Here is a 70,105-nt window from a genome sequence, read left to right on the forward strand (position 1 = left end):
TGTATGTGTGTCTGTGTGTCTGTGCATCTGTGTGTGTGTCTGTGTGTGTTTGTGTGTGTCTGTCTGTGTGTCTGTCTGTCCATGTGTCTGTGTGTGTGTCTGTGTGTGTGTGTCTGTGTGTCTGTCTGTGTGTGTCTGTGTCTGTCTGTCCGTGTGTCTGTCTGTGTGTGTGTGTCTGTCTGTGTGTGTCTGTCTGTCCGTGTGTCTGTCTGTGTGTATTTGTCTGTCTCTGTGTGTGTCTGTGTGTGTCTGTTGTGTCTGTGTGTGTCTATCTGTGTGTCTGTCTGTCTGTCCATGTGGCTGTCTGTGTGTGTCTGTCTGTGTGTGTCTATCTGTGTGTCTGTCTGTGTGTGTGTCTGTGTGTCTGTCTGTGTGTGTGTCTGTGTGTGTGTCTGTCTGTGTGTGTCTGTGTGTGTGTCTGTCTGGCTGTGTATGTGGCTGTGTGTCTGTCTGTGTGTGGCTGTGTGTCTGGCTGTGTGGCTGTGTGTCTGTGTGTGTGTCTGTCTGTCTGTGTGTGTCTGTCTGTGTGTGTGTGTCTGTGTGTGTGTGTGTGTCTGTGTGTGTGTCTGTGTGTGTGTGTCTATGTGTATGTGTGTCTGTGTGTGTCTGTCTGTGTCTGTGTGTCTGTGTGTGTCTGTGTGTATCTGTGTGTGTGTGTCTGTCTGTCTGTCTGTGTCTGTCTGTGTGTCTGTCTGTGTGTGTCTGTCTATGTGTATGTGTCTGTGTGTCTGTGTGTGTGTGTCTGTGTGTCTGTGTGTGTGTCTGTCTGTGTGTGTCTGTGTGTCTGTGTGTGTCTGTCTGTGTGTCTGTCTGTGTGTGTGTGTGTCTGTGTGTGTCTGTCTGTGTGTGTGTGTCTGTGTGTGTGTGTCTGTGTGTCTGTCTGTCTGTGTGTGTCTGTCTGTGTCTGTCTGTCTGTGTGTGTGTCTATGTGTATGTGTCTGTGTGTGTCTGTCTGTGTCTGTCTGTGTGTCTGTGTGTGTGTCTGTGTGTGTCTGTCTGTGTGTCTGTGTGTCTGTCTGTGTGTGTCTGTGTGTGTGTCTCTGTGTGTGTGTGTGTCTGTGTGTCTGTGTGTCTGTCTGTGTGTGTCTGTGTGTGTGTCTGTGTGTGTCTGTGTCTGTGTGTGTCTGTGTGTGTGTGTCTGTGTGTGTCTGTGTCTGTCTATGTGTGTGTGTCTGTGTCTGTGCATCTGTGTGTGTCTGTGTGTCTGTGTGTGTGTGTCTGTGTGTATCTGTCTGTGTGTGTGTGTGTGTGTGTCTGCGTGTGTGTGTCTGTGTGTGCATTCATAAGAGCTCTAAGCCTAATAGCCAAGGTTATAAATGATGCTACCGAACCACATGCCAAGCGACACAGCTGAGCCCGTTTCTCAGACACTCAGAAAGCCAGCGCAGCATGTGCTGGAGATCTGCATGTAAGATCTGAAAGACCTGCGGCAGCAAAATTCCCAGGTGAAACCCAGGAAACGGCCCCGCGGCACACGGGTCTGGGTGACAATCTTGCGGATATGACACCTGAAGCCCACGCAGCAAAGTGAAAGATCAGAGAGCTGGGCTGTGTCAGACTAAAAGGCTCTGCACGACGAAAGAAGCAATCGGCATGAAAACGTCTCCTACCAAGTGGAAGAAAATATTTGTAAATCATATATCTGATAAGCGGCTAATATCCAAAATTTGTAAAGAATTGATGCAACTCAATAGCGAACAAGCAATCCAAATGACAAATGAATCCATATTGAGTGAACAAAGGACCTGAATAGACTGTTTTTTCCAAAGAAGATAGTCAAATGGACAAGAGGTATGTGAACAGACACTCAACGTCACTGACCAGCCGGGAATGAAAATGAAAACCACAGTAAGGTGCCACTCCACATCTGTTAGAATAACTACCATTGAAAAAACAAAAAGATAACAAATCCTGGAAGGGATGCGGATAAAAGGGAATCTTGGTTCACTGCAGGTGGGACTGTAAATTGGTTCCATCACTATGGAACAGTATGGAGGGGCCTCAAAAAATTAAATATAGAATTATCATAAGATCCAACTGGGACATATATCCCATATATATTTGGGTATATATCCAAAGGAAATGATATCACTATGTCAGAGATAAATATATACACACATATCACACATATGCACACACATATATACCATAAAAAGAAGAAAAATCCTTCTTTAAAAAGAAGGAAATCCTACCATTTGCAACAGCATGAAGGGACTTCGAGGGCATTATGCCAAGTGAAATAAGTCAGACAGAGATATATACTGTATGATCTCACTTAAATGTGGAATCTAAAAACCCTTACAAACTCATAGAAAAAGAGGTCAGACTTGAGGTTACCAGAGGCAGGGGTGGGACTGGGGGATAGAAGGAAGGGGGTCAAAAGTCACAAGCTTCCAGTTATAAGCAAGTCCCAGGATGAACATACAGGAAACACAAGTGTGTGGTGCGTTGGGAAGCTGCTAAGATTGTAGATCCCAAAAGTTCTCATCACAAGAGAAAGGTTTCTTTCTTTCCCTCATTTTTTCTTGTATTCGCATCAAATGGTCCACTTGGCTGGGGCTGAAGGCGGCCTTTCACCTGTCGTGCAAGCCTTGAGGACCTCCAGGTCTCCCGGGGAAGGATGCCTCTGAGGGCCAGGTGTCAGGTAAGCACCCACAGCAGCCAGCCTGGGGTTCAGCACTGAGGGAGTAGCTGCGGCTCCACATGTGGCGCCTGCAACCATTAGGGATGAACGCGCCCTTTTCTGAGAGGAGAAAAAGTAAATAAAAGCGCCTTCTGCAGGTCCTCAGGCGGAAGGCTGGGTTCCGCTGTCTCTCTCCGTCCCTCTGTGCCAGGACCAGGAGCTCCCAGACATGACAAAGAGCTCCGCACCGTGTGTTTCCCCACACGCCAGTGGGTATCTGACTGGAGAATCGGGGCCTGGGGGACCCCACATCAGAACGTACCAGGCAGAGTGCACATTGGGTGAGTCTGACTCTTGGAACTCCCCCGCACATGACCCCTGGCCCGGGAATGGGAAGGGGCCAGCCGCACCACCAGGTGCCAGGTGCTGGGGAAACTAGTCTGCAAGGTGCTGGACGGGGAGCTGAGGGACTCTGCCTGCCTCCTGCCCTTCCTCCTCGCCCCGCTGTCTCTGCCATTACCCCTTTAACCCCTCCCTGTTGAAGCCCTGATAGCATCCACCCTTAGGGCTTTAGAACGCTTAATTAAGGACCGCCTGGAACACCGGCAGCGCCCCCAGGATCGCTCGTTACAGGTAAAGTGTTGTCTCTCAGTCGTGTCCGACTCTCTGCGACCCCCTGGACTGCAGCCCTCCAGGCTCCTGTCCATGGGATTCTCCAGGCAAGAAGACTGGAGTGGGTGCCATTTCCTTCTCCATTACAGGTGAGTCTATCACACCAACTAGCTTCTCGCTCTTTGCCTCTTACATCAGACACTCAACGTCCTATTTTGAAACTGGCTGCTTAGTCCGCAAAGTCCGCATCAGCCACTTCCCTTCTTTACTGGATTCAGGAAAACACTTTCCTGAGCGCCACCCTGACATCCTTGTTCTGCAGTGAGTAGATGAGAGGGTTCAGGGTGGGGCTGACTGCTGTGTACAGCAGCGCGACAACTTTGCTGTTTTCCAGGGAGAAGCCGGACCCCGGGAGGATGTAGGTGTAGACGACGGTGGGGTAGTACAAGGCGACCACCAGGAGGTGGGAGGAGCAGGTGGAGAAGGCGCGCTGCTTGCCCGCGGCCGAGCGCGTGCACAGGATGCCGGCGATGATGCAGCCGTGGGACGCCATGGTGAGCAGGAAGCTGACCACCCCGAAGTAGACGTCCGTGACGACTATCATGACGTTGTTCAGCGTGGTTGGGCTGCAGGAGAGCAGAAGCAGCGTGGGGACTTCACAGAAAAAATGCTGGATCTGATTGGGGCCGCAGAATGTCAGCCTTGTCATCAGGCCTGTGTGCACGGACGTGCTGACCGCACTGACGGCCCACACGCTGCCAGCCAGCAGGACGCAGACCGGCCGGCCCATCCGCTAGCTGTAGTGCAGCGGGTGGCAGATGGCCACGCAGCGGTCGTAGGCCATGACCGTCAGCAGCAGCATCTCGGCCCCCAGAAACCAGGTCAGGAAGAAGAGTTGAGTCACGCATCCCGATAGGAGATGGTGCCACCCTTGACCGCCAGGCTCTCCAGCAGTTTGGGGAGAACTGTAGACGTGCAGAGGATGTCCAAAACAGCCAGGCTGGTGAGAAAGAAGTACACTGGGGTATGGAGGCCTGGGTGCAGGCTGATGGCCGTGACAATGAGGGTATTCCCTGCAAGAGCCCCCAGGAAAAGGAGGGGGAACAAGACCGGGAAGAGACCCCGGAGCCCAGGCTCCTCTGAGAAACTCTGCAGGGCAAACTCCTCCGCAGATGAGTGGTTGTGTGTGTCCACGCGGTGTTCGAGCCCTCGCAGCCTCTGGGACACAGCCGGCCTGGCACAGGGAGACATGGGGTGGCGAGGCACTGCTGCGGGAAAGCTTGCTGTTGGCAGCTTTGCTGCAGAAAGCACATAATTAAGATATCAGCCAAGGTCCCAGCACCCAGGAAGACATTCAGGGAAGTTACTCCACTCTGCCCCTGGTGGCCCCCATCAGCCCCACAGACACCCTGTCTCAGGACAGCCTCCATCACTCCCTGGGCCACACCAAAGGCAAGTCTGGGTCCTCCTTGCTTGGCTCTGAACACTTCCTGCAGCACCAGAGACGTGGACGCTGGCTATCACATGTGTGCTGGGCCCGCCACAGTGTGGGGAAGTCCCCATCGAGCCCGGCACAGAACTCAAGATTCCCGGAGGGAAAACCCAGTCAGCTGGGTCAGGGCTCAGGGAAGGGAGGGAAGTCTTACCCTTGCCAGCAGCAAAATGGGTGTTCGCAGGGGAGTGCAGGGCCTCGGGGGTGAGCGGCCAGGGGCACACGGGCTCCAGCTCTGTGGGGAGGCCGCCCTCAGCTGTTGGAGTCAGCTGCGGATGGACCTGGCCACAGCCCATTAGTTGCAACCGCAGCTGCCCAGCCCTGCCTGAGAACTCCCGGCTGCACCCTTAGGTAGGGCAGACTCAGTGAGACCGAGGAGTCTGTGTCACGTCACTGGGGCTCGTGGTTCTGACTCCATCCCTCAGTGCCCAGCTGGATAAGGGTCAGGCGGGGCTGGGACACAGGTCAGCGTGGCCACGGGACACCCAGCTTATACACTAACCCAGCTCCCTGGCCTCCCCCACAGCCTAGCACACCTGTCCCCCAGCCCTCTGGGACCACTGGGCCTCCCTGAGTCCAGCTCAGTTGAGGAGACCATCTTCCTTGTGCCCATGAGCAGCTAGATCAATGCACTCAGGGGAAGGGAGGCCACCGTGCCTGCCTCCCTGGTGCCAGCCCCAGGCACCCCCGGAGGATGTTATGACCTGCCCTGGGGGTTCGGGAGGGTTGAACCCTAACCCTACCTGGAGACAAGTGTCAGCAGCACAGGAAGGCTTGTCATTCCCCGGAGGAATACAAGCAGAGACCTGTGACTTGCAGACCTATGTCCTCAGCCGTAATCTGTGGTGAGGCTGCAGGGCAGGGAGGCGCTGGGCTCCCTGGTGGCCTCGCCAGCTACTCGTCAAGCCCTCTCCCTCGCTGCTCCCGCCCCTGCAGAGCTGAGGTGCCACTGAGTTGCAGGATGGGTTCCCACTGCTGGTCACCGCTGGCCCTGTCCAGTACCACACACCACACACACCCCTTCTTAGCAGTCACCTGCCATCTGTAGGCATGAGCCCCCAAAGCCCCCTCTGGCTGCACATCTGAGCCTCTCAGGTCCCCTCTGCACCCCAGGTGCCTGTCCTGCCTATGTTGGCTGGCTGCCCACCGAACTTCACCTCTGATTCATGGAACCCCAGCTGGGTCAGGGGCCTCGGGGCCTGGTTTCTCTTAAAGAGCTCAACCTGTTCAGAAACCTAGCCACACTGCTGGGTTCCTTCCTCCTCCTGATCTGGGGCAAAGATAGGTCAGAGACAAGCAGACGTGCCGCTGGCTCCTGGGAACACTGCCGTTCAGGCTGGGCTGGCAGGAGGCGAGCAAAGCAGTTGGGCATCATTTTTTCCCAGTAAAATGGGTCAGGGCAAAAACAGACTGTCTTTTGCAGAAGCATCAAAAGGGAAACTAGGGAAGGTGGTCCCAAAGGCACGAAGGGACAAGGACGGGAGTGACTCACTGCGGATGTCGGCGAGGAGCCTCTGGTCAGCTCCTGTCCCCAGGAAACGACGCTTAGTCTCACGGAAGAATCAAGAGATTCTTCCTCTCGGGGAGACGAGAAATAGCCTGCAGCCCGCCTCCCAGCTCAGTGAGTCCTTTGTCTGCTGTTGACCTTTAACAAGAGTCTGTCCCCTCAGGTGGACGCTGAGGCTCGAGGGAGCTGGAAGCACCACCCGACACGTCTCTCAGGGAGCAGTTACCCTCCCGGAGGCAAACAAGGGCCTCTGTGGGCACAGTCCCCAGGCTGAGCAGAACCAGGGCCCCAGCGGGCACAGCGCAGGGCCAGGGTGCCTGGAGCCGTAGGAGACGGAGCTCCAGGCCGCAGGGCTCAGCGTGAACACAGCACTCGCTGGCGGGCTCTCTGCCAAGGGTCTCTCCCATGTACAAGACAGGAGCTGTGTACAACCAGATCCTGTGAGGAAGATGGGTTTCATTTTAAATAGATTTAATTTTTAAGACAGGTTTTAGATTTCTGTAAAAGTTGAGAAGACAGTACAGAGAGTTCCTTTAAGCCCCATGCCCAGTTTCCCTTAATGTTTGAGCCTCACTTTAGCGGGGTGTACTTGCTGCCATTAATGAGCCAACACCGACATTGTCAGCTGAAGCCCACAGTCCATTCAGCTGCACTGTTTTCCACTCGGCGTCCTTTCTCTGTCCCGGGATCTCATCAGGACACCACCTGACATTCAGGGTTCTCTTGGCTGACAGTGTCTCACTTTCCTTCGTTTTGGCAGCCTTGGCAGCTGTGAGAGGTGCTGGCCAGGCGTTCTGTAGATGCTCCTGTTTCGCTGCTTTCTTGTGATCAGACTAGGGTGAAGGGTTCGGGGAGGAGCTATTCTCCACACATCATATCAGAAGACACAGTCAGCTAGACTTTCACCACTGATACCAGCCTTGACCAGATGGCCGTGGCTCTTGGAAAGATAAAAGGCAAGTGGCATCTCAAGAAACCACTTCTAAAGGCTGAGGCTGCCGACTGCAGCACCAGCACATATAGGAGGCCGCTGTTCCCTGAGCCTGGGCAGCAAACAGGGTCAAAAGGGAAGCAGAGGAGGGCGGACCCCTACCCCTCCGTCCCCACCCCACACCCAGGACCTCGGCTGCAGGCAGAGCCCAGCTGGCGTGAGGGGCTGTGCTCCTCCCCGAGCCAGAGCCCCTCACCCGCCCGTCATCAGTGCCTCCTTCACCACCTCGCCTGGGACAGACAGCAGCTGGCCCAGAAGCCCAGAGAACACATGTAGAAAGCAGTCTTAGAGGTTTCAACCATTTCATTATTGAAATATTACTTCCGCAGAAATATAATAGACAATATTAAAATCAGTATGGACCAAAAAAGACCCAGAATAGCCAAAGCCTTCTTGAGAAAGAATAACAAATCTGGAGGCCTAACATTTTCTAATTTCAGTCTATATTACCAACATACAGTCATCAAAAGAGTATGGTATTGGCATAAAGACAAGTATAAATGTCAGTGGAACTAAATAGAGAGCCCAGAAATAAGCTCACACAAAATGGCCCATTAATTTACGACAAAGGATCCAAGAATACACACTGAGGAAAGGACAGTCTCTTTGGTAAATAGTATTGCAAAACTAGGCAGCCACATATGCAAAAAGTAACTCAGAATACATTAAAGACTTGAATATAAGATCAAAACCCACGGAGTTTCTAGGAGACAGCGTGGGCGGGAGACTCCCTGACTTCAATCGCTTTTTGGGTGTGCCGCCAAAAGGCAACAAGAGCAAAACAAACAAGTGAGACCACGTCAGACTAAAAAGAGTCTGCACAGCAAAAGAAACCATCAACAAAAGGAAAAATCAACCTACTGGATGGGAAAACATATTTTCAAAGCATATATCCAATAAGGTATTGTAATATACAAAATATGTATTTTTAAAAACTCCTACAACACAGTTCAGTTCAGTTGCTCAGTTGTGTCCAACTCTTTGCAACCCCGTGGACTGCAGCACGCCAGGCTTTGCTGTCCACCACCAACCCCTGGATCTTGCTCAAACTCATGTCATCCAGCCGTCTCATCCTCTGTCATCTCTTTCTCCTCCCACCTTCAATCTTTCCCAGCATCAGGGTCTTTTCAAATGAGTCAGTTCTTCACATCAGGTGACCAAAGTACTGGAGCCTCAGCATCAGTTCTTCCAAGGAATATTCAGGACTGATTTCCTTTAGGATGGACTGGTTGGATCTCCTTGCAGTCCAAAGGACTCTCAAGAGTCTTCTCCAACACCACAGTTCAAAAGTATCAATTCTTCAGCACTCAGCTTTCTTTATGGCTGAACTCTCATATCCAAACACAACCACTGGAAAAACCATAGCTTTGACTAGATGGACCTTTGTTGGCAAAGTAACGTCTCTGTTTTTTAATATGCTGTCTCGGTTGGTCACAGCTTTTCTTCTGAGGAGCGAGCGTCTTTTAATTTCACGGCTGCGCTCACCCGCGTCTCCTACATCGCAGCAGATTCTTTACCATGAGCCACCAGGGACCCTGGATAGCAGTATGGGGATTCCTTAAAAAACTAGAAATAAAACTGCTATGTGAGTCAGCAGTCCCGCTAATGGGTACACACCCTGCAAAAACCATAACTCAGAAGGACACATGCACCCCTATGTTCATCGCAGCACCATAGTCAGGACATGGAATCAACCGAAATGTCCATCCACAGAGGAAAAGGTGAAGAGGCAGCGGCATATCTGTATACAACGACTATCACTCAGCTGTAAAAAGGGACGAAATGTGCTATTGGCAGCAACATGGTTGAGCCTAGAGATTATCAGACAAGCATCATATGGTGTCACTCATATGTGAAGTCTAAGTATTTTAAAAAACACAAATGAACAAACAGAAGCAGACTTGTAGATACTGAAAACAAACTTCTGGTTACCAAAGGGGTGATGGGGAGGATGAACCAGGAGCTTGGGATGAAGCTGAGGGTAACCCAGCAGGACTCAGGAGACGTCTGAGGAGCCTCACAGCCAAGTTGCCACAGGGGCGGGGCGTGTTAAAAGAAAAGGAAATCACAGCTAAGTAAACAAGCTGTGCCTATAAAAACCACTCATCTAAAGGACACTGAGGATAAACTGGGTAAAATTAAGCATTAAACAAAGTTCATGAAATACAAGAGAAATGATGCTTTCATAACTAAATAAGCTCTGACCTCTGAAAACTGACCAACTGCTCCCGATGCTAAGTATTCGCGAGTTTTTTCTTTATTTTCTGTAGGAAGAGGAGGGCAAATACAAGGACCCTTCCCCCCCCCCCCCCCACACACACACACACTGGCTCACTGTATCTCACTGTAAGCACTGTTCACTGAACCCGTAGTAGGCAAGGGGCGCTCTAAAAGGCTGGAAGAAACGGGAGGAGCTACAGGAGCTGCAGATGCATCTATTCTCTCCTGGCTGGTACAGCCGCCGTAGCAGCAGACACGACACGACACAACACACAGCCTCCAGGCCTTTCCAAGTGGAAGTTATATACGCTCACAGCACAGAAGTAGCCCATGGCCAAGCGAGCACCTCGTGACACGCACGTGCAGTGCTCTAAGTGACGCCAGCTGCTACGTGATCGTTACTTACAAAACACGGGGCGAGATCAGAGGACATCGGGTTAGACTGCCCAACCACAGCCATCTTGGCTAATTTGCTCTTTCCCTACATTCCACACCTTCAGGGGTTTCTTGCCTCATGATCTGCATGCATCCATCTTCTGCTATACTCCCCTGGCGAGCAACACTGACCTCCGAACCCACCTCCTGCAGCAGCAGTAGACGCAACAACAGCAAACAGCTGCATTCCCAACACACAGCAAAGCCCCAGGCCAGGCGCCACCCGGGGCTCTCACCCAACACACAGCAAAGCCCCAGGCCAGGCACCAGCCGGGGCTCTAGCCCAACACACAGCAAAGCCCCAGGCCAGGCGCCACCCAGGGCTCTCACCCAACACACAGCAAAGCCCCAGGCCAGGCACCAGCCAGGGCTCTCGCCCAACACACAGCAAAGCCCCAGGCCAGGCATCACCGAACACACAGCAAAGCCCCAGGCCAGGCGTCAGCTGGGGCTCTCGCCCGACACACAGCAAAGCCCCAGGCCAGGCACCAGCCAGGGCTCAGCTGCAGCCCCTGCCCTCAGGGGGCTGAAGGCCCGCCCACCGCACGGCCAAGTCTGTCACTGTCTGCCCTTGCACCTTTGCATCTGTGTCGCCCAGATGGGACCCCTGCCAGTTCGGGCCCCCTTTAGGATCTGCACACTTTCAAAACAGCATCTCACACGCCGTCCCTGGACTCCTCTCAGCAAGGACCCACAAAACCATAGGTGCCAGGCCTACCCCGTACCCCAGAGTTGCAAAAGCCAAACTGCCAAGGTCTCCCCGTGCTTTTGCCAAAGCTGCTTATTCAAGCCGACAAACTCCGCCGAGTGTGTGGTTGGTACGCGTGAACCCAGTCGCGCTGGGAGCCCCTTGGGGATGTCCCCCCAGGCCATAGGCTACTCATGCTTCCTACCTGCTGCACAACGGGGCTTGCTGCCAGGTGGGGACCTGCAGTCTCACAGCGTCATCATCATCGTCCTTAGTCTCACAGCGTCACCATCACCGTCACTTACGGCCTCACTGTCAGAGGTGCTGGGCTCTTGCTCTAACTCCAATATACGTTGCTCCAGCTCTTCCAAGCATCTCTGCACGCTGCGCACCGGCGTCGCATAGGGTGCGATCCGCATTTGCCTTCAGGGCAGTCAGGAAAATCCACCCCAGGGCGCCAGAAGCAGCCCGTGCCGCCTTGTTCAAGCAAACGGGAACTCCCTGCCCCTAACGACTTTCAGTGCTAGCCAGTGACCCGTCCGGCGCCTCTCCGTCTTCCACTGGAGCCCACGCCCAGAGGACCGCAGCCACACGGTACCACGTGCCCTATGGTGGCCCCTGGCTTCCTCCATCCGGTGAAGCCTCAGGCTCTTCTACCTGCTGGGTGTCCTGCTGGCCACACCGACTGTCTCGCCATATCTCACTGTGTGCACTGCTCACTGAACCCCTGGTAGGCAAGGGGCAAGCTAAAATGCGGGGAGAACATCCGAGGAGCCGTAGGAGCTGCAGACACGTTTATTCTCTCCTGGCTGGTGCAGCAGCCATCAACAGCAGGCATAACAGAACAGAACACCACACACCTGCCAGGGATTTCCAGGTGGAGATCATATGTGCTTTCAGAACAAAAGGGGCCTGTGGCCAATCAAGTGCCTGGTGACGCATGTGCAGTGCTGTGAGTGACCCCAGCTGTCAAACAACCATCACTTACAAAGCATGGGGCAAGAGCAAGAGGGCATGGGGCAAGAGAGCCTGACCACTGCCATCTTTCCCTCCACGCACCCACGCACACACACACCCAGGAGCTGGCCTCAGTGTTGAGGCCACATTCCTCCTCCCTACCAGAGAAAAAGGAACTGAGATACGGAAGAGAACCAAAGCAAATGGAAACCAAAACAGCAGGTCTATTGCCTGAAAAAGCATGTCATGGAGGAGGGGATCTCGCCGAGGGCAAGAGCGTGCAGCCCTGGCCTGGAACCTAGTGGAGGCAGGGCCCCAAGTGTGCAGTACACGTGTGTGTGCACGTGTGTTCACAGTGCTCGCACAGCTTTGAGGTCTGGATGTGTGAAAGCTGTCCACTCTGGGCCAGGTGGGACCCGTTATCTCACTACAGGCTTCAGCCCTCCTCCCACCCTGGCGTTTCTCTGTCTGCATCCTGCCGGCACACAGACTGGAGACAAATATGCGCCCCAGCGCTTTGCATGTCTTCTTAGAGATGCTTTATTGTTCTCACATTCTATCTGTTCAGTTAGCTGTCTGGGGCTGTGCTGAGGCTCTGTTGCCAGAGCAGGGCTTTTCCCTAGTGGTGGCTCGATCCTCTCACTGCGGGGGCCTCTCCTGTTGATGAGCGCATGTCCAGGGCGCACGGCCTCCAGCAGCTGCGGTTCCCAAGCCCCCGAGCACAGGCTCCATAGTTGCGGCGCACAGGCCGGCTGCTCCTCAACACGCGGGAGTGGGCGCCTCCCAGATCGGGGACGGAACTCACGGACTCTCTACCACCGAGCCACCGGGGAAGGCCTCACACGCGTTTTTAAGGAGACAGTCGTCAGCAAGTCTGACCGCAGGGTGAACGTTTCTTTCTTCTGATGCCTCTTGCACACATTCTCCACTTAAGAATATCTTGTTTGTAAGAATAAAAATGTTGCCTGAGTAGAAACCATCACAATATTGAAAAATAATGATCCTCCAATTAAAAATAAAAGTCGCCTGAAAATGGAGAACTATCAGGGCAATGGGGAAAAGCGGACCCCCACTCCTCACAAATCACGTGTGCTGGGAACAAAGCTCCGCTGAAGGGTCGGAAGGGAGCAGGGGCCCCCTAAGAGCGGCACAGCGCGAGCAGGGGCACCGCCGGCGTCTGGGACCCAGCCCGCCCGCTCAGAGGGGAGGTGGTGGGGGCGAGACCCCCAGGCCTGGCACCCGTCACCGCTGGATGGGAACCGGCAGAGGCGTGGACTGGGCATCTGCACTGTCCAGGACTCTGTGGTTAATGAACCCATTCCCACGAGCGCAAGGCGGGACTCTTATTAAATCGAGGGAGTTTTATTAACGTCAGGAGAGGAGGGGATCGTTAAGGGAGACAAATCTGTCAAAACTAAGAAGACCGAGGCTCGCCCTGGAAGCGCCCCAGGGCAGAAGAGCCGGTGGAGAAGGAGCAGTGGGCTCACAGCCCCGTGCACGCCGTACCCACATCGTCGTGGCTGGACCCCGAGGACGCCTGCAAGGGGGGCTCCTGCCCCACCTGCGGGGGGCCACCTCCCTGCAGCGTGACAGGTGTGTCCTCTGCGGGCGGGTCACCTGGGGCCAGAGGAAGCGTGGGTTACCAGGGTCGTCAGTACCAGGGGCTCCCACGCTCTGTGCCTGGGCAGGGCCCGCCGGGAGGCACGGAGGGTTGCCCAGGACACTCCGGTCCAGTTTGTCCAAAAGACTCGCTGGAGGAGTTCAGGACATGTCCTGGAGGGAGAGAGTAAGGGAGGGCTGCCTGACTTGTGACGACTGCTCACCAGCCCTCCTGGCCCCGGACCCCAGCACATCCTTGGCGGTGGGCTCTGTGCTGGGCTGCTCTGACCCACCCCAGGAGCCTCAGTTCAGGTGCTTAACTCCCCTGGGTTGATTCCAGGTGTGCTCTGCCCCCCAACCCTTAACCACCAGAGCAGAGTGTGTGGGATCCCAGGGATGGGTCAAGATTTGTTGACCTGTTGGCACCTGTTATCACTCCTCCTCATGGGCCAAGAGACTGGCTGGCTTGGCTGGGTCTCCTAAGGGCAAAGGGGCCTCGGGGAACCCAGGACAGCTAAGAGGGCATGCAGCCAGCAAACGCCGCATGGGCAGGGGGAGGGGTGCACACTTGTGTGTCCATGAGCCTAGAGCCCGGCCCTGCTGCTGCCCGTCCGGAAGTCCCCCACAGACCTCCTGCCACCCTGGGAGCACAAGGCTCCTCTCTGCTTCTGGCAAATTGGTCCCCACCCGCCCCTGAGGCCCTGCCCTAATGTCACCTGGGGTCTGAGGCAGGACCCACCCCATCACATCTCTGTACTTTAACTCTGCTCAGCACATGTCCTTGTCTGACCCCAGAGACCTTGTCCTCCCTGCAGCCTTTACATACAACCAGGCTGCCAGCACCTGCCAGACACTCACGCCCCATCTGTTCACGACAAGCTCTGCCACCTGCCGCATCACGGACATATGTCTCGCCAGAAGTGGCAGAGGGCTGTGGGGAAGGTCGTGGTAGCTATGCCTCCCCATCCTGATGACAGCCTACACCAGAGGCACAAGGCCCACACACTCACCAGTCAGGGAGGTCCCAGGCCTCAGGTCTGCACCACGTGAGTCCACCCATTCCTCAAGGATCTGCTCATAGATGACCTCAGAGACTTCCTCATACCCTTGGGATTCTGCAAAGGACACACTGGGAGACCCCGCCCTGGGAGGCCCTGGAGAAAGCAAAGCAGCCACTATACGGGTGGGGAGCAGCCCAACCTGCCAGGGCTGCCTCCTGATTAAGGCAGATGTTTGCAGGTAACAGTGTCCTCAAATCAGTCTCCAATTCCAGCCTCGGCACTCTGGGCCCTTGCGGCCCTGGAGCTAAGGACACCTGTCCCAGGCCAGGGGCTCACCGTGTCTTCACCTCACTTCACCCTGCACCTCTCCTGTCTGTCCCAGCCCTTCTATCCCAGGCCCCTCTATCCCATGCCGGGGGCTCACAGTGTCCTCACCGGCCCCAGCACCTCTCCTGTTTGTCCCAGCCCCTTCACAGCTCCAGCTCTGCCTCCAAATGGAGGTGTGGACTCCAGTCATGTCCCAGGTCAGCAGCTCTCTGCACCTATGAGTCTGCAAAGGCAGCTGGGTGCCCACACAGGGTCGGACAATTCAGAGAGATGGGTGACAATGTGGAACCCAGGTCAGACCCATGGCAGGGGGCTCGCACACCAACATACAACCCACTGTTCGTCTTTGGGAGCAGCAGTCTAGACCCAGACAGCAAGAGAGAAAGCTACCTCTTGCTTCAGAGATCAGAAGATTTGCAACAGGAATTTGCCTGCCTCCATCCTTCTGTCCTTAAATGTAAAAGGATTCCCAGTGCTGATGGTTATATTTTTATTAACTTGCTGGACAACTTGTAAGGTCAGCGATTAAGTGACAATTTCCTTTCTAAGCATTCACCTGCTTCTTGATAAGTCTCTGAAAGTATGCACCACAGCGCTACTGTACAAGTTCCAAATAATCACACTCTAAGAATCTCTCCCTGAGACTGTCGGTTAATTACAAAGGATGGCGAGAGCCTGCACGGTCATCATATCATAATTATCAGTACAGTGAAGGGCCCAGTAACCACACCTCACGCACTGATCGCCTGCACATTTGAACACGGTCTGACTTAACTGTACAATGGCGCTGTGAGGGTGAGGGAGCCACAAGGCCCTGGCGGGGCTGGGCTGGGGCTCAGCCCCACATCCTCAGTTTAACGCCTCTCTGGTTGAACCCAGGGTGCTCTGATTCTGCCAATGTACTGAACAGGGGCTGAGACATATCAGACCTGACGTCACGCCCGTGTGCACCCCCTCGCAGAACCTGAGAGACAGGACGCGTCCTGAGGGGCTGTGTCCAGCCGAGCCCTTACAGCTGCTAACAGGAGGCTTCCCGTCACCTCTAGCCCCTGGCCTCCTAACACAACAGGCAGGCAACATCCTGTTTTTTGTAGTCCATTCTCTATAATGAATACTGCTCCTGAAACTGCACATAAACGCAAATTCATGAAATGAACAAGGATAAGCATAACAGTTGACAACACAAAGGAGAATTCCTATCACAAGGATGCAAATGCGTGAAGTATGACAAAACTGCCTGAATCACCCTCCGATGCTGCCACTGAGCATCTCAGAAGTGGACAGTTTTAGATGAGAGCGATCACCGGTGAATGGAGCGTAGAGGCAACACGGGAGACTTGCCACTGACAGGGTGACAACAGTCGTAACTACTGAGTGAGCTGAGTCACCTCTCAGGTTCCAGGTTAGCAAAACCTTCCCCACGTTACAATTTCGCTAAAATTTATTTTCCTATGTAGTGTTCTTCTCTATAGATGACTCATTATATGTATAGTTACTAAGCAGCTAATATCTTTATATTTTAAGACTTTTTACACAAATAAATTCACAAATAAGGGAACTTCCTTTGTCAGACCCTACAGGCTGGTGGTGGTTTGGAAGAATGCTCTTCATCCTATCAAACCTGCCTCTGATCCTGGAGCTCCCGACGCAGGCAGCTTTGCCCCCAGTAGACAGCTGGTCATGTCTGGAGACACATCTGGTTGCCGAAGCATGGGGGGGAAGGTGCTGCTCAGCATCCCACGGCACCCAGGATGCCTACGGCAGAGAGTTCCTGGATCTAGCCCTCAGTGGTGAGGCCCTGGTCAGTAGGCACACGAACCTCTGGGATTACTGAAGCAGCTCTGCACCCTCCCCCTGCCCCCACCCACACTGTGTGGGGCACATGAGCGTCCATCTCCTGCTTTCTCCACTGGGTCTCCTTTCTCACTGGCCTGGATCCCCAGTGCACTCCTAAGGGCCAGCACACTTGAATTCCCAGGACACTTACCCCTGCCCCGCAGCTTCCCAAGTAGCATCCTAGCCACCAGCCCACTGAGGACAAGGCCAAGCAGTGACCCCAGGATGATGATGGCCGTGATGGCAGGCAGGGTCCCCTGTGACCCTGGCAGGGGTGCCTGGCTGGGCTCCACAGGCCCTGCAGGGAGGTGCCCAGAGGGGAGAAGCATGCTCAGTGTGGTGTCCAACTGAAGGCCCTCTTGTGTTCGTGCTGTGGGTGAAGCCCTGGGTGTGAGAGGCACAGAGCTGTGAGGCCCCTGCCTGGGGGAGCTCAGGAGACTCTGCCAGGCAGCAGTGATGCCCACGGGAGAGGAGCTTAGAGGTGTGTGCGTGTGTATATGTTGGGGGGGTGTGCATGTGTGTATATGTCGTGGAGGTGTGTGTGTATGTCCATATGTTGTGGGGGTGTACATGTATGTATATGTTGTGGGAGTGTGTGCACACGTGTGTATGTGTTGGGGTGCACATGTGTATGTTGGGGGGGTGTGTTTGCATATGTTGTGGGGGGTGTGCACATATGTATATGTTGCAGGGGTGTGTGGGCATGTGTGTATGTTGTGAGGGTGTGCATGTGTGTATATGTTGTTGGGGGGTGTGCATGTGTGTATGTTGTGGGGGGTGTGCATGTGTGTATGTTGTGAGGGTGTGCATGTGTGTATACGTTGGGGGGTGTGCATGTGTGTATGTTGTGGGGGGTGTGCATGTGTGTATATGTTGTGGGGTGTGCATGTGTGTATACGTTGTGGGGGGTGTGTATGTGTGTTGTGGGGGGTGTGCATGTGTGTATACGTTGGGGGGGTGTGCATGTGTGTATGTTGTGGGGTGTGCATGTGTGTATATGTTGTGGGGTGTGCATGTGTGTATACGTTGTGGGGGGTGTGTATGTGTGTTGTGGGGGGTGTGCATGTGTGTATACGTTGTGGGGTGTGCATGTGTGTATGTTGTGGGGGGTGTGCATGTGTGTATACGTTGGGGGGGTGTGCATGTGTGTATGTTGTGGGGGGTGTGCATGTGTGTATATGTTGTGGGTGTGCATGTTGTATACGTTGTGGGGGTGTGCATGTGTGTTGTGGGGGGTGTGCATGTGTGTATACGTTGTGGGGTGTGCATGTGTGTATATGTTGTGGGGGGTGTGCATGTGTGTGTATGTTGTGGGGGGTGTGCCTGTGGTGTATAACGTTGTGGGGTGTACGTGTGTGTATATGTTGTGGGGGTGTGCCTGTCTGTATATTATGGGGGGGGTGCACACGTGTATATGTTATGGGGGTTATGTGCGTGTATGTTGTAGGGGTGTGTGTGCACGTGTGTGACTGGCGTGAAAACCTACAGATCACTTTGGAGCAAAGCTGAAGTGCAGGCTGGCTCTGCTGGGGTTGGAGAAATGTTTGTGGCCAAGATGGAGCACAGGCCCTGGTCAATGCCAGGAAGAGTCCAGATAGGCAGGCTGACCCCTGGACATCAGCCCAGCTCCAGAGGAAAAGCCATAGAGCAACAGGGCATGACCCCACAGGGGCCCTGAGGACGCGCTTCAGGGGAGGGCTGAAGGTGGGAAGGCCAGCTAAGAGACTGCAGAAGGTGTCCAGCCAGGGCCGGCTCTGGCCTCACCCTCCTTGAGATCAGGCTTTCCTAAGCCACTCCTCCCCCGTCCGCTTTTGCCTATAAGAAAGAGGGAGTCTCACAGGCCTCCAGGTGAGGGCAGATGGCGCAGCCCACCTGTCCTCGGCCTCTGAGCTCCTGGTGTTGCCCTAGCAAGACCACTCTGAGGATGGGCAGAGGGGACCCCTCGAAGGTGGGCTGCAGCCACATTCCAGCAGGGACAGGAGGGGCATGACGACAGCGGGCTGCAGCCCCTGCCTGAGTCGGTCCTGAGCTGCCCAGCGGAACCAGGACCCCCTGCCAGCGCTCGGGTTTGCAAAGTCCTCACCCTGGACCGAGTGGAGTTCCCCACCCACTGGAGCTCCAAGGTTCCTGCACGGCCACCTTTATCCCCAGAGCAGGTTGGGGACGCCCCCACGGGATGTGGACCAACGAGGCCACATTGGTTGGCAGCTCAAGAATCCAGCACACGCATGCATACACACACATATACACACATTTACACATGGACACAGGCACACAGCACTCACACACTCACATCTTCACCCATCACACTCACAAGGAGATCCAACAGGCCCCATGTGTGCCACGCCTCCTGGTCCAGGAGGGGCTGCAGGAAGAGGGCCTGGTGAGTTCCCAAGCCCCGCACTGTGGGACTCTTGTGCCCCAGAGACCCCAGTACTTCCTCACAGCCACTTGGAAGCTTCCTGGGAACAGGGGCACAGAGGCAGTGGGAAGGATCGCCAACCCGGGTAACAGTCCCGACTGGGTAGGACACTCCACCCACCGGGTCCCCCTTTCCTCAACTGGTTTCCCCATCCCTTCCACCTGTCCGCTCACCCCATGGAGGGCAGGCAGAACCCCAGGATCACTCAGCCCATGGAGGGGCAGGCGGAGCCCCAGGATCACTCAGCCCATGGAGGGCAGGGGGAGCCCCGCGACCACTCGCCCAATGGAGGAGCAGGCGGAGCCCCCCGACCACTTAACACCATGGAGGGCAGGCGGAGCTCCTGGATCACTCGCCCATGGAGGCCAGGCTGGAGCCAGGGGCCAGGCTTGTGGGAGGCACGGCCTTCCTGCCTACACACCCAGGTATGCTGCAGAATGAGCCCACGCTCCAGCATGTCATGAACAGACAGTCTGATCCAAACCTTAAAAACATGACTCTCAGAGGTGGTGTCCCTGGGAAGCAGCCAAGGTGTGGCAGCAGAGGAGGCAGCTGCAAGGACACAGCAGCAGCCACTGGACGTGCAAGCGTGGGCCCGGCAGCGCGCTAGCTGCACATTCTCGTGGGAAACACACAGGAGCACAGAGCGGGTGCCACGTGCTGCTGCTGCTCATGCTCAGGCCTCGGCATCTTTGGAAAGTTCTCAGAGGATGTCAGCCGAGATGCTGAGGCACTCTTTTCTGAGTGACAGAACGCATGTTTCCATTTCTCTCTTCCCTACGTTAGTTTTTGAATGTGCATTATTTCTTAAACAGAATAAGACCAATAAAGGTTACTTTCGCAAAAGATTTGCCAGAGAACCAGTTTTAACAAAGAGCAGCCTGGTTGTCAGAGGAGTGTGGAGAAGGCGAGGGGTTTCTAGAGAAGTCAGGGACCTGTCAGCAGGCCTTCTGTGCAGCAGCCCCAGTGCCTCCCAAACCGCAGCCTGCGCCGTGCACTGGGCCGCACCCCAGCGGCAGACCTCAGGGACGCATGGACCTGCAGCGCCTCAAGTGGGGTCCCCATTGGGCTCTACTCACAAGGTGCCTGCCCTAATCAGTACCCCAGGTGGACTGAGAGGGCTGGGAGCCCGCGGGGAAGAGCTCACAGTCCGCTCTGAAGGGGGTGTAACCAGAATGCCAGGGGCAGGAGGCATGCAGAGAAGGGCAAGGTGCACCCTTCCTGAAGTCCCGACCCTCTCTGACTGCTGGGCTGGCACCCTTACTCTGTTCAGGCCTCACCCACTTACCTGCCAGCTCACTTTCCTCCAACCCAGGGACCTTCTCCCCCTGACCACCCCCCACTCCCAGGACCCCCAGATGTCCAGTGCACACCAGCCTTAAGCCAGGCTGGCCCACTCTGCCGGCCAGCAGGCAGGCCCTGACATGCACAGGGGAGCATGGTGGGCTCAGACACCCAGGAAACTCCCTGTGTGCCCCCACAGCTCTGTGAGGTCTGCCCTGGACCTGGTGACTTCCCCTCCTCACTGCACCCGAGGCTCTGCCCAGCCTCTGGACATTAGCCTGATCACCTTCCTCATCAGGGCTCCCATCCAAGAGAGACCTTCATGTTCACGTTCTCGCAGCACCAGCAGTCCCTGAGATCACAGCAGCATCTCTCTTACAGCCCAAGGGTGGGGCACAGGGGAAGGGCCAGGAGGTGGGTGACAGCAGATAGAGGCACTCCAAGAGCCCGCGCCAAATGGTGGCCACCGCAGGCTGGACAGGCCCGAAGCTAAACACAGAAGGGCAGGCGGGAATCAGTAGCAGGCTGGCCAGACCCCGAAGCTAAACACGGAGGGCAGGCAGGAACCAGTGCAGGCTGGCCAGGCGCTGAAGCCAAACATGGAAAGGTAGGCGGGAATCAGTGGCAGGCTGGCCAGACCCGAAGCTAAACACAAGAGGGCAGGCGGGAGTCGTGGCAGGCTGGCCCAGACCCCGAAGCTAAACACGGAGGCAGGCGGGAGTCAGTGGCAGGCTGGCCAGACCCCGAAGCTAAACACGGAGGGCAAGGCGGGAGTCAGTGGCAGGCTGGCGCAGGCCCTGCAGGGGAGGGAGCACAGGAGAAGTAAGCCTGGTTCCTTCCAGGGTGCTGAAGGTGGTAAGGTGGGAGGTGGGAGTCGAAGAAAGGTCTACACATGGGGGAGGGACCCAGTCATTTTGCCAAACTGATACCAGACCTGCACAGGGAAAGAAGACACAGGGCACCTGGATTCCCAGAGAGGGTGGTCTAGGGGCTGCGGCCACAGGGGCTTGGTGGGGGCATCAGGGCTGGGACATGCATGGACGGTGGGGACCCTGGCACAACACCTGAGCCAGGCCAAGCAAACGTCCGGCAGAGGAAAAGGAGGGGTGGCCCGTAGCTGGTTCATCAGGGACCCGTCGCGGCGCACAACACACCACACAACACACACACACACACACACACACACACACACACACAAACTCAGGAGAACCGTGAGGCAAGCGTCCATGACGAGCTGAAGACCCTCGGAGCCCACCCCAGACCAGGACGAGGCAGAGAGGGGGCCGAGAAACAGACCCCGGGCGGTGGTGGGCGTCTGAGTGACTGAGATGAATTATGGATGAGACTTTAATAAAACTCTTTAAGAAACAAGGAGGATGAAAGCCCCAGGCACACTGGCCTCTCCCTTGCCCTGGTCTCACTGATGTCCCCTGGAGCCCGGCTCGTGGTCAGCACTCCCCGCGGGGCAACAGGCCACTGTGGGTCTTCTTCCGCAGCCTGATGGTGTGAGAAGCCCAGGCTATGTAAGAGCCCCACCTCATTGAGAGAGAAAGACACGCTGTTGGGACGCTCAGCAATTCCCTCAGAGACCAGGAACTCCTGGCCTGGCTTCCTTGCTCACCATGAGGCGGCAGAGGGCGACGACAAGGACGCGGGCAGGGGCAGGCTGCTGCTGGGCGCCTCCTCCCAAAGCCTGCTCAGCCCATACAGCGGCCTGCCGCTCTGAGGAAACCCAAAGAGAAGCCCTTAGGGCCCCTCCTAAACGCGAGTGTCTGTCGCCTGAGAAGATTCTAAGTCTTAAGGGACAGCTCGGAGGGGGAGCCCGGCACCAAGCTTGCGGGCAGGGAGTGGCACACGCACGTTCGCGGGAGAGTCTCTCCGGCTCTCAGATTGTAGGGGCTGGCGGCGGTGGCGCACCGGGGCGGCAGCAGCCAGTAGCGCAGGAAACAAGCGTCTCATCGGACGCACATCGTAGCAGAGCTGCAGCACCGCGCGCTCAGGGGGCGCCCTCCTCCGCGCGGCCCTCCTCGGGCTCGGGTCTTCCGCGCGATCGTCATCTCCTCCTCCGGCGCCGCGGACGGTCCAGCAAGCCGTCGTCTCTCTCCCCGCAGCAGCAGCTCCAATGTCCGTCATAAACGCCTGTCAGAGGCAGACTGCCGCCGACATTCCAGAACACTGCAGGGTCACACCGGAGCCTTTAGCTGAGACATCCGAGAGTTAGGCCCGCCACGGGGCCCCTGCGGGGTGGACCGCTGGCTGTTCTGCAGTTCCGCCACCAGCCGCCACACGCTTCCCCAGGCACAGCGTGGGGAGCGGCCCCAGCTGCATGGAGACAGAGGGGTCCAGACGTCCCTGGGCCCCTCTGTCACCCAGCAGCCCTGGACTGTGGATTCGCCCCGTCTGGCCCCATCTCAGTGTCTTCCAGCTCACCAACTCATGGATTTACTTCGCAGGAAGGCCACAAGTTGTGGCAGAGGGCAGGGAACAGACGGTCTCAAAGCACCCCCCCCCAGCTCCCCAACCCCAGGGACCAGGGTCAAACTTCCACCACCGTCACACCCCACCTACCCTGCAGGCGCTTCTGCCCGGAACACTGCGCCCTAGGACCGCAGTGAGATGACGACCAGCAGGGTGCCGAGGGCCAGGCTGAAAGGTCATGGGCAGAGTCCCCCAGCCTCGAGGGCAGCGCCAGGACGCAGAGGACTGCTGGGAGATCGGGAGAGGAGGTCTCCCCCTGTGTGCCTGCTCCTCAAGGCAGTTGACCGTACCCTCGCCTGGACCACAGGAGCCTGTGCGGGGGGGGGGGGACCCCAGGGAGAGGTGGGCCCTGTGGTCAGCAAACAGCGCTAAATCAGGAGGGGGTCCAGGAGGGAGGCGCCAGGGAGAGCAAGCTCTTAGCGTCCTGACGGCGTTGACTCAGACTCATCCGTTCTAAGAGGACAGTGTACCGGAACCGAACCCCTCAGTTGTAAAGAAGCCAGAGGAGAGCCCCAGCAGGTGTGCCGCCAGCAGGGCCCGGCTGGCCGACTCTTCCCTGGCTGACTCTGCCGCCTGGCCAGGCACCTGCAGAGATGAGCATCTCCAGCAAACGGCAGCTCCTGGGTCCTGACTTCCCACCCACACAGCCAGGAGATGTGGAGAGTCCGCACCGCACCTTGAGGCCAAGAGCACCCGTACAGGCCCCTCCCAGGTGGGGCAGAGCCCAGCAGGGCCCCCGTGCAAGACCATTAGGGCCCCTCTAGGTGGGGCTGGCCCACCCTCGGGTGGGGGCAGGGCCCGCCGGGCAGAGCCCCTTGGTGGGCAGGGCCCCCATGCAGAGCCTCCATGCAGGCCCCTCCAGCTGGGTTCAGGCAGGAAGGCCAGAGCTTGAGGCCTGAGGAAGTGCTCCACCTACGCCGATGCTGAAACGTATGGGTGACGGCTTCTCTGTCCCTGCAGGAGAAGTGGGTGGGAATTTCAAGTAGGTACCCGAATATGGCCAGCAAGCCCCCGCAGCAGCACCCAGCTCCCTGAGGCTGGAGAGGAGCGAGTCATGAGAACGGGGCCTCTGCCGCCAGCGTCCAAGGGACCAGCACCGAGCAGCTTCAGGCCGGATTCTGCAGCACCAGGGCTGACGGGGCCTCAAAGGAAACCCACCAGGCACTCCATCCCATGACGCTTAGGAAGGCGCTCACCTACCACATCACAGCATGGAGGGGCAGACGGAGCCCCCTGACCACTCAACCCATGGAGGGCAAGGCCGGAGCCCCCCGAACCACCTCGCCCAATGAGGGGCACGGCGGAGCCCCCAAACCACTTACCCCATGGAGGGCAGGCGGAGTCCCCGACCACTCACCCTGCGAACAGCGCACACGCCGCGGTCCTCCTTTGCCCGGCAGTCTCCGTGGCCCCATGGCTCCGCCGGGCCAGCCCACAGCGAGGCCTCGCTGCCCCAGCAACCCACCTCATCCCAGCCACAGAGGCCCCTGAGCCTGGTCCGAAGGCGGCCCACCGCCAGGGCGTCCACAGCCCGGCCGCACCCCCAGCTGCCGGCAACAACCCGACCTCGCCGTCCCGCCAGGTCCCAGGAGTCCGTCACACGCACGTGACCCCACTCGCCCGCGTGCAGCACATCCACGCGCCGCACAGCGGCCCGGCCGCGCGGCCAGGCGCTACCTGGAAGCTGCTGCGGAGAGAGAGGCCAGTCAGAGCCGGGGCGCCGCGGCCCCGTGAGGGGGTTCCGGGGGGCTGGGCCCGACTCACCCTAGCCACAGCGACGCCCGCGTCCCGGGACCGCCCTCTGCGGGACAACCAAGCAGGGCGCCGAACGCGCACCGCGTCAGCGGGGCTCGGTGCCCCACAAGCCGCACGTGGCTCAGCCCAGCGCACCGCCCCCGCGCGCTGGGCGCCCGCCGCCATCCTAGTCTGCTCCACTGGCGCCCTGGTCAGTAGGCACACGAACCTCTGGGATTACTGAAGCAGCTCTGCACCCTCCCCCTGCCCCCACCCACACTGTGTGGGGCACATGAGCGTCCATCTCCTGCTTTCTCCACTGGGTCTCCTTTCTCACTGGCCTGGATCCCCAGTGCACTCCTAAGGGCCAGCACACTTGAATTCCCAGGACACTTACCCCTGCCCCGCAGCTTCCCAAGTAGCATCCTAGCCACCAGCCCACTGAGGACAAGGCCAAGCAGTGACCCCAGGATGATGATGGCCGTGATGGCAGGCAGGGTCCCCTGTGACCCTGGCAGGGGTGCCTGGCTGGGCTCCACAGGCCCTGCAGGGAGGTGCCCAGAGGGGAGAAGCATGCTCAGTGTGGTGTCCAACTGAAGGCCCTCTTGTGTTCGTGCTGTGGGTGAAGCCCTGGGTGTGAGAGGCACAGAGCTGTGAGGCCCCTGCCTGGGGGAGCTCAGGAGACTCTGCCAGGCAGCAGTGATGCCCACGGGAGAGGAGCTTAGAGGTGTGTGCGTGTGTATATGTTGGGGGGGTGTGCATGTGTGTATATGTCGTGGAGGTGTGTGTGTATGTCCATATGTTGTGGGGGTGTACATGTATGTATATGTTGTGGGAGTGTGTGCACACGTGTGTATGTGTTGGGGTGCACATGTGTATGTTGGGGGGGTGTGTTTGCATATGTTGTGGGGGGTGTGCACATATGTATATGTTGCAGGGGTGTGTGGGCATGTGTGTATGTTGTGAGGGTGTGCATGTGTGTATATGTTTGTTGGGTGTGATGTGTGTATGTTGTGGGTGGCATGTGTGTATGTTGTGAGGGTGTGCATGTGTGTATACGTTGGGGGGTGTGCATGTGTGTATGTTGTGGGGGTGTGCATGTGTGTATATGTTGTGGGGTGTGCATGTGTGTATACGTTGTGGGGGGTGTGTATGTGTGTTGTGGGGGGTGTGCATGTGTGTATACGTTGGGGGGTGTGGCATGTGTGTATGTTGTGGGTGTGCATGTGTGGTGTGTGGGGTGTGCATGTGTGTACTGTGGTGTGGGGGTGTGTGCATGTGTGTATACGTTGTGGGGTGTGCATGTGTGTTGTGTGGGGGTGTGCATGTGTGTATACGTTGGGGGGTGTGCATGTGTGTATGTTGTGGGGGGTGTGCATGTGTGTATATGTTGTGGGGTGTGCATGTGTGTATACGTTGTGGGGGGTGTGCATGTGTGTTGTGGGGGGTGTGCATGTGTGTATACGTTGTGGGGTGTGCATGTGTGTATATGTTGTGGGGGGTGTGCATGTGTGTGTATGTTGTGGGGGGTGTGCCTGTGTGTATACGTTGTGGGGTGTACGTGTGTGTATATGTTGTGGGGGGTGTGCCTGTCTGTATATTATGGGGGGGTGCACACGTGTATATGTTATGGGGGGTTATGTGCGTGTATGTTGTAGGGGTGTGTGTGCACGTGTGTGACTGGCGTGAAAACTCTACAGATCACTTTGGAGCAAAGCTGAAGTGCAGCTGGCTCTGCTGGGGTTGGAGAAATGTTTGTGCCAAGATGGAGCACAGGCCCTGGGTCAATGCCAGGAAGAGTCCAGATAGGCAGGCTGACCCCTGGACATCAGCCCAGCTCCAGAGGAAAAGCCATAGAGCAACAGGGCATGACCCCACAGGGGCCCTGAGGACGCGCTTCAGGGGAGGGCTGAAGGTGGGAAGGCCAGCTAAGAGACTGCAGAAGGTGTCCAGCCAGGGCCGGCTCTGGCCTCACCCTCCTTGAGATCAGGCTTTCCTAAGCCACTCCTCCCCCGTCCGCTTTTCCTATAAGAAAGAGGGAGTCTCACAGGCCTCCAGGTGAGGGCAGATGGCGCAGCCCACCTGTCCTCGGGCCTCTGAGCTCCTGGTGTTGCCCTAGCAAGACCACTCTGAGGATGGGCAGAGGGGACCCCTCGAAGGTGGGCTGCAGCCACATTCCAGCAGGGACAGGAGGGGCATGACGACAGCGGGGCTGCAGCCCCTGCCTGAGTCGGTCCTGAGCTGCCCAGCGGCACCAGGAGCCCCCTGCCAGCGCTCGGGTTTGCAAAGTCCTCACCCTGGACCGAGTGGAGTTCCCCACCCACTGGAGCTCCAAGGTTCCTGCACGGCCACCTTTATCCCCAGAGCAGGTTGGGGACGCCCCCACGGGATGTGGACCAACGAGGCCACATGGTTGGCAGCTCAAGAATCCAGCACACGCATGCATACACACACATATACACACATTTACACATGGACACAGGCACACAGCACTCACACACTCACATCTTCACCCATCACACTCACAAGGAGATCCAACAGGCCCCATGTGTGCCACGCCTCCTGGTCCAGGAGGGGCTGCAGGAAGAGGGCCTGGTGAGTTCCCAAGCCCCGCACTGTGGGACTCTTGTGCCCCAGAGACCCCAGTACTCCTCACAGCCACTTGGAAGCTTCCTGGGAACAGGGGCACAGAGCAGTGGGAAGGATCGCCAACCCGGGTAACAGTCCCGACTGGGTAGGACACTCCCACCCACCGGGTCCCCCTTTCCTCAACTGGTTCCCATCCCTTCCACCTGTCCGCTCACCCCATGGAGGGGCAGGCAGAACCCCAGGATCACTCAGCCCATGGAGGGGCAGGCGGAGCCCCAGGATCACTCAGCCCATGGAGGGCAGGGGGAGCCCCGCGACCACTCGCCCAATGGAGGAGCAGGCGGAGCCCCCCGACCACTTACACCATGGAGGGCAGGCGGAGCTCCCTGGATCACTCGCCCCATGGAGGCCAGGCTGGAGCCAGGGGCCAGGCTTGTGGGAGGCACGGCCTTCTGCCTACACACCCAGGTATGCTGCAGAATGAGCCCACGCTCCAGCATGTCATGAACAGACAGTCTGATCCAAACCCTTAAAAACATGACTCTCAGAGGGTGGTGTCCCTGGGAAGCAGCCAAGGTGTGGCAGCAGAGGAGCAGCTGCAAGGACAGCAGCAGCCACTGGACGTGCAGCGTGGGCCCGGCAGCGCGCTAGCTGCACATTCTCGTGGGAAACACACAGGAGCACAGAGCGGGTGCCACGTGCTGCTGCTGCTCATGCTCAGGCCTCGGCATCTTTGGAAAGTTCTCAGAGGATGTCAGCCGAGATGCTGAGGCACTCTTTTCTGAGTGACAGAACGCATGTTTCCATTCTCTCTCTTCCCTACGTTAGTTTTTGAATGTGCATTATGTTCTAAGCAGAATAAGACCAATAAAGGTTACTTTCCAAAAGATTTGCCAGAGAACCAGTTTTACAAAGAGCAGCCTGGGTTGTCAGAGGAGTGTGGAGAAGGCGAGGGGTTTCTAGAGAAGTCAGGGACCTGTCAGCAGGCCCTTCTGTGCAGCAGCCCCAGTGCCTCCCAAACCGCAGCCTGCGCCGTGCACTGGGCCGCACCCCAGCGCAGACCTCAGGGACGCATGGACCTGCAGCAGCCTCAGTGGGGTCCCCATTGGGCTCTACTCACAAGGTGCCTGCCTAATCAGTACCCCAGGTGGACTGAGAGGGCTGGGAGCCCGCGGGGAAGAGCTCACAGTCCGCTCTGAAGGGGGTGTAACCAGAATGCCAGGGGCAGGAGGCATGCAGAGAAGGGCAGGTGCACCCTTCCTGAAGTCCCCACCCTCTCTGACTGCTGGGCTGGCACCCTTACTCTGTTCAGGCCTCACCCCACTTCCTGCCAGCTCACTTTCCTCCAACCCAGGGACCTTCTCCCCCTGCACACCCCCCACTCCCAGGACCCCCAGATGTCCAGTGCACACCAGCCTTAAGCCAGGCTGGCCCACTCTCCGGGCCAGCAGGCAGGCCCTGAACATGCACAGGGGAGCATGGTGGGCTCAGACACCCAGGAAACTCCCCTGTGTGCCCCCCACAGCTCTGTGAGGTCTGCCCTGGGACCTGGTGACTTGCCCTCCTCACTGCACCCGAGGCTCTGCCCAGCCCTCTGGACATTAGCCTGATCACCTTCCTCATCAGGGCTCCCATCCAAGAGAGACCTTCATGTTCACGTTCTCCAGCACCACAGTCCCTGAGATCACAGCAGCATCTCTCTTACAGCCCAAGGGTGGGGCACAGGGGAAGGGCCAGGAGGTGGGTGACAGCAGATAGAGGCACTCCAAGAGCCCAGCGCCAATGGTGGCCACCGCAGGCTGGACAGGCCCCGAAGCTAAACACAGAGGGCAGGCGGGAATCAGTAGCAGGCTGGCCAGACCCCGAAGCTAAACACGGAGGGCAGGCAGGAACCAGTGGCAGGCTGGCCAGGCGCTGAAGCCAAACATGGAAGGTAGGCGGGAATCAGTGGCAGGCTGGCCAGACCCCGAAGCTAAACACAGAGGGCAGGCGGGAGTCGGTGGCAGGCTGGCCAGACCCCGAAGCTAAACACGGAGGGCAGGCGGGAGTCAGTGGCAGGCTGGCCAGACCCCGAAGCTAAACACGGAGGGCAGGCGGGAGTCAGTGGCAGGCTGGCCAGGCCCTGCAGGGGAGGGAGCACAGGAGAAGTAAGCCTGGTCCTTCCCAGGGTGCTGAGGTGGTAGGTGGGAGGTGGGAGTCCAGAAAGGTCTACACATGGGGGAGGGACCCAGTCATTTGCAAACTGATACCAGACCTGCACAGGGAAGAAGACACAGGGCACCTGATTCCCAGAGAGGGTGGGGTCAGGGGGCTGCGGCCACAGGGGCTTGGTGGGGGCATCAGGGCTGGACATGCATGGACGGTGGGGACCCTGGCACAACACCTGAGCCAGGCCAAGCAACGTCCGCAGAGGAAAGGAGGGGTGGCCCGGAGCTGGTTCATCAGGGACCCGTGCGCGCGCACACACACACACACACACACACACACACACACACACACACACACACACAAACTCAGGAGAACCGTGAGGGCAAGCGTCCATGACAGCTGAAGACCCTCGGAGCCCACCCCAGACCAGGACGAGGCAGAGAGGGGGCCAGAAACAGACCCCGGGCCGTGGTGGGCGTCTGAGTGACTGAGATGAATTATGGATGAGACATTTAATAAAACTCTTTAAGAAACAAGGAGGATGAAAGCCCCAGGCACACTGGCCTCTCCCTTGCCCTGGTCTCACTGATGTCCCCTGGAGCCGGCTCGTGGTCAGCACTCCCCGGGGCACAGGCCACTGGGGTCTTCTTCCCAGCCTGAGGTGTGAGAAGGCCCAGGCTATGAAGAGCCCCACCTGCATTGAGAGAGAAAGACACCTGTTGGGGACCCTCAGCAATTCCTCAGAGACCCAGGACTCCTGGGCCCTGGCTTCCTGCTCACCATGAGGCCAGAGGGCGAGACAAGGACGGGGCAGGGGCCAGGCTGCTGCTGGAGCGCCTCCTCCCAAAGCCTGCTCAGCCCATACAGCGGCTGCCGCTCGGAGGAAACCCAAAGAGAAGCCCAGGGCCCCTCCCTAAACCGCGAGTCTGTCCCTGAGAAGATTCTAGTCTAAGGGACAGCTCGGAGGGGGAGCCCGGCACCAAGCTGCGGCGGGAGTGAGTCACACGCACGCGCGGGGGAGCTCTCCGGCTCTCAGATGTAGGGGCTGGCGGGGGCGGCGCCCGGGGCGCAGCAGCAGTAGCGCAGGAACAGCGCCACGGACGCCACGACGCAGAGCTGCACACCCGCGGCGCTCAGGGGGGCGCCCTCCTCCGCTGCGCCCTCCTCGGGCTCGGGCTCCGCCGCGTCGTCATCCTCCTCCTCCGGCGCCGCGGACGGTCCAGCAGCCTCGTCCTCCTCCCCCGCAGCAGCAGCTCCAATGTCCTCATAAACGCCTTCAGAGGGCAGACTCCCCGACATTCCAGAACCTGCAGGGGTCACACCGGAGCCCTTTAGCTGAGACACTCCGAGCAGTTAGGCCCGCCCACGGGGCCCCTGCGGGGTGGACCCTGGGCTGCTGCAGTTCCCCACCAGCGGCCACACGCTTCCCCAGGCACAGCGTGTGGGAGCGCCCCCAGCTGCATGGAGGACAGAGGGGTCCAGACGCCCCTGGGCCCCTCTGTCCCACCCAGGCAGCCCTGGGACTGTGGATTCCCCCGTCTGGCCCCTCTCAGTGTCTCCAGTCACCAACTCATGGATTTACTTCGCAGGAAGTTGCCACAAGTTGTGGCAGAGGGGCAGGGACAGACAGGTCTCAAAGCACCCCCCCAGCCTCCCCACCCCCAGGGACCAGGGTCAACTCCACCCACCACACCCACCTACCCCTGCAGGCGCTTCTGCCCCGGAACCACTGCGCCCCTAGGACCAGTGAGATGACGACCAGCAGGGTGCCGAGGGCCAGGCTGAAGGTCATGGGCAGAGTCCCAGCCTCGAGGGCAGGCGCCAGGACCAGAGGACTGCCTGGGAGACAGGGAGAGGAGGGTCTCCCCTGTGTGCCTGCTCCTCAGGGGCATTGTGACCCTCGGCCTGGACCACAGGAGCCTGTGCGGGGGGGGGGGGACCCAGAGGAGAGGTGGGCCCTGTGGTCACAGCGCTAAATCCAGGAGGGGGTCCAGGAGGGAGGCGCCAGGAGAGCAGCTCTTAGCGTCCTGACGGCGTTGGACTCAGACTCCGTGTCTAAGAGGACAGTGTACCGGAACCGAACCCCTCAGTTGGTAAGAGAAAGGCCCAGAGGAGAGGCCCAGCAGGTGGCCCAGCAGGGCCCGGGCTGGCCGACCTTCCCTGGGCTCTCTGCCCGCCTGGCCCAGGGCACCTGCAGAGATGAGCATCTCCAGCACGGCACTCCTGGGGTCCTGACTTCCACCCACCAGCCAGGTGGATGTGGGAGAGTCCACAGCACCTCTGAGGCAGAGCCCCTACAGGGCCCCTCCAGGTGGGGCAGAGCCCCCAGGCAGGGCCCCCGTGCAGAGCCCCATGTAGGGCCCCTCTAGGTGGGGCAGGGCCCCTCGGGGTGGGGCAGGGCCCCCGGGCAGAGCCCCTTGGGTGGGGCAGGGCCCCCATGCAGAGCCCCCATGCAGGGCCCCTCCAGCTGGGTTCAGGCAGGAAGGCCAGAGCTGAGGCCTGAGGAAGTGCTCACCTACCCGATGCTGAACGTAGGGTGACGGCTTCTCTGTCACCTGCAGGAGAAGTGGGTGGGATTCAAGTAGGAGCCCGAACTATGGCCAGCCAAGCCCCCGCAGCAGCACCCCAGCTCCCTGAGGCTGAGACAGAGCTCATGGAGACGGCCTCTGCCCCAGCGTCCAAGGGACCAGCACCGAGCAGCCTCAGGGCCGGATTCTGCAGCACCCAGGGCTGACGGGGCCTCCAAAGGAACCCACCAGGCACTCCATCCCCAGACGCTAGGAAGGCCTCACCTACCCATCCACCCCATGGAGGGGCAGACGGAGCCCCCTGACCACTCAACCCATGGAGGGCAGGCGGAGCCCCCCGACCACTCGCCCAATGGAGGGGCAGGCGGAGCCCCCCAACCACTTACCCCATGGAGGGCAGGCGGAGTCCCCCGACCACTCACCCGCACAGCGCACACCCGCGTCCTCCTTGTGCCCGCAGTCTCCGTGGCCCCATGGCTCCGCCGGGCAGCCCCACAGCGAGGCCTCGCTGCCCCAGCACCCCACCTCATCCAGCCACACAGGCCCTGAGCCTGGTCCGAAGGCGGCCCCCGCCAGGGCGTCCACAGCCCGGCCGCACCCCAGCTGCCGGCACACGACCTCGGCGTCCGCCAGGTCCCAGGAGTCGTCACACACGGTGCCCCACTCGCCCGCGTGCAGCAGCTCCACGCGCCCCGCACAGCGGCCCGGCCCCGCGGCCAGGCGCACCTGGAAGCTGCCTGCGGAGAGAGAGGCCAAGTCAGGGCGGGGCGCGCGGCCCCGTGAGGGGGTCCGGGGGGCTGGGCCCGCACTCACCCTAGCACACGACGCCCGCGTCCCGCGACGCCCTCGCGGACACCAGCAGGGCCGCCGACACGCTGCACCGCGTCAGGCGGGGCTCGGTGCCCGCACAGCGCACGTGGCTCAGCCCCAGCGGCACCGCCCCGCGCGCGGGCGCCGCCGCCTCCTAGGCTCGCTCCACTGCTCCGCAGCCCAGCTGCCTGCACACGACGGCCGCGCCGCGCAGGCCCCAGGCCTCGTCCAGGGACACCTCCACGCGGCCGTCGCAGCGGCTCTGTCCGTCCCTCAGCCGCAGGGCGGTGGGGAGACCTGGGGGTGGCGGGCGGGACACTGCAGGGCGGCTGGGCCGGCGGGCGGGACCGGCCCGGCCCGGGCCCAGGACGCCGCCTCCTGGCGCAGCCCCGTCCGCTCCCGGCCTCCCCTCTGGCCGCGCTCGTGCTGACCCACCTGAGCAGACGGCGGCGGCCGCATCGCCGGGGCCACAGGCGGGCGCCCCCAGGGCGCTCAGGGCGCAGTTCCACAGGTACGGCTCCGTCCCCACGCAGTGCACCTCGTCCCGCCAGAGCGCGGAGGCCCCGCCGCCAAAGTGACCCCCCGGGGGTGCGGCCACCGCGCTCCCACAGTCGAGCTGGTGGCAGAGGACCGTGGCGTCTGCCAAGTCCCAGTGGGCGGCGCAGAGGGGCGCCCAGGGCCCCTGGACCTGGAGCTCCACGCGCCCCTCACAGGCACTGCTGCCGTTGACCAGCCGGAACTCTGCAGGGGAAGGGGGTGTCGGCGTGGCTCCACCCGCCCCCCCAACCGAGGGCCCTGCTGTTTCTTCCCTTCACACCCAGGGTGGGGCTCCTGGGGCCCCTTCTTTGCCAGCTCCCCACCCGCCTCAGCAGCAGTGCCCAGCAGACACATGTGTGCAGGGCTCTGTGCTGGCCTTGGGGGCACATCCCTCTGTCCCCAAAGCCTGCTCCCTCTCCTTCCTGCCCACAGCCCACAGAAGCAGCTCTTCCTCAAGGGGAAGGGCTCACCTCCTGGCAGGAGGCCCCCTGGAGCTGGGCCAGCTGCACCCCGAGAGGGTGGGGGCAGCACAGAGGGGGCTGTCAGGGAGGGGGCAGGGCCCAGCCTTGGAGCCCCCCTCCCGGCCTCACCTGAGCACCTGAGCCCCGCATCCTGGTCGTGCCCACACCGGAGCCCCGGCCCTCGAGGGCAGTGGAACAGCAGGGACTCGTTGCCCGCGGAAGGCCTCGGTCCACACGAGCCCCGAGCCCTGGCCAAAGTGGGCGCCCTGGGGTGTGGACACGGCCACACCACACTGCAGCTCCCGGCACACCACGTGGGCAGTGGCCAGGTCCAGGTCAGCGTCACAGACGGTGCCCCAGGTCAGGCCACGCCTCACCTCCAGGCGCCCAGCACAGGAGTGCCCGCCACCCGCCAGCCGGGCCTCCGTGTGCCCTGGAGGAGGAGAAAGTTCCACCAGTGACAGAGTTGGCTCAGAGCTCAGCCCTGAGTCCCCCCGCCCCGCCACTGTGGACCCTGAGCAGTCCTGCTAACGGCAATCATCGTCCGCTGGCAGCAGGCGCCTGCTGAGCACTGGGAGAACCGATGGCCTGAGGCCACTCCGTCCCCATCAGAATGAACGCTGCACATCCTCTGCCTGCCCAGGGTGGTGGCACCAAGACCCTCCTGTCTCAGAGGCTAGGTCGAGGCCCCCTGAGGGCATGCCCCCGAGGGCACCAGGGAGAGTGGACGCTTTACCCCATTCCCCCCAGAATGTACCAGGATGCAAGAGACCAGATTGCTCCCACTACCGACCCTGACTTGAGTGAGGCCCACAGCGGTCACAGCCAGCACAGCGCAGACGCGGCACAGGCTGGGACTGCAGCAGCCCTCGGCTCCAGCCCGCGCCTCTCCTGGGCCGCCCTGCACCCCTGCAGCGGGCAGCTCCCGGGGCACCGGCTGTACGTGCCCCGGCTCCATCCTGTGCCGTCACCTCTCCTCTCTGTCCAAAGCGAGGAGGAGCTACAGAGTCCGTTCTCAAGACTTTCCTGTCTTCCTCGCTCACCTTCCCCGGCATGCTCTTGCTTCCCCGACGACAGGTGGGCTGCACAGGGGCCGCCCCCCCCACCCCGACGATGGTGCCCCAGGCCTCAGGCTGGACTGGGCCGGCGGGAGGCACTCCCGGGGCGCACTCTGCTGCAGCCCACTCAGAGCACAAAGGGACGGCCAGCACACGGCCGGCTCCCTGCTGTCCCCACCCCCCCCCAAGCCAGGGTGGAGGGTCCAGCTCACCTGAGCAGACCACCTGGGCATCTCGCTGGAAGTCGCAGCCGCTGCGGAACTTGTTCAGTCTGCAGTTCCGGATGGTCAGCTCGTCGCCCCTACAGGTCATGTACTTCCTGGTGACACTGCCATCTTGGCGGGGGACCTGCAGGGCAGGGCCTCACCCCAGCTCCTGGCAGAACACCGTGGCCTCCTCCCGGTGCAGGCCACAGAGGCGGTCCACCCCGTTCACATTCCTGATCTCAGGGAGCCCTGCGCAGGGGCTCCGGCCCTTCACCAGCCGTACCTCCCGGAAAGTGCCGTCTGCAAAGCACACAGGGCGTGGCGTGCAGTACCTGCTGGCCGCGCAACCTCCGGCCTCGGCGACAGCCACCCCCAGTAGGGCCCTGCCCGGGGCAGGCCAGCCCTGGGCCTCACTGAGGGGCCAGCGCAGAGCCGCTCAGAGGCCCTCCTGGCTCAACGATCTCTGGACACCCTCGTTGATTTTGCAACACAGAAGCCTGTGTTCTCGCTTTGCTCTGGGCCCCACAAACCACCCTGTGGGTCAACTCAGACAGGACGTGAAGGGCCGGACACAGCCCCAGACCCTCCACACAGACCTCCAGGGAGAACGTTTGAGCTGGCGAAGGTGACAAGACGCCTGCACGGTCCGTGGGGCCCCCTCGCGTGTCGCCCCCACCCCTGCCTGCGCATCCGCCCCCTCACTGCTCTTCTACCTGCCCTTGCGTTCCCTCTCGGCCTCTCCCTGGACAGCAGGCTCTGCGCAGCCAATTTCGTACAGTTTACTCGTGGCTGCCTCCCCAGCACCCAGAACACTGCCGCTGCCTTGTAAAGGGGTTTGTTAAGCAAATCACTGGGACTGCTGACACAGGAGGCAGGGAGAGCTGCGAGCCGGCCTGTCTCAGATGCTCTGGGCCCCTCCTCCCCCACACCCCGACCCATGACTTACTGGAACATAGAGCCACCACCACCCACTCATAGGGGCACTTGCTCTTCGTCCAGGCCCCCAGGCCGCACCCCCAGAGGGAGGCTTCGTCTCCCCGGCAGGACACGTTGTGGAGCCAGGGCTGCACCGCCTCTCCGGGCAGCGGGACGTACTTGGGGGCGCCCACGGCCCGGCCGCAGCCCAGCTGCCTGCAGACCATGGACGCCTCCTTCAGCGTCCAATCCCGGTCGCACACGTGTCCCCATGCCCCTTCGTGCCAGACCAGCACCACCCCATCGCATGGACTGGGCCGGTAGGCCAACCGCAGGTCGTCGGGTCAGCCTGCAGATGGAACGGGCCAGTGAGGGCTGGCGACAGCAGAGAGTCGGTAGTGGTGACACAGTGCCTGGGGCCCTGCCAAGGCCCGGCTCCGAAGCCTCTGTGCAAAGCCAAGTCCCGAGCCCCGCAGAGCAGTCCAGGTGGGTGGTGGGGCAGGAGCCCTGAGTGCCGTCCTTGGCCCGCCAGAGCCCCCATGTCCTGGGTGACCGCAGGCCCGAGGCATGGAAGTCCCCTGTCCTCTGCCTGAAGCAGGGCTCCTCCCACCACCCACCCCAGCCCCCAGCCGAAGGTCAATTCCCGGCAGCCCTGCAGCCGCCAATCTTCCTGCTCACCCCTGCCCCACCCCGACTGCCCACCATGTGTCCCCCAGCTCACTTTCCTGGGGGCTGCTTCCTGGGTCTGCAAGAGTCTCAGCTGCCCCCTGACCTTCCCATCCCACCGGGAGCAGGGCTGCACCCCTCACTAGGCCCCTCACCCGAGTCTTTCCTGCACAGCCCCCTCGTCTTGGGCCCTGGACTGTCTGTCCTCCCCACCGCAGCACAGCCCCAGAAGCCCCTCGTCTCAGCACCTGGCCCGTCCGTCCTCCCACTGAGCCCTGGGCTGATGCAGGGGGGTGAGATAGCCTCCGCAGGGACTGTATGCCCAGCTTGGGCCAGACCACCTCCAGGGCTGGTCCCGGACTCGTGGGGCAGGAGAGAGTCCAGGACTCACCAGGTAGCAGAGAGAGGGAGAGCCCGCAGCCTCAGTAGAGAAGAAGGCACAGCGCTCCCACCGCCTGCCAGGCCTCATGGCACCGCGCCCACCCGCCCCCAAAGCCCCTCGCGCCCACCCCTCCTCCTCTGGACGTACCGGAGCACAGTGTCCTCCTTTCCAACACCAGCCAGCGCCCCTCCCGCCAGCCGACCTCACTGCGCTTCAGATCCCGCCCCCACCCTTCACACGCTCCAACATCACCAACCAGAGCCCACGCCACCCAGCCTGTCCCTCTGCCCGGCTTTCTGTCACCTTCTGTCACCCTGGATCAACCTGCCCAGTGAGCTTTCCTCCCTTCAGCCCCCAGGGCACTGCACGGGGCCACCCTCCCCCCTTCCCCAGCCTCAAGACACACTCGCATGGGTCTGCACACAGCTGCCCAGCCTTCATCACACGCATCCCTGCCTATACTCCCCGCGGTGCCCACGCGCAGACCACACAGCGCACCCAGCCCAGCCTCTCCACACTGTCTCCCGCAGGACACCTGTCCTCAGCTCCTGCCGTGACTCAGCCTCTTGGCTTCTGGACCCGGCAGCCCCCACCCCCACCCCCACCCTGATGTGGCGTCTCTCCAGGGCTGGCTCTCCTCCATGGCCCAGCACCAAACCACGCTCACCATCACAGCCGGGAGCCCCCAGCTCCCCTACACCCACCCACCACCTGCCTGCCCCGAGGGAAGGAGACGGGACAGCTCCCTGCAGAACCCCTCAGCGTCCCCTGTCCGTCTGGGTCACTGGGGCCAGATGCCAGCTGTGCCCCTCACTCCATCTGCACTCTGGCCAGCCCTGTGCCCTGGACTCCGAGTGGCGGGGCCGGGGGCTCTGGGCTTACCCTGGGTAGAACCTGCTCAGTCAGGGCAGGGACCAGTGTGTCTGGGTGTCTGCACTTTGGAGCCCCACGTGTTTTCTGCCCTAGGATGTGCCACCACTTGGGCTGAGCAAGACCCCAGTAGACAGCTGATCACAACTGGGGACCCTCACACCCCAGGGCCTCGGCCTCTGTGGAGCAGAGCCTCCAGAAGCTTCCATGGACGGGGGAAGGAAACCCTTACCAGTGGGGGCGGCCTTGGCCCTGAGGAGGAGGACACCGAGTCCCAAGGCCCAGAGAGCCACCCTCATAACCCCACGGCTGCACACCTCGGTCAGCTCCCACGGCTCAGCCTGCGCAGAGGCAGGGATCTCAATCCAGGGCAACACGCAGAAGCAGAGCCATCAGCGGCCCCTCAGGACCAGTGCTACCGTGCGGGCCTTTCCGAGCGTGCCAGTGGCTCCGTCTCTCCATCTGTGGGCAGAGCAGCCAGTGGCCTGGCGGCCCTGAGCTTCAGGGGCCCGGCCTGCGGGTTTCCTCCTCTGCTGGTAATGCTGACAGAGTAGCTGCGCTCAGGCAGGCAGGTGGTCCAATGGGCTCACAGCCACAGCGGCAGCCAAGCCCTGCCCTCTACCCAGGCTCCAGCTCCCCATCGTGGGTGGTGACAGTGACCCCGGACACCACGGACCCCGGACTAGCGGGACAGAGGAGGAGCCCCAGAGCACAGAAGAGCAAGACACCCGTGACAGCTTTGCAAGGGCTCTGAGACCTAGGCTGCCGTTGGAACTGAGGCCACAAAAGAAGACTGGAGCCTGCACGCTGAGTCTCAACAGAACGGCTGCTGCTGAAATGGAAGATTTAAACAGAAGCAGGAGTGTCTGACATCCCAGCCAGCGTGCCTGGGGTGCAGCTGAAAGTCACTCACCATGAGAAGCGCCAGGGAAACCACAGCTGATGGGGAGAGACAATCAGCTGCCAATATCGTCAAAATTGCCTGATGAGGACTTTCAAACAGTCACCATAAAGACGCTTCTATTATAAACTGCAAATTCTTTTTAAACAAATGAAAAAAATTCCAGCAAAGAAAAATAAGTTATAAAAAGAAACTGGAACATTCATGCTTCGCAGTCAGAATGGTAAAACAGTGCAACCACTCTGGGCAACGATCTGGCCGTTCTTCCAAATGTTAAACGTAGCGGTTTCCTCCGGCTTCCCTGGTGGCTCAGATGGTAAAGAATCTGCCTGCAATGCGGGAGGCCTGGGTGCGATCCCTGGGGCGGGAAGACGCCCTGGAGGAGGGCAGGACAACCCACTCCAGTATTGTTGCCTAGGGAATCCCCAAGGGCAGAGGAGCCTGGTGGGCTACAGGCCATGGGGTCGCAAAGAGTTGGACATGACTAAGCTACTAAGCACAGCACACAGTGGTTCCCTATGACCCGGAAATCCTGTGTATCAAAGAGAACTGAAGTTATGTCCAAGACAGGCAACAAGGCTATATCATGCAAATCAGGGAATTACAGACATTACTTTACAAAGTAGTAATCATTTAAATGGAGTATAATCTGTAAAAATACTGAAACTCTGCTGTACAACTGAAGGTTCAGATGATAAACAATCCGCCTGCAATGCAGGAGACCTGGGTTCAATCCCTGGGTTGGGAAGATCCCCTGGAGAAGGAAATGGCTACCCACGCCAGTATTCTTGCCTGGAGAATTCCATGACAGAGGAGCTGGCAGGCTACAGTCCGTGGGGTCACAAAGAGTCAGACATCATTGAGTGACTAACAGATACACCTGAAACTAATATAAAACTGCAAATCAGCTACACCTGAGACATGTTCCCATCAAAGCCTGTGCGTAAATGCTCACAGTAGCATTATCTGTACAGGAAAAGCAGAAACAGCCTAATGCACTCCAGTCAGTGAGCAGGTAAACAAGCTGCCACATGTCTGCCATGAAGCATCCAGCTCAGCGCAGTCGCTCACTCGTGCCGACACTTTGCAACCCCATGGACTGCAGCACACCAGGCCTCCCTGTCCATCACCAACTCCCAGAGCTTGCTCAAACTCAAGTCCATCGAGTCGGTGATGCCATCCAACCATCTCATCCTCTGTCGTCCCCTTCTCCGCCTGCCTTCAATCTTGCCCAGCGTCAGGGTCTTAACCAATGAGTCAACTGTTCACATCAGGTGAGCAAGGGTTAGTTTCAGCTTCAGTATCAGTGCTTCCAAAGACTGATCTCCTTTAGGATGGACTTGTTGGATCTCCTTGCAGTCCAAGGGACTCTCAAAAGTCTTCTCCCATACCACAGTTCAAAAGCATCAATTCTTCAGCTCAGCTTTCTTTATGGTCCAATTCTCACATCCAAACATGACTACTGTAAAAACCATAGCTTTGACTAGACAGACCTTTATCGGCAAAGTAATGTTTCTGCTTTTTAATATGCTGTCTAGGTTTGTCATAGCCTTTCTTCCAAGTAGCAAGCATCTTTTAATTTCATGGCTGCAGTCACCATCTGCAGTGATTTTGGAGCCCAGAAAATTAAGTCTCTCACTGTTTCCATTGTGTCCCCATCTATTTGCCATAAGTGATGGGACAAGATGCCATGATCTTAGCTTTTTGAAGGCTGAGTTTTAAGCCAGCTTTTAAACTCTCCTCTTTCACTTTCATCAAGAGGCTCTTTAGTTCTTCTTCATTTTCAGCCATAAGGGTGGTGTCATCTGCATGTCTAAGGTATTGATATTTATCCCGGCAATATTGATTCCAGCTTGTGCTTCATCCAGCCTGGCATTTCCCATGATGTACTCTGTATATAAGTTAAATAAGCAGGGTGACAGTATACAGCCTTGACATACTCCTTTCCTGATTTGGAACCAGTATGTTGTTCCATGTCCAGTTCTAACTGTTGCTTCTTGTCCTGCATACAGATTTCTCAGGAGGCAGGTCAGGTGGTCTGGTACTCCCATCTGTTTCAGAATTTTCCACCGTTAGTTGTGATCCACACAGTCAGAGGCTTTGGCATAGTCAATAAAGCAGAAGTAGATGTTTTCCTGGAACTCTCTTGCATTTTCTATGATTCAATGGATGTTGGCAATTTGATCTCTGGTTCCTCTGCCTTTTCTAAATCCAGCTTAAACATCTGAAAGTTCACTGTTCATGTACTATTGAAGCCTGGCTTGGAGAATTTTGAGCATTACTTTTCTAGTGTGTGAGATGAGTACAATTGTGCAGTAGTTTGAACATTCTTTGTCATTGCCTTTCTTTGGGATTGGAATGAACACTGACGTTTTCCAGTCCTGTGACCATTGCTGAGTTTTCCAGATTTGCTGGCATATTGAGTGCAGCACTTTCACAGCATCATCTTTCAGGATGTGAAACCAGCTTAGCTGGAATTCCATCACCTCCACTAGCTTTGTTTGAGTGGGCTTCCTAAGGCCCACTTGACTTCGCATTCCAGGATGTCTGGCTATAGGTGAGTGATCACACCATTGTGGTTATCTGGGTCATGAAGATCTTTATATACTTCTGTGTATTCTTGCCACCTCTTCTTAATATCTTCCGCTTCTGTTAGGTCCTGACCATTTCTGTCCTTTATTGTGCCCATCTTTGCATGACTGTTCCCTTGGTATCTGTAATTTTCTTGAAGAGATCTCTAGTCTTTCCCGTTCTACTGTTTTCCTCTATCTCTTTGCACTGATCACTGAGGAAGGCTTCTTGTCGCTCCTCGCTGTTCTCTGGAGCTCTGCATCCAGACGGGTCTATCTTTCCTTTTCTCCCTTGCCTTTAGCTTCTCTTCCTTTCTCAGCTGTTTGTACGGCCTCTTTTTCTTGGGGATGGTCTTGATCACTGCCTCCTGTACAATGTCATGAACCTCCGTCCGTAGTTCTTCAGGCACTGTCTGTCAGATCTAATGCTTTCCATCTGTTTCTCACTTCCACTGTATAATCATCAGGGATTTGATTTAGGTCATACCTGAATGCTCTAGTGGTTTTCCCTACTTTCTTCAGTTTAAGTCTGACTTTGGCAATAAGGAGTTCATGATCTGAGCCACAGTCAGCTCCTGGTCTTGTTTTTGCTGACAAGACCTTGTATAGAGCTTCTCCATCTTTGGCTGCAAAGAATATAATCAATCTGATTTTGGTGTTGACCATCTGGTGATGTCCATGTGTAGAGTCTTCTCTTGTGTTGTTGGAAGAGGGTGTTTGTTATGACCAGTGCATTTTCTTGGCAAAACTCTGTTAGCCTTTGCCCCGCTTCATTTTGTACCCCAAGGCCAAACTTGCCTATTACTCCAGGCATCTCTTGACTTCCTACTTTTGCATTCCAGTCCCTTATAAGGAAAAGGACATCTTTGGGGGGTGTTAGTTCTAGAAGGTCTTGTAGGTCCTCATAGAACCATTTAACTTCAGCTTCTTCGGCATTAGTGGGTGGGGCACAGACTTGGATTACTGTGACACTGAATGGCTTGCTCTGGAAATGAACAGAGATCATTCTGTTGTTTTTGAGATTGTATCCAAGTACTGCATTTCGGACTCTTTTGTTGACTATGAGAGCTATTCCATTTCTTCTAAAGGATTCTTACCCACAGTAGTAGATAAAATGGTCATCTGAGTTAAATCCGTCCCTTCCAGCCCATTTTAGCTCACTGATTCCTAAAACATCAACATTCACTCTTGCTATCTCCTGTTTGACCACTTCCAATTCACCTTGATTCATGGACCTGACATTCCAGGTTCCTGTGCAATGTTGCTCTTTACAGCATCGGACCTTGCTTCCATCACCAGTCACATCCACAGTTGGTTTTGCTTTGGCTCCATCTCCTCATTCTTTCTGGAGTTGTTTCTCCACTGATCTCCAGTAGCATATCGGGCACCTACCGACCTGGGGAGTTCATCTTTCAGTGTCCTATCTCGTTGCCTTTTCACACTGTTCATGGGGCTCTCAAGGCAAGAATACTGAAGTGGTTTGCCATTCCCTCCTCCAGTGGACCATGTTTTGTCAGAACTCTCCACCAAGACCCATCCTGGATGGTCCTACACAGCATGGCTCATAGTTTCATTGAGTTAGACAAGGCTGTGGTCCATGTGATCAGTTTGATTAGTTTTCTGTGACTGTGGTTTTCATTCTGTCTGCCCTCTGAGGAATAAGGATAAGAGGCTTATGGAAGCTTCCTGATGGGAGAGCCTGACTGTGGGGGAAACTGGGTCTTGTTCTAATGGAACAGGATATTCCCATGAAATATGAGTCAGCCACTAAAAGGCATGAAGTACCGACAAATACCACAGTGAGATGAACCTTGAAAGCATCGCACTGAGTGAAAGAAGTCAGCCACAAACGCCTGCAAACACGGTTTCACTTATATGAAGTGTCCAACATGGGCAGGTCCCTAACATAGAAAATGGATTGGCGGTTGCCAGGGGCTGGAAGAAGGAAAAGGAAGATGACCACTGGCAGGCTCTCCTGGGTGATCATGGAATTATTCTGAAATTAGCCTGTGGTGATTGTTGAATGAATCCACTAAAATGCACTGGATGATACACTTTTAAAGGATGTGTTTGTGGTATGTCAATTGTATCTCAATAAAGCTGTTAGGTTTTTTAAAAGAACCAAATGGAAATTATAGAACTGAAAATACAATAAGTGAATTTTTTTAAAAAAACTCATTCAGTGGACTCAATAGTAGAATGGACTTAACAAATGATAGCATCAGTGAACCCGAAGAAAAAAACAGCATTTACTCTGCGTAAACAACAGAAAAACATAACAAAAAGTTAACAGAGCCTCAGAGACCTCTGGGCCGATAACTAAAGATCTAACATTGCTATCATTGGAGATCTGGGGAGGAGAGAAAAGAATGTCAGGCTAAGAAAGAATTTGAAGATATGATGGCTGAAAACTTCCCAAATTTCACAGAAGATGTAAAGTTACAGATTCAAGAAACTGAGTAACCCTCAAGGAGAATAAACTGAAAGAAATTCACATGAAAACACATAATAATTGAACATCTGAAAACTAAGGACAGAGGAAAAGTCCTAAAAGGGTTAGCAGAACTACCCTTAAATAACGGCTAAAGAAAACCCTCCAAACAGAAAGAAAACGGTAATAGTAAGATGGGCCTTTCTGAAAGAACAATGAAGCAGGTAAACGTAGAAATGAACGTGACAGACTCTCACTCTGTGAGTTTCTCTCATCACACTTTACGACTGAAGCGAAGGGTATAACGTCTGAAGTGGTGCTCAGTGTATATAGAAGCCATATAGAGACCAGGACATTCTACCCCTTCAAGCGAAAAACAGGCTCTTTACTCATGTTTAGGCTCCTTTACCTCCCAGTCCACCCTCCCTGGGCTTTCCTGGGGCTCAGCTGGTAAAGAATCCTCCTGCAATTCGGGAGACCTGGATTCGATCCCTGAAGGGAAAGGCTACCCACTCCAGTATTCCCGCCTGCGGAATTCCATGGACAGTCCATGGGGTTGCAAAGAGTCGGACACAACTGAGCGACTTTCACTTTCACCCTCCCAATTTAAAAATACAGTTTCCTAAGTATTTGAATATATGTGCTCCACCTGTACGTGGTGATGAGTTACCTATGTGTACAATAGCTAGAGCAGCTAATAAGAAAGTTATACACACCTCAGGGGGATCAGTCAAGATAGTGAGTGAGAGGAAGCGGAGCTCAGCTGCTCCCAGGGACACACCAGAAATGCACCTCCGTGTAGAGCAGTTATCACTGGAAACTGGCAGAAGGCCTCCTGCACAACCAAAGCTTTAAGATAATGCATATGTTATCCACGCATCTTTCCAGGTCACAGCTGCATGAAACTAGAAATCAATTACAGAAACAAAAAGAAAAAAAAATATGTGGAGACTAAACAACATGCTACTAAAATAAAATCCAAACAAAACGTGGGTCAACGAAGAAGCCGAAAAGAAAATGAGGAAGCACCCAGAGACAAACGAAACAGACGCACGACTCTCCGAAATCTGTGGCATACAGCGAAAGCAGTTCCAAGGACTGCTTTTAGTCACACAGTAGTACAGGCTTTCCTCAAGAAAGAAGGAAACTCCCAAAGAAGCTGACCTGCCACCCAAAAGAGTCAGAAGAAGAACAAGCCCCCGAGTCCTCGGAAGGGAGGTGATCGAGCAGACAGACACGGCAAGGGAGGTGAGACCTGTGAAGCCAACTGCCTTCTGAAATATAACAGTGCTAACAAGCCTTTGACTGTGTGGATCACAATAAACTGTGGAAAATTCTGAAAGAGATGGGAGTACCAGACCACCTGACCTGCCTCTTGAGAAATCTGTATGCAGGCCAGGAAGCAACAGTTAGAACTGGACATGGAACAACAGACTGGTTCCAAATAGGAAAAGGAGTATGTCAAGGCTGTATATTGTCACCCTGCTTATTTAACTTCTATGCAGAGTACATCATGAGAAACACTGGAGTGGAAGAAACACAAGCTGGAATCAAGACTGCCGGGAAAATTATCAGTCACCTCAAATATGCAGATGACACCACCCTTATGGCAGAAAGTGAAGAGGAACTAAAAAGCCTCTTGATGAAAGTGAAAGAGGAGAGTGAAAAAGTTGGCTTAAAGCTCAACATTCAGAAAATGAAGATCATGGCATCTGGTCCCATCACTTCATGGGAAATAGATGGGGAAACAGTGGAAACAGTGTCAGACTTTATTTTTTGGGGCTCCACAATCACTGCTGATGGTGACTGCAGCCATGAAATTAAAAGACGCTTACTCCTTGGAAGAAAAGTTATGACCAACCTAGATAGCATATTGAAAAGCAGAGACATTACTTTGTCAACAAAGGTCCATCTAGTCAAGGCTATGGTTTTTCCTGTGGTCATGCATGGATGTGAGAGTTGGACTGTGAAGAAGGCTGAGCGCTGAAGAATTGATGCTTTTGAACTGTGGTGTTGGAGAAGACTCTTGAGAGTCCCTTTGACTGCAAGGAGATCCAACCAGTCCATTCTGAAGGAGCTCAACCCTGGGATTTCTTTGGAAGGAATGAAGCTAAAGCTGAAGCTCCAATACTTTGGCCACCTCATGCGAAGAGGTGACTCATTGGAAAAGACTCTGATGCTGGAAGGGATTGGGGGCAGGAGAAGGGGACGACCGAGGATGAGATGGCTGGATGGCATCACGGACTCGATGGACGTGAGTCTGAGTGAACTCCGGGAGTTGATGATGGACAGGGAGGCCTGGCGTGCTGCGATTCATGGGGTCCAAAGAGCCGGCCACGACTGAGTGACTGAACTGAACTGAACTGAACCTATAGCCAGACTCACCAAGAAGAAAAACGAGAGGGACCAAATTAACAAGTAAAAGAGTCAGAAGAAGAACGAGCCCGAGTCCTCGGAAGGAGAGTGATCGAGCAGACAGACATGGTAAGGGAGGGGAGGCCCGTGAAGCCGACTCTGCCTTCTGAGAAAATGACACCGATAAACCTACAGCCAGACTCGCCAAGAGGAAGAACGCAAGGAGCGAAATAAGCGAAAAATGAAAGGAGAGGCAGCAGCCATGCACGGGGACACACACGCTGGAAACAGAAGCCCACGGACAGCCACGCGCGGCAGGCTGGGCAGGCTGGAGGAAGGGGCGCATCCCCAGAGACATGCGAGCTGCCAAGACAGGGTCGAAGAAACGGAATGTGGGACTTCCTTGCAGCCCAGTGGCTAGGCCTCCACACTTCCACTTCAGGGCGTGGGTTCAGTCCCTGGTCAGGGAGCTGAGATCCCACAATCTGGGTTGCATGGCCAAAAAAGACCCCACAGAAAACAGATAATTTAAAGAGACTGATCATTAGTAGTGAAACTGAATTTGTGATTTTAAGAAAAACCCAGGAAATAAAACTCCAGGCCTGGATGGCTTCACAGGGGAATTCAATGAAACATATAAACAGAAGTGGTGCCTATCCTTCTCAAATTACTCCAAAAATGTAAGAGGCTGAGGCACTCCCAAATTCACATTACAAGTCTACCATTGCCCTGATCCAGAAAATAGACACAGACACTACAAAAAAATAGAATTATAGGCCAATATCCTTGATGAATATAGAGGCAAAATGTTCAACAAAATATTGGCAAGTGGAATCCAACAATATATTTAAAGGATCATGTACCATGACCAAGCTGGATTTATTCTGCAGGGACACAAGAATGGTTCAATGTTCTCAAATCAACCAGTGTGATACACATTAACGAAAGGAAAGATACAAATCACAGGACCATCTCAAGAGACCCAGAAATGCAATCAAGACAAGGAGACACCACCGCACACCTGCCAGGACGGCCATCAAGAAGGCCGCAAGCAGCAAATGTTGGAGCAGAGGCGGAGAGAAGGGAGCCCTCCCACACTGTTGATAGAATGTAATTTGGGGCAGCCTCTATGGAAATAGCACAGAGGTTCCTCAAAAAAGTAAAAAGTGAACCACCATAGGGTCCAGCAGTCCCACTCTTGGGCATGTATCCAGAAAAAATTAAAATGCTAATCTGAAAAGATACATGTACTCCAATGTTATTACAACAGCCAAGATATGGAAGCAGCCCGGTGTCCATCAACAGAGTAACGGGTAAAGAAGTGGTACCTGTGTGCAGTGGAGTATTACTCAACCATTAAAAGGAATGGAATTCTGCCATCTACAGTGGACAGACCTAGGCTTCCCAGGTGGCTCAGTGGTAAACAATCCACCCGCCAGTGCAGGAGCCTTGGGTTGGGAAGATCCCCTGAAGAAGGAAATGTCAACCCACTCTAGTATTCTTGCCTGGAAAATCCCATGGACAGCAGAGGGTGGGCTACAGTCCATGGGGTTGCAAAGAGTCAGTCACAATTGAGCACGCACACAGGGACAGACCTAGAGAATGTTATGTTTAGGGAAACAAGTCAGAGAAAGACAGTGTGTGATATCACTTACATGTGAAATCCAAAAATAATACAAGTAAATGTATATACAAAGCAGAAACCGACTCACAGATGTTAAGGGGGAAAAAGAAAAACAATGGTTACCAAAGGAGATAGGGAAGGGAGAGGGGAAAATTGGGGGTACAGAACTGAGAGATATAAAATACTATGTGGATATAAAGTAGATAAGCACCAAGTTTAGCTTTATAGCACAGGGAATCATTGTCTTATAATACTTTTAATTTAGTGTAATCTGTGAAAGTACTGAATCACTGTACACCTGAAGCTAATAAAGAAGTGATCAAAAACAATAATAAAAAAATTGAAGGAAGTACACCCAAGGTGCACAGGGGCAAACTGAAAGAGCTCCCAGAGGCCAAATACAGAACAATGTGAGCAACTACAGAAATAAAGCAACATCAGATTACAACCCAAAGCTGCTGTTGTTCAGTTACTAAGTCCTGCCCGACTCTGCGGCCCTGTGGATTGCAGCACACGGCTTCCCTGTCCTTCATCATCTCCCAGAGCTCGCTCAAACTCATGTGCATCGAGTCGGTGATGCCATCCAGCCATCTCATCCTCTGTCATCCCCTTTCCTCCCGCCTTCAATCTTTCCCAGCATCAGGGTCCTTTCCAATGAGTCGGCTCTTCAAATCACGGGGCCAAAGTATTGGAGTTTCAGCTTCAGCATAAGTCCTTCCAATGAATGTTCAGGGTGGATTTCCTTTAAGACTGACTGGTTGGATCTCCTTGCAGTCCAAGGGACTCTCATGAGTCTTATTCAACACCAGAGTTTGAAAGATCAGTTCTTTGGAGCTCAGCCTGCTTTATGGTCCAACTCTCATAACTACTAGAAAAACCATAGCTTGGACTTTAGTCAGCAAAGTGATGTGTCTGTTTTTCAGCATGTCTAGGTTTGTCATAGCTTTCCTTCCAAGGAGCAAGCATTTTTTAATTTCATGTCTGCAGTCATGATCTGCAATGGTTTGGGAGCCCCCCAAAAAAGAAAATCTGTCACTGTTTCCATTTTCTCCCCATCTATTTACCACGCAGTGTTGGGACCAGATGCCATGATCTTAGTTTTCTGAATGTTGAGCTTTAAGCCAACTTTTTCACTCTCCTCTTTCACCTTCAAGAGGCTCTCTGGTTCCTTGTCACTGTCTGCCATTTGAGTCATATCATCTGCATATCTGAGGTTGTTGATATTTCTCCTGGCAATCTTGACTTCCAGCCTGTGATTCATGCAGCCCAGCGTTTTATATGATGCACTCTGCATATCAGGCAAATAAACAGGGTGGCAATGCACAGCCTTGTCGCACTCCTCTCCCAGCTGTGAACTACTCAGTCGTTCCACTTCCAGCTCTAACTGTTGCTTCTTGACCTGCATACAGGTTTCTCAAGAGACATGTAGGTCGTCTGGTAGTCACAACTCTTTAAGAATTTTCCACAGTTAGTTTTGATCCATACAGTCAAAAGCTTTAATGTAGTCAATGAAGCTGAAGTAGATGTTTTCCTGGAATTCCCTTGCTTTCTCTATGATCCAATGAATGTTTGACCTCTCACCATATGCAAAAATTAACACAAAATATATCATAAACTTCAATGTAAAAAATCTAACATTATCAAGAAAACATAGGAGACAATCTTTCTGACCTGAGATTATGCCAGTGTTTCTTAGATATGACCCAAAAATATAAAATAACCATAGATAAATGGACTACATCAAAATTTAAAAACCATTCTTTGAAATAGAACAAAAAGACAAACTACAGATGAGGAGGAAATATTTGAAAATTGCACATCTAATAAAGGACTTCTATTCAAAAGATAATAAATTCTCATACTCAAGGATAAGAAAACCACCCAGCGATGTAATCAGCAAACTATTTGAACTTCACCAAAGAAGAAACATAGACGTCCAGTGACTCTCTGGGGAACTGCAAATTAAAAGGGCAAAGCAGCCGTACAGGCCCGGCAGGACGGCCGTGGAGCTGGAGCTCAGTCTACAAGCACCCTGGGCAGGCGGGGCATTTCACAGTGAGTGATGTACATCCCGGCACGTGATCCTGCCGTCTAACTCCTGGGTGGTTGCCCAGGAGAAATTAAAACCTCTGTGTGTGAAAAGTCTTACAGGGGAATGTTCACAACTGAATTATTCACAATAGACAGAATCTCAAGCAACCAAAATGACTGCCAACGGGCAGACATGGCAAACCCAAGCATGTCAGCCACTCAGTCGTGTCCGACTCTTCGTAGCCCACCAGGCTGCTCCGTCCATGGAATCCTCTAGGCAAGAACACTGGAGTGGGCTGCCATTTCCTTCTCCAGGGGATCTTCCCGACCCAGGGATCCAACCCCGGTCTCCTACGTTGGCAGATGCTTTACCATCTGAGCCACCGGAGGAGCCCCATAAATAAGGTAAGTCTCTGCAAAAGAGAAGTGGGAGGGAATTTCCTTAATCTGATGAAAACCGTCACCAGAACACAGCTCGCAGCCAGCGCCCTACTTTCTGAGACCAGAAACAGGCTACTCTCACTTCTCTGACTTTGCCCTGGAGTCTTGAGCAGTGTGGTGAGTTACGGGAAGAAACCGTGTAAGGGCTGTAAATGCGTGTGGAGTTGCCATTCTCACAGACAAGGTCCTGGGACATAAAAATCCAGAAGCAGCTATAGAGAGATTGGTAGAATTCAGAAGTTTAGCAAGATAACTGGCTAACTTGTGTAGACTGAAGATGCACCATGTGAGAGCTGCGAGCTGAGCTTTACTGGGGGCAGAAGGGGAACTGCCGCCTGGGGCCAGCACCTCAGACAGCGCCGAGACTGCTCCAGAGCTGCGGTGGCGGGGGCCAGTATACGAGATTTCGGAGAAGGGGGGAGTTCAAGGCCATCAAGTGCTTATTTACAAAAGTTTCTCTGCTAGTCACGAGGAGTTGATGTCACCATTAAGGAATTTAGTGATTTTCTAGACACGAAGAGATGGAAGGATTGGGATCATGAAATCAGCTCCTGAAAATATCTAACTATCTAAAGACCTGTCCCACCAGATGCCCTGGAACACAGCGCCCCGCTTTCCACCCGGAACCCCGTCAGCGGGTGCTGACGCTCTGCAGCTGCGGCGGCACAGGGCTCCGTCTCCCCAGAGGCGGATGGCAAATGGCCTTGTTTTTCTTCACTTGCTGGCAAACGCTCTCGGCAAGTGCCAATTTGCGGTTGATACTTGTCAATAAGCAAATCACTTGTTTTTCCACATGTAAGAATAAACAGAAGATTAATTCTTTTAAATAGCAATGCTTCATAAAAGCAACAAAAGTGTGAACTATTTAGGAATAACTCGACTGAGTGAAAAGCCGGCTTAAAGCTCAACATTCAAAAAACTAAGATCAAGGCATCTGGTCCCATCACTTCACGGCAGATAGATGGGGAAACAATGGAAACACCGACAGACTTTATTTTCTTGGGCTCCAAAATCACTGCAGACAGTGACTGCAGCCATGAAATTAAAAGACGCTTGCTCCTTGGCAAACCTAGATAGCATATTAAACAAGGGACTAAACTTGGCAAAATGATTCCAAATTTTACACGGGCCTCCCAGGTGGCCCTAGTGGCTGGGAGAGGCAGGCTCGATCCCCGGGCCAGGAAGACCCCCTGGAGAAGGGCACGGTCACTCACTCCAGCATTCCTACCTGGGGAGGCCCATGGGCAGAGGGGCCCGACGGCGACATACTGTCCATGGGGTCACACAGAGTCGGACACGGCTGAAGCGACTTAGCATGCAGGCACCGAGCACGTAGAAGCAGCCATCCCAGGCAGTACGAGCAGCTCCAAGCGGCCCTCTTTGGGTGAGTGGTCCCTGTGGTTGGGGGTCTCCCACACGGGTTGGCTAGGCAGCATGGGGCGGAAGAGCAGAGCAGGGGCAGAGAGCGGGGCGCAGGAGTGGGTTCCCTCCTCCTACAGACACGGCTGGTCACAGGCCCCCCTGCCCAGCTGGCACTAGCAGGGTGTGGAAGGGAGGATCTGATGACCAAGGGCAGAGGTGGGAGAGACCGTGGGGCTGGGAGTTCCCACACTGGGGCTGGAAGCCAGAAGAGAACGCAGGTGGGGAACCAGGAGGGAAGCTGGGGAGGGCTCTCGGGGTGTGGGGTGGGGTGCAGAGCTCAGCACAGCAGGGGGAGGCCAGCCCCACTTGCGGGCAGGAGGCCTCGGAAGTCCTGGGTACAGATAAGCTTTCTGTGCAGAGGCAGGAAGTCCGGCCCCTACTGTGTGGCTTGTTTTCTGAGCAGGTGGAGGTGTGGAGTTTAGGTGGCTCCTGGGGAGGCAGTTCCTGTGGCAGAGACAGAGAAGGGGGCCCCGCAGGGGTGGGTGAGTGGGTGAGGCTGCATGTGGGGCAGGGGCAGGGGGATTGCTTTGGGAGTGACCCAAGAAACAGGCAGGATAAGAGGTCTTAGACAGGGGGTGACGTGAAGCCGGGGTGTCGGCTGGTGGGGTCTGACTCGGCATGGGGTGCAGGGCCCTGGGAAGCGGAGGTTGGGGAACCCTCAACCATGAGCCAAGAGGCTGTCCACGGATGCCTGGGTTCCCAAGAAGAGAAGCTCCAACCACACGCCAAGGTCTTCAACAGACAGCACGACATCCCAGGCGCTCTGCAGCCTGAGATACTGCGAGATACTGCGTGCTCACCAGGGCTCCAGGAGACACTCAACCTTGACTCAGGGATGGGGGCTGGTGCCAGGTCCCCGAGGCTTGAGAACAAGCCCTGAGCATGCAGGAGTGGGGGGCTGCTCACAAGGCCGGAGCCACGCCCCCACGGAGGTTCCAGGGGCCTCCGTGCAGGCATAGCCACAGGGTCAGCAGACAGGGCCCCCCAGGCAGGGCTGCCCAGCCCAGAGCCCACAGCTGCTCCACCCAGCAGGAAAAGAGGTGCCAGACTGAAAGGGCGCCACCCACACCATCAGCAACATCCCAGTGTCATCAGGGCTGGCCACACTCTCGGTCACTTCGATCACCCCGAGTAGGTCAGCTTTAACATCCTCAGAACAAGGCGCGGTAAGGCCCTCGCCCACAGCAAGGGAAAGCCAGCCTCACGGGCTGACATCCCCCTCCCCGATGTGCCCACCTCCGGCTCCGCTCCTGGCCCCTGCCCGCCTCTTAGGGTTGGCCAGCTGTCCCTGTCACCCGTGGGGCCCCTTCTCTGCTCCAGCAGACACCGATGTGCCGGGCTGCCAAGGCCCACTTGCGTGGTCCCAGCACCTCCCCTCACCTCCCCAGGGCAGATGGTCCCAGCGCCAGCACCCCTTCCTGCCTCACAGGGGAGTCTCCGTGTACCTCCTGTGACCCCCGCAGTAGGCCCCGGGGGAGCAGGTGACCGTGAGGCTCGCAGGCGGCCCCAGCTCCAGCCTGTCTGTGGGGCAGCACGGAGCTCGCCCAGGACAGCAGGTCTGGGCCCTTCCTGCAGCCCCAGGTCTGGCCCGTGCTGGGCAGGGGCTCCCGTCTGAGGCCCCTCTGCTGGCACCAAGCAGCTGCTGGGTGAAGAAAGTGTCCACTGGTCCACGTACCCTACACCCGTCACACCAGCTCTGGCCCCAGGAGGAGAGCGGGGAAAGCAGGTTTCCCTCTGAGCTCTGCTTCCAGCCGCCACGGCTGATGGTGGATCACAGGGGCGGAGGGCCCCTGGGCGGAGGCCTGGCCTCCCCAGAGGAGCTGTGGCAGTGCGGTGTCAGGCACTGGCCCCTGGGAGGAGGGCGGGCGGGGGGGGGGGGGCGGCTAGCCCTGTCTGCCCCCACCTCCTCCTCCTCATCTCAGGTGAGAAGGCAGGCAGTGGGGACCAAGCTCAGCCTCCCACTTAAGACTCGGCTACCCTGCAGAAACACTTGTGCCTGGGGAGGGGGCGGTGTGGGCTCCCCGGCGCCTGCCCTTGGCCACTCTCCCCATGCGGAGAGGACCGGGGTCCCTGAGCTCCCCAAAAGGCCCAGCTCCTGCTCCTGTGACGCGGGGACCCTGAGGAGGCACCTGTTTCCACCTTAGGTGTCGCCACCGTTCCTGACTGGAGGGGCCTCTTTGCTGCAAAGGGGCTCTCTGCCACCAGGCTCACCCTTCCACCTCCTCAGAGCTCTGTCCTGGTAGGGACGCACCCAGATGGTCGTGGGGAACCGGACCGCCCTGGGTGGGGGGTGTAGGGGACATCCGCGGGCTGGGCGCCCAGACCCGGGTCCAGCTGAGAGCAGGCCCAGCCTGTGTGAGCCCTGGCCACCCCCACGCACCCTGACCTGACCTCACACCCACCCTGAGCCCCTCTGAGCGCCCCGGACCAGGCAGGGAGCCTCGCGGGCTGGGTCCCTGCCCCAGAGATCTTCAGACCCCCCGGCAGGGCTGGAGCGAGCCCGCCTCCACCCCGGGGCCCTGCCGTCTTGGCGCAGTCTCGGCGTGGCCGAGAGCACACTGGGGCGCCCCCGTGCCCACAGCGACCTGGGCCGCCCCGACTGCGCTGTCGTGAAGGGGGGCGTGTCTGTGGCTTGGGGATCACCTGCGTGTCAGAGCCGCGTCTGGGCAGGTGGCGTGGGGCAGAGGACGTCTGTCTGTGTGCCCTAGTCTGCCTGGAGGCGTGGGGTCCGCACGGACGGCGCTCTGCTGGGGCCTGTGGGCTGGGTGCGCAGGGAGCGGGCGCCCGCGAATGGATCTGCGTCTGGGGCCTGCGGGCTCAGCCATCGCGTCAGGGTTGGGGAGCAGCGCATTCACCGCGCTTCCCGGCACAGGGCAGGGTCTGCGCGGTGCGGCCCGCGCCCCTGCTGCGCGCCTGGTGTCTGTGTGATGTGTGACGTGTCATGTGTATGATGTGCTGTGTGTCTGCGTGTTGCTGTGTGTGTGACGTGCTGTGTCTGTGTGATGTGTTGTGTCTGTGTGTTGCTGTGTGTGACATGCTGTGTGTCTGTGTGGTGTGTGTGTGATATGCTGTGTGTCTGTGTGACGTGTCGGGTGGTGATGTGTTGTGTGTCTGTTGTGTGTGTGACGTGCTGTGTGTCTGTGATGTGTTGTGTGTCTGTGTGTTGCTGTGTGTGATGTGCTGTGTGTCTGTGTGTGTCTGTGTGTTGTGTGTGTGACGTGTGTCTGTGATGTGTTGTGTGTCTGTGTGATGTGTTGTTGTGTGTGATGCGTTGTGTGTCTGTGATGTGTTGTGCGTCTCTGTGATGTGTTGGGTGGTGATGTGCTGTGTGTCTGTGTGTGTGTGATGTGCTGTGTGTGTGTGATGTGTTGTGTGTCTGTGATGTGTTGTTGTGTGTGTGATGTGCTGTGTGTCTGTGATGTGCTGTGTGTCTGTGTGACGTGTCAGGTGGCGAGCTCTGGGGCTCCCCCTCCCACGCCCCTGGGAAGCAGCCTCTTGCTCCATCTTTCAGAGAAACGGATGCTGGCTGAAGACAGACTTTGTTCCAAGCCCCGCAGCCAGTCAGCGACCGATCTGAGCAGACGTGGCTGCCAGACCACCGGGGGCCACGGCGGGGAGGGGGCCCGGGGCGGTCTGCCCAGGCCCGGCCACAGCGGGCCCAGCACCGCCCCTGCGGTCTAGCCAGGCGCCCTCCTCCGCCCGCAGTCACTGCCGCCCCCGCGGGCCGCAAGGCGCCCCAGGGTCAGTAGTGAGTGCGGGTCCTCAGAGCTTATCCCCATGAGCAGGGGCCATGCCACGGCCCCGCGGGACAGCTGAGTGGCCGGAGGCGAGAGGACAGCAGGTGAACAGAGGAGGGCAAGGAGTCAGCCCTGGGGCCACACCCGGGAGCCTGGGGCTCCACTGGCCCCTGACATCTTTGCAGGATGAAAACTGGGAGCTCCTGCCGCCTGGAGCACCCGGACACGGGGCAGAGATGAGAGGCTGGGGCTTCTGCTCCCCAGACACGCTCTCCACAGGTGACCAGCCTGCCACCAACCGGGTGTGAGTCCAGCGCCAAGCCTGGGCCCGCTCAGGGCCACGTTCTGAGGCTCTTACAGTGGACACAAAGCTAAACCCAGCCACATCGCAATGAGCTGAGTAGTCTGTAAATGGGTTTTGGAGGCCTAGAAGCTCACAGGGGCATCCAGAGGGCCCAGGACAGAGGAACAGGCTAACGTGGGGCAGGGGGTTTGGGGTGGGGCAGCAGGAGAAGAGACCCAGCTGCCCGGTGAGGTGGGGTCAGGGCTGACTCTGGCCTGAGGATCCAGCCCTTCCAAGCCTGTGAGAATGATTTCCTGTGACAGGGAGGGAGCTGCTGCCAACCCTGGCAGCCCCTTGACTGTCCCCATGGGGTGGAGGGGCGGAGACCCACACAGAATGGTCCCGCCCCAGGGCCAGGTTCAGACAGAACTGGTCAGGCGGCTGAGGGCTGGACCCTGAAGGCCACAGAGGGGACCCAGGCTGGGGTCGCATCCAGAGCTATGAGGGGACGCAGGGTGGGGGGACTTGGCCCCTGGCTGCTACTAACCCTCTGGAGCCTGCTTCTCCTCGGAAACATGTGCCCCCCCCTCCTGGAGTCTGCCGAGAGTTGCGGTGTAACTGTGGGGAAGCTTGGAGGGGCTGTCACTGCAGGCAGGGTGCCCTCACCTTGGGAGGTAGCAAGCCTGGCTCCAGGCCTAGCCCCTCTCGGCTGCCCCACTCACTTGTCCACTGTCCCCGACCACAGGCCCTGGGCCATGGCCCCCCACCCATCCCCCCCAAAGCCGTCCTGCAGGTCCCCAGGTTGGCCTCTGAGGTGTCCTGCAGGTGACCTGCTCCCCCTCCCTACAATAACCACGTCTGTCTGCCTGCTGCCAGGCAGGCTGGCGGCCCCAGAGTAGACATCTGCCCAGTGCCCACCAGGGCCTGGCAGGAAACTTATGCTGCCGTGGACCAGGCGTGGCCAGCAGCGGGGATGTGGATGGTCAGGACCCCTCGTCACAGGGAGCTGAGCGCCATACGGGAGGCGCGACGCCTAATCCACCACCTCTGCCCCCAGGCAGGGCCATGAGGGCCCCGTCTGCGGGGGCCAACCACTCGGAGGTGACCGAGTTCATCCTGGTGGGCTTCCCGGGCTCGCTGGGGCTCCACGCGTGCCTGCTGGCGCTGTTCCTGCTGGCCTACCTGCTGACCGTCACCGAGAACCTACTCATCATCGCCGTGGTCCGCGCCAGCCCCGCGTTGCAGAAGCCCATGTACCTCTTTCTCAGCAACCTGTCCTTCCTGGAGGTGTGGTACGTCTCCGTCACAGTGCCCAAGATGCTGGTCAGCCTGGTGGTGCCCGGGGCCCGACGCATCTCCTTTGCAGGCTGCATGGCTCAGCTGTACTTCTTCCTGGCGCTGGCCTGCACCGAGTGCGCCCTCCTGGGGGTCATGGCCTACGACCGTTATGTGGCCATCTGCAGCCCCCTGCGCTACCCGGCCATCATGAGCCCCGGCCTCTGCAGCCTCCTGGCTGCCGGCTCCTGGCTCTCGGGCTTCACCATCTCTGTGGGGAAGGTCTTCTTCATCGCACGGCTGGGCTACTGCGGCCCCAACGTCATGAACCACTTCTTCTGCGACGTGTCACCCCTGCTGAACCTGGCATGCTCCGACGTGGCCCTGGCTGAGCTGGTGGACTTCCTCCTGGCGCTGCTCATCCTGCTTGGGCCCCTGCTGCTCACCGTCTCCTCCTACACGGCCATCATCAGCACCGTGCTGCGTGTCCCCTCCGCCGCTGGCCGGCACAAGGCCTTCTCCACCTGCGCCGCGCACCTGGCCGTGGTGGTCATCTTCTACTCCGCCTCGCTCTTCATCTATGCCCGGCCTCGTGCCATCTGCTCCTTTGACCTCCACAAGCTGGTGTCCGTGGTCTACGTAGTACTCACACCGCTGCTCAACCCCGTCATCTACTGCTTGCGGAACCGGGAGGTCAAGGAGGCCCTGCACAAGGCGGTGCAGAGGGCAGCCCAGGCCCGGGGCGCCGTCTCCTAGGACAGGCTCCCCACACACCCCCAGGACCGCCCCCCAGACAGACGGGACCGCCTGCTGCACCGGGAGACAGTGCCGGGCAGCCCAAGGCTCTGAGAGGGAGGCCTCTGCACCATCCACAGGGGAAGCGGAGGGTTCAGAGCCCCAGCACTGCGGGTGGGGGCCACACCCACGCTTTGCCCCTTCAGCCAGCACTGTGGGTAGAGCCCACCAAGGGGGCTCGCCCTGGGAGAGCTCGCCCATCGCTGCGCCAGGCCAGGCTCCGAAACTCCGGCCGCTCAGCTATCATGGCAGCCACTAGGACGGAACAGATGTCCCCTGAGAGGCGCCTAAGCTCAGAAACTATGGGTGCGCCCCTCTTTCAAAATGGGTGTACTTTCAAATCAAATGTCTGTAAAGCGATCATTTTAAAAAGCAGAGTGAAAATACTGGGTCACTGACTTGTCATCTAACCAATAAAGCGAGTGTTGCATGCCAGCCTGTCGCCGGGTGCTGCGAGGTGCTACTGAGGCCCGGGGGTCAGGGAATCACGCCTGGCTGACACAGCGGAGCAGCAGGCACGGGCGGTCAGGACCACACAGCGGGGCCTCCAAGGTGCCGGGGCCCCAGGCCCCATCCTGAGCCAGCCAGCAGGCCGTGAGGGCTCCAGGGGAGGAGGTGGGGTCAGCCCCTGTGGGACGGCAGCAGTGATGGGAGGCGGGGGGAGGGCAGGCCCCAGGCCAGGCTGAGCTCACATCTGGAAACACCCCCAGGCAGCGCACAGCCTGGATCTGGGGCTCCAGACAGAAGGCACCAGAATAAAGCCTTGGTGTCACCAGGATACAGCGGGAGCCGAACTCAGGACCATGCCCAAGGGCAGGATGCAGGCCCAGGAAGGAAGAGGCCAGACACCACCCTCACCCTCAGAGAAAGCCTGCAGCACGCAGGCGGCGACCTGGACGAGAGGGCCAGGCGAGACGAGGCGTTTCCACTGGCTTCATCGCAGCGGGTCAGACGCCAGCGGGGGAGAGCAGGGTATGGGGCTCGGGGAGGGGGACAGAGGGACAGCCGACCCACTCAGGGCGGGAGGAGCGTGGGGACAGGCGGGCGGCCTCAGCTGGGACGGGCGCTTCCCGGCCAGCGGCCTCAGCCCTCAGCCCACCCTTTTTGTTTGAAATTTATTTATTTTCGTTGGAGGCTAATTACTTCACAATACTGTGGTGGCTCTTGCCATGCACGGACATGAATCAGCAGCGGGTGCACACGCATCCCCCACCATGAAGCCCCCTCCCGCCTCCCTCCCATCCCATCCCTCAGGGTCGTCCCAGTGCACTGGCCCTCAGCGCCCTGCCTCATGCGTCGAGCCTGGGCTGGCGATCTGTCTCACACATGGTGATACGCGTGTTTCAATGCTATCTCTCAACTCGCCCCGCCCTCGCCCTCTCCCTCAGAGTCCAAAAGTCTTCTTTACATCTGTGTCTCTTTCGCTGTCTCGCATACAGGGTCATCGTTACCATCTTTCTAAATCCCGTATGTATGTGTTAATAGACTGCATTGGTGTTTTTCTTTCCGACTTACTTCATTCTGTATAATAGGTTCCAGTTTCATCCACCTCATTAGAACTGATTCAAACGTGTTCTTTTTAATGGCTGAGCGACACTCCATTGCGTCTGTGTGGCACAGCTTTCTTATCCGTTCGTCTGCCAGCGGACATCCAGGTGGCTTCCGTGTCCTCTATTACGAACAGTGCTCAGCTGCCTCTTGTTGAGGCCACGACGCTGCACAGATCTGAGCCCCAAGACCCTGGTGGGGCTCTCCCTCCCAGACTCTGCAGAGCTGTGGGGCCCCTCCCAGGCCTCCTTGTGTGGGACCCTCGGCTCCAGCCACACCCTGGGCCCTGGCCGCTGCCCAGGACCGTTCTCATCCACTCCAACAGGAGGGTCCTCTAGGTTCAGGCCCACCACCGCCCTCAACGCCCTCACTCCAGGCGGCGCAGCTGCTGGCCCCTCCTCTTCCAAGGGCAGAGCCAGCCCCCCACCCCTCGGCCCAGCCCGGCACCCTCCTCTGCTCCTTCCACACCACCAGCCTGCAGGCTCTGCAACTGCCCTCCTGCACCCCCCCAACAGGGACCCCTGCAGGCCCACCCCGGCCCCCACCCCTCCCCACCATCCTCCTCAAAGCCCCGTTACCCATCGGACAAAGTCCCAAAGCTGTACCAGGACCCTGCGATCCAGCGCTCACCAGCCTCCCAGCCTGGTCCCCCGGGGCACCCCGCCTCTCCCCGCCTTCTTCCTTACAGACCAGCAGGACTTGCACACAGAGGCCCCTCAAACCGCCCCAGCTCACAGGCGTGTCCACACGTGTGCGTCCACCTACCACAGTCGTTTGTTCCACACACACGCCCCCAACTGAAGGGCAAAGAAAGGCGCCCTGAGGGGTCCACTGTGGGTGGGGCGAGGCCCAGGGTGGGGGGACGCAGGGGGGGACCCGGCTGAGCCCACGCCACCCCACCCTCCATCTGTTTCCTCGGACTCTGGAAACGTGTATTCCCAGTGGCTACGCCTTTCTATCTGCACCATGAAGACGCGGCTGCTACAACAAAGGAGGCCTGCGGGCCCAGCTCTCCCACTTGCTTGTCGGAGCAGCGGCCAGAAACCAGGGGGACTGCCCAGCGCACCCCGCTCCACCAGGCAAGACACCCCATCAGCGGTGGGGAGGCTAGCTGCCTCGCGCCAGTGCCCCACCGCGATGCCAGCTCACGCCGGGACTGCGGCCCCTCCCCTCCCTACCCCACCCGCAGGTCTCCTGTGTTCTTTCTTCCTCCTACGACCGCTAGTGGAGACCAGCTTTCAGGCAGAGTGGACTGGGCACCACGTGCTCTCACCTTTAATTCCCCCTGGACAGTGGTAGAGGGACCCTCTCCACCAAGGGGACAACAGCAGCATTTCAGAAATGGGACCAAGGGTGCTGGCTCAGAGGAGCAGGGACCAGCGAGAAGCCTCCCTGGGGAAGTGGGGAGCGAGGCGTCCACCTGGGGGAGCGGGGAGCGAGGCGTCCACCTGGGGGAGCGGAGAGCGATGTGTCCACCTGCTCCAGGCTCACCTCTTGTTGTTCACTCGCTCAGTCGTGTCCAGCTCTTTGCAGCCCCACGGACCACAGCACACCAGGCTTCCCTGTCCTTAGCCATCTCCCAGAGCTTGCTGAAACTCATGTCCACTGAGTCAGTGATGCCATCCAGCCATCTCATCCTCTGTTGTCCCCCTCTTTTCCTGCCTTCAATCTTTCCCAGCATCAGGGTCTTTTCCAATGAGTCGGTTCTTCGCACCAGGTGACCAAAGTATTGGAGTTGCAGCTTCAGCATCAGTCCTCCCAGTGAATAGTCAGGACTGACTTCCTTTAGGATGGACTGGTTGGATCTCTTTGCAGGCCAAGGGACTCCTAAGAATCTTCCAACACCAGAGTTCGAAAGCACCAATTTTTCAGAGCTCAGCCTTTTTTATGGTCCAACTCTCACATCCATACATGACTACTGGAAAAACCATAGTTTGACCAAACAGACCTTTGTCTGCAAAGTATGATAGACTCTGTCTGCCTTTTAATACACTATCTAGGTTTGTCATAGCTTTTCTCCAAGGAGCAAGCGCCTTTTAATTTCATGGCTACAATCGCCATCCAGTGATTTTGGAGCCCAAGAAAATAAAGTCTCTCACTGTTTCCTTTGTTTCCCCATCTATTTGCCATTAAGTGATGGGACCAGATGCCATGATGTTAGTTTCTGAATGTTGAGCTTTAAGCCGACTTTCTCACTCTCCTCTTTCACTTTCATCGAGACATTCTTTAGCACCTCTTCGCTTTCTGCCATAAGGGTGGTGTCATCTGCGTATCTGAGGTTATTGGTGTTTCTCCCGGCAATCTTGACTCCAGCTTGTGCTTCTTTCAGCCCAAGCATTTGGCATGATGTTCTCTACATATGTTAATAAGCAGGGTGACAATACACAGCCTTGACGCACTCCTTTCCCAATTTGGAACAAGTCTGTTGTTCCATGTCCTGTTCTGACTGTTGCTTCTTGACCTGCATACAGATTTCTCAGCAGGCAGGTAAGGTGGTCTGGTATTCCCATCTCTTTAAGAATTTTCCAGTTTGTTATGATCCACACAGTTGAAGACTTTAATGTAGCTCACTAGGGGCTGAAAATGGGGGGTTAGGGAAGGCGGCAAAGCCCAGTGTGACCCTTCAGAACTCCAGAGACAGAGGCCCAGGGAAGACACATCCGGACATCTGAGGGAAAGAGAGGCCCCAGCTCTGGCCCTGGTGCCTCCAGACCGGAGCTCGGGCAGAGCCTCTCTGAGGAACCATCCTACACATGCCCAGAACCAAGGACACTCACGTGGGGCGTGCCAGCCCAGAGACGCTTCCTGAGCATGGATCGAGGACTTGGCTGGGAGATCGGACGTCTAAACAAGAGTGCCAGAGCCTCAGAGGAGACCCAGGCTGGAGAATCAAGCACTTCAAATCAGCGCTTTCCTGGAGGACAACCAGATACGGGGAGTGAGCCACGTTTTAATCTCAAAAGCACCAAAGGGACAAGGCTCAGTGAGGAACTGCCAGGCTGGGGGTCGCACGCGACTGGTGTCTGGCAGGGGTACCCTGACTCAGCCCTCAGGCAACTGAGGCCCCACAGGCCCCACTGACATGGAGACCCTGCAAACCCACAGCCTGCCTGGGAAGCAGCAGCGCGCAGGGTGTGAGGGTGATTCGCACAAGGCCCAGCTCCCTGGGGCCCGGGACAATCAGAACATGAAGTGCAGACTTTGACCTTGGCAGGATCACAGACAACCAGCACCACCACGTGTCTGGAAGAAGTAAAAACCAACAAAAATCCCTCCTGGAGGAAGACAACATCAGAGTAAGCGCCAGGCATCCCTTCACATTTCGCTTCAACTGTAATCGTCAGCACAAAATCAAAGACGCTCAGGCACGAGAAGAGGTGGAAGACCCCGAGTAACGGCCAGGGCCAGACGGGGGAGTTCCACCTGGAGGCAGCCGCACTCCTGAGACCCAAGGAGGCGAGGCGAGCGGCAGCGGGCGGACACAGAGGCTGAACAGCCGCGGACGTGACGCGTGGAGGGCGCTCCACGGACACAGAGGAGGGCGAGCTCGTCCAGTGCACGAGGAACCCGTGCAACGCGGACCCACGCTCCCGACGCACGCGGCCCCACTCGGGAACGGAAGGCGACACAAAGTGTGTTCCCGACCGCAACAGAAGTGAAATGAAACTGATGGAAGAGGAGGACGTCTGGGAAGCCCCCAGCTATTTGGAAACAGCACACTTCTAAGTGACCCGTTAGTTACACAAGACATCAGAAGAGCAATAAGAAAATGTTTTTAGATCAATATAAAAACACAACATATCAAACATTGTGGGATTCCCCTAAAGCAGTACTTAAGAGAGAAATTCACAGCATCAAACACCTATGTTAGGAAAGAAGAAAGGCCTTAAATCAATGAGGTCCGCTTCCATATGAAGAAATCAGAAATATAATAATAAACTAAGCACAAAATAAACAGAACAAAGGAAATGATAAAGATCAGAACAGAAATCAGTGAAATAAAACATGGGGCGGTGGGAGAGAGAAAGAAAGTCAATGAAACCAAAAACTGCTTCTTTGAGGGCATTGATAAAATTGATATACCTCTACTCAAGCTGATCAGGAAAAACAAGACGCAAATTAAAAATATCAAGATTGAGAGTGGTGACATCACTACATATTCTTCGAAGTGTAAGAAAACATTACAAACAACTTTGTGCCAATAAATTTAACAGCTTAGATTAAATAAATAGCTTGAAAAAAACACAAAGTACCAATACACTAAGAAGAAACAGGGACCCTAAGTAGCCCTACATCAGTTAGATTCGCAAATAGAAGCTTCGCCATACCCCAAAAAAAAGTTCAGGAGAGATGGCTTCACTGGTGAATTCCCCAAAGCATTTAAAGGAAAAATAATGCACAAAATTCTCCGGAAAACTGAAGAGCAGGAATACTTCCCAGCTCATTCTATAAGGCCGGCTTCCCTGGTGGCTCAGAGGGTAAAGCGTCTGCCTGCAGTGCAGGAGACCTGGGTTCAATCCCTGCATCGGGAAGATCCCCTGGAGAAGGAAATGGCAACCCACTCCAGTACTCTTGCCTGGAAAATTCCATGGACAGAGGAGCCTGGTGGGATATGGTCCATGGGGTCTCGAAAAGTTGGACATGACTGAGCAACTTCACTTTCACCTTGATTCAGAGGCAAAAGAGATATTACCCAAAAAAAACGAAAGCTACGGGACATATTTCTCCTGAATGTACACACAGACTTTCTAAACAAATTCTAACCCATAGAATCCAACCATGGACACAAGGCATAATGCATCAGGCCCAAGTGTGGCTGGTCCTAACATCTGAAAATCAATTAATGTGACTGATTACAGATCTTAAAATAACAACAGGCTTTAAAACATCAACAACATAACGACAGATTTTAAAGGCGAAACCGTACAATCATCTCAACAGATGCAGAAAGTCGTGACAAAACTCATTCCTGGAAACCTTCATCCCCGGAAGAGGCTCTCAGCAAACTACTGATAGCTTATGACGCACGTGATCGGTGCTGCCAGACTCACGGCTCCGAAGGAGATCTAACTCCGGGACCAAAGACAGTCTCAGTCACTCAGAACTTTGTGTAGATCTCATTTAAAGTGGAAGCGACAGAAAAAGCTGACACAGACATCAGAAGGGGGCAAGAGAGTACCTGCCTCACTAGTCTAAGTGGGGTTTTGTATACTTCTTAGCCAGCTGCTGAGAATAGACAGAAAATACCTCAAGGCTGTGAGAATTTTGCCCAGACCCTTTCCCATAACATACATCCTGGGATGACATCAGCACAGGATTAATCAGAAGGAAGGTTAACACAGAGCTCAAGGCTGTGGGCGTTTTACTGAGGCCTTCTTCCACAACATTCATCCAAAGTTCAAAACAGAGGCAAGTCCTTGAACAAGAGATACTGGTGCCTGCAAGGCCTACTTGTCTAAGGCAAAAGAATGAAAAATAAAGAATGTTTACGTCCTCCTTAAAGGGGCCTTAGGCTTGGACTCCTTATCAACCTGCCTAAGTTAGCTCTCTCACCACCAACACGAGAACCCCTCCAGTCTGACAAAGCGCATCTGCAGAGTACCTGCCCCAGCACCAAGAACGGGACGGGGGTCTGCGCTCACTGCCCCCAGTCCATGCTACTGGAGGGTCTCGCCAATCCAGCACTGTGGGAAAGAAACACAAGGAGTCCAGGCAGGAAAGGAACAAGCTGTTCACAGCTGACACATCCAGCAGAAGGGACGAGGAAACGGGACCATGAAACAGTGAGAAATAAGGCTGCAGACACAGGTCAATGTTCAAAGTGAGCAATAATAAAGGCCAATATTCAAAGTCAGCTCTATTTCTATACGCTAGTAGCAAGCAATGGAAACTGAAACCGTTTTCAAATGTCTCGAGCAGGTGAATCTTACCAAAGATGTGGAGGGGCCACGCACGGAACCACAGGGCGACGTGGAGGAAATTGAAGGCCGTAGTGGCGGAGATGTAGCCACACTGTCTCTTTCAAAGACTCAGTATTGTTAAGATGACAATCCCCCCAAACTCATCTGTGGATTCAGTGTTATGTCAGCCAAAATCTAAGCAGGCTTCTCTAGACAATGCCAAGCTGATTCTAAAATTTAAGCAAAGGCCCTAGGACAGTCGAAACAACTTTGCAAAAGAGCAACAAAGTTGGAAAAATACAGTCCGATTTCAGATACTATTATAACGTCAGAGAGAGCAAGACAGTGTGCTATCAGCATCGAGACAGACTCGCAGGTCGTGGAGCCGAGCAGAAGCAGGGTGCGTGCGTGCGGCCCCGGCTGTACCTGCCAGGCTCCGCTGTGCACCGGATTCTCCAGGCCAGAATCCGGGAGCAGGGCGCCACTTCCTACTCCAGAGGGTCTTCCTGACTCAGGCAAGCCCACTACATTGGCAGGTGGGCTCTTTACCACTGCCCTACCTAGGGAGCCTGTCTGTTACAGGAGAGAGAGGCTAGAAACAGACAGATGATTTTTGGCAAAGACGCAAAGGAGAAAGAAGAGTCTTTACAATAAACATTGCTGGAAAAATTGGAAATCTGGATTTCTCAAAATGGGCTTTAATAACTCACACGATATACAAACAAACTGAAAATAGATCAGACTTAAATATAAAATCTGAAACTTCTAGGAAAAAACACCTGAAGAAAAATCTTGTTCACTTTGGGTTAAGCAAAAATTTCTTTGCTAAGAAAGTAAAACCAAAATCCATTTAAAAAAAAAAAAAGTATCATTGGATTTCATCAAAATTAAAATCTGCTCTTCAAGAGGCACAGTTAAAAGCCAGCCTGACAGAGAAAATGGTTTACAACCTCAGACCCTTTACCTCAGCAACTTGTATCTGAAGCCCAAGAATAACACAAAGCCCTCAGCCGTTTTAACGGGCAAGCAGTCTGAACAGACTCCTTACGAAGAGCAGACAGACCAGAAGGCGTGGGGAAGCCAGCGGCCACGGCTCTTGGCGGAACTAGTCTCCGCTCCACATGGGGCTGAGGCCCGTCTCCGCCCAGCTGCGCTCGCTCCGCTCCAGAAGGCCGCGGGCACGAGCCCCTCCAAGGCGGCAGGTCGGCCCGGAAAGCGTCGCGTCACGCGGCGTGGCTGAGGGGGACAGCCCTCGCCGCTGATCGCACGGCCTTCCGTTGTCCTCTGAACATCAGCAAAGATGAGCTGGAGAGGAGCCGGCGCACTCGGCAGCCCGCAGCTCCTCCGCCCAGACAGCTCTGGCCGGCTGCGCACCCTACCCTTCCACTCTCACCTTGTAAAATGTGCTTTTATTCAAATTCCAGAAGAAGGGACTGTAAGGTGAATTCTGACAGAAGTAAACCTTGTCTACTGGTAATGATGAAACTGGTGTTACTAGGCAGAAACTTCACACCATGTGAGGGCAAGGTGTGATGTCTTTCTTTAAAATGCTGTCTTTAGAGCGTTTCTTGTAACACTGGCAACTAAGTCTGGGTTTTATCTGTGACCAGCAGCAACTCCTGAGACACGCCTGCACTGTGCGCCTCAAGCAGACAGGGACCTGCCTCCTCCTCCTGTGTCAGCACCTAATACAGTGTGCCCAGGACAGAGCCAGACACACTTGCCCATTAGCTGGCCAAGGACGCGGCTCCGGGTGCGCAGGGCGGGGGCAAGTTCCCGCCCTCTCTCAGGAAGCGCGGTCTGGGAGCAGGGGGCCAGCCCAGGCCCCATCACCACCTCCTTTTCCCCTTCTTGAAAATGCAGGTGCAAACAGCACTGCTGACTATGAGCGCCGCGTGCACGGCGGGGCTGCAGCACTCACTCACTGCAGGAACTTTACAGCCGCTGACACAGACGCCTCCTCCCTCCCAGCTCCTGGCACCTCCATTCTGCTCTGCTGCTGTGAGCGAGACTCCTGCTGATGCCTCATGTGAGTGGAACCAGCACCATCTGCCCTGTGTCCAGCTTACTTCACTGAGAAAGATGTCTTCCAGGGTCATCCATGTTGTCACTTACAGCAGGATTTATTTCTTTTTTAAGGGTGAATAATAGGCTATTATATGCACAGCAAAGAAAACCATCAAGTAAATGAAAAGACAACCCAGAAAAATACTTTGCAAATGACAGCCACTGTGGAAAAAGCATTGCACTTCCTCAAAAAATTAAAAATAAAACTACCATATGATCCAGAAACTCCACTCCTGAGTGTATATCCAAAACAGAACAGACACATACACCCCAGTGTCCACAGCAGCTCTCCTCACAGTAGCCAAGACGTGGAGACAAGCCAAGCGTCCACTGACTGATGACTGGATAAAGAAGGCGTGGTTCATGTGCACAGTGGAGCCCTACTCGGCCTTAAAGATGGAGCCCCACTCGGCCTTAAAGATGGAAGAACGCCATTGGCAGCACCTTGCATGGACCCAGGGACCATCACACTAAGTGAAATGAGTCAGACAGAGACAGACAGACGTCATATGATATAACTCACGTGTGGAGCCTAAAAATGATACAGATGAATGTATTTACAAAACAGAAACAGACCCACAGACGTGGAAAATAAATTTATGGTTACGGAAGGGGAAGCAGGGCTGAGGGATAAATTAAGTCTGGGGGCACCCCACTCCAGTACTCTTGCCTGGAAAATCCCATGGACAGAGGAGCCAGGTGGGCTGCAGTCCATGGGGTCGCTAAAGAGTCAGACACGACTGGGCGACTTCACTCTCACTTTTCACTTTCATGCACTGGAGAAGGCAACGGCCACCCACTCCAGTGCTCCTGCCTGGGGAATCCCACGACTGAAGCGACTCAGCAGCAGCAGCATACACCCACCACCATAAACAAAACAAACAAGGACCCACTGTGCGGCCCAGGGAACTACGTCTAATGCCTTGCAATGACCTGTAACGGGAAACAACCTGGAAAGGAACGCACACGCACACACATATGTGTAACTGAGTCCCTTTATTTTACACCTGAAGTGAGAGTTAGCTATACTTCAATTAAAAAATAATTAAATTTTAAAGAGGAAAAAACAACACGTGTCTACCTGTTGCGCCGCCCCTTCCCGCCCGGCTGCCTCCCCGTGGCGGGACCGCGGCCCTTCGTTCCCGTGTGAGGAAGCGGTGGACAGAGGCTCAGACGGGGTCAGTGCTGTGCTCGTGGTGCAGCCGTGCGCCTCCTCTGCAAAGAGGCTCCGCCCCTGCTTCACCTGCCAAGAGGCCAGCACGCCAAGCACACTGCGCTGCGGGGGCGGCCTGGTCACACCCACGTCGGGAACTAAGCGCAGGGTCATGGGGCCTCTGGGAGGGGGAGCAAGACCCCGCCCCAGCTCCTGGCAACGGCAATGTTGCCTCAGGTGGTCCCGCGGGCAGTGACTACGCGGGCCTAAGCCATCACCTGCCCACGGCAACACTATGGCCGCAGAGACACATCTGCTTTGAAGTGAGCTTGTTAGCCAAGCACATGCGTTTCAGATGGAGAGGCTGGGGGAGCATATTGAGGACATGGCTGGAAGGCGACCCTCAGACCAGGTCAATGCTGAACATCAGCAGGACCACCCCAGTGCCATCCTTCGGGCCACTGGGAATGAATAGGAAGCTGCGTTCTGCTCTCCTGAACCCAAGATCAAGGGAGGTCTGACTTATACCCTAATGGAAGCAAGCAGGCAGACCCACTTCCTTAGTCTTCAGCTCAGTGCAGCTCAGGCACTCAGGCGTGGCCGACTCTTTGCGACCCCATGAATCGCAGCACGCCAGGCCTCCCTGTCCAGCACCAACTCCCGGAGTTCACTTAGACTCGCGTCCATCGAGTCAGTGATGCCATCCAGCCATCTCATCCTCGGTCGTCCCCTTCTCCTCCTGCCCCCAATCCCTCCCAGCATCAGAGTCCTTTCCAATGAGTCAACTCTTCGCATGAGGTGGCCAAAGTACTGGAGTTTCAACTTCAGGATCATTCCTTCCAAAGAAATCCCAGGGTTGAGCTCCTTCAGAATGGACTGGCTGGATCTCCTTGCAGTCCAAGGGACTCTCAAGAGTCTTCTCCAACACCACAGTTCAAAAGCATCAATTCTTCAGTGCTCAGCCTTCTTCACAGTCCAACTCTCACATCCATGCATGACCACAGGAAAAACCATAGCCTTGACTAGATGGACTTTTGTTGACAAAGTAATGTCTCTGATTTTGAATATACCATCTAGGTTGGTCATAACTTTCCATCCAAGGAGTAAGTGTCTTTTAATTTCATGGCTACAATCACCATCTGAAGTGATTTTGGAGCCCCAAAATATAAAGTCTGACACTGTTTCCACTGTTTCCCCATGTATTTCCCATGAAGTGATGGGACCGGATGCCATGATCTTAGTTTTCTGAATGTTGAGCTTTAAGCCAACATTTTTGCTCTCCTCTTTCACTTTCATCAAGAGGCTTTTTAGTTCCTCTTCACTTTCTGCCATAAGGGTGGTGTCACTTGCATATCTGAGGTGATTGATATTTCTCCCGGCAGTCTAGATTCCAGCTTGTGCTGCTTCCAGCCCAGCGTTTCTCGTGATGTACGCTGCATAGAAGTTAAAGAAGCACAGCATGATACACACCCTCCACGATGGTCAAAATGAAGACAGACGGTGCTACGTGTCAGCAAGGATTCGGGTCACACCTGCACCCTTGAAGGGACTAGAAAGCGCAGCACTCACCGGGAAGACAGTGATCTGCAAAGGCAGACACACTGGCCTGGGACCCAGCAGTTTCGCTCGTGCACACACACCCAACAGAACTGCCCGAGTGTTCTTCCCAAAGACATTATCATCAGAGCAGCATGCTTCATAATCAAGCGCAAATGGCCAGGCACAAAAGACCACGTTCTGTGTGATCCCACTTAGATAAAAATGAAAAAAAAAGGCAAAATGAATCTGATAGGTGGTCGAGATTGTGGCTGCCCTTGGGGACCCCCAGGGGAAGGAGGCATTGGGATCTGGGGCTCCAGCCTCATCAGGTTCTTGGTCAGGTATATACAGGTGGAAGAAGGGTGACCTGCACACACTGAGGTCAGCTAGTCTTCTTCCTGGGTGTGCCCTGGGGCCGCCAGCAGACCCACCAGACTGGGAAGTGGGAGGAGGAGACGGTCCAGGTCTCGATCAACCTTCCCCTCCCACGGCCCTGCCTCCCAGCAGACACCCCCCCCCCCTCAGGAGGGGCACTGCCTGCCTGGGAGGCAATTGCTTGTTTGAAATTAATTGTCTCCTCCAAGCCGAACCCCGGAAGGATTCGATGTCATTGTTAATTGGGAAGGTCCTCACCGTCCTCAGCATGACATCCTGGCA

The 70,105-nt window shown here is 56.4% G+C and overlaps 2 protein-coding genes and 1 pseudogene across 3 annotated transcripts; 1 reads left to right on the forward strand and 2 right to left on the reverse strand.

Moving 5' to 3' along the window:
• Positions 29,961-35,691, reverse strand: LOC102183057 (annotated as a pseudogene). Its single transcript, XR_001917340.1, has 8 exons — positions 34,550-35,691; positions 33,404-33,712; positions 32,717-33,020; positions 32,285-32,578; positions 31,894-32,208; positions 31,463-31,498; positions 30,645-30,782; positions 29,961-30,250 (listed from the first exon to the last, which is right to left on the reverse strand). The product of XR_001917340.1 is annotated as a scavenger receptor cysteine-rich domain-containing protein SCART1-like (transcript).
• Positions 34,680-35,685, reverse strand: LOC106503889 (scavenger receptor cysteine-rich domain-containing protein SCART1-like). The gene is made up of 2 exons (XM_018041697.1): positions 35,490-35,685; positions 34,680-34,843 (listed from the first exon to the last, which is right to left on the reverse strand). Exons 1-2 carry the CDS (start codon positions 35,683-35,685, stop codon positions 34,701-34,703), a joined length of 339 nt encoding a protein of 112 aa, XP_017897186.1. The 3' UTR covers positions 34,680-34,700.
• LOC108634038 (olfactory receptor 226-like) lies at positions 56,003-58,105 on the forward strand. The gene has a single exon (XM_018041696.1). The coding sequence runs from the start codon at positions 56,237-56,239 to the stop codon at positions 57,200-57,202; it is 966 nt and encodes a 321-aa protein (XP_017897185.1). The 5' UTR covers positions 56,003-56,236; the 3' UTR covers positions 57,203-58,105.

This window comes from Capra hircus, chromosome 26 (genome assembly GCF_001704415.2).
Source record: "Capra hircus breed San Clemente chromosome 26, ASM170441v1, whole genome shotgun sequence".
Classification (NCBI taxonomy): Eukaryota; Metazoa; Chordata; class Mammalia; order Artiodactyla; family Bovidae; genus Capra; species Capra hircus.

What these genes read in the sequence shown, in the direction of transcription:
- LOC106503889 (XM_018041697.1), bottom strand. Translation starts at nt 35,685, where the DNA reads ATGGTCTGCAGGCAGCTGGGCTGCGGCCGGGCCGTGGGCGCCCCCAAG. An exon ending in GGTGGTGGCTCTATGTTCCA is followed by an intron (nt 34,844 to 35,489) that starts GTAAGTCATGGG and finishes TGTGCTTTGCAG; the next exon opens with ACGGCACTTTCCGGGAGGTA.
- LOC108634038 (XM_018041696.1), top strand. Translation starts at nt 56,237, where the DNA reads ATGAGGGCCCCGTCTGCGGGGGCCAACCACTCGGAGGTGACCGAGTTC.